The 72089-nt window shown below is 38.1% G+C and overlaps 2 protein-coding genes across 3 annotated transcripts in view; one reads left to right on the top strand and one right to left on the bottom strand.

Moving 5' to 3' along the window:
• Nucleotides 1-14262: 14262 nt before the first annotated feature.
• EFHB (EF-hand domain family member B) lies at nucleotides 14263-36620 on the bottom strand. The gene is made up of 13 exons (XM_015810740.1): nucleotides 36527-36620; nucleotides 35924-35986; nucleotides 34105-34248; nucleotides 32499-32679; nucleotides 30876-30986; nucleotides 28713-28842; nucleotides 27714-27797; nucleotides 25451-25518; nucleotides 24288-24442; nucleotides 20386-20593; nucleotides 18932-19150; nucleotides 17137-17318; nucleotides 14263-14878 (listed from the first exon to the last, which is right to left on the bottom strand). The coding sequence occupies exons 1-13, from the start codon at nucleotides 36617-36619 to the stop codon at nucleotides 14720-14722; spliced, it is 1797 nt and encodes a 598-aa protein (XP_015666226.1). The 5' UTR covers nucleotide 36620; the 3' UTR covers nucleotides 14263-14719.
• Nucleotides 36621-45095: 8475 nt separating this feature from the next.
• The window catches only part of RAB5A (RAB5A, member RAS oncogene family), a 31508-nt gene continuing 4514 nt past the window's right edge, over nucleotides 45096-72089 (top strand). The window contains exons 1-4 of one of the 2 annotated variants that reach the window (XM_015810738.2): nucleotides 45096-45244; nucleotides 56980-57232; nucleotides 68843-68994; nucleotides 70113-70235. In XM_015810738.2, coding sequence (XP_015666224.1) covers nucleotides 57070-57232; nucleotides 68843-68994; nucleotides 70113-70235 — 438 coding nt within the window. In that variant the 5' untranslated portion in view covers nucleotides 45096-45244; nucleotides 56980-57069. Of the gene's footprint in view, nucleotides 45245-46209; nucleotides 46235-56979; nucleotides 57233-68842; nucleotides 68995-70112; nucleotides 70236-72089 lie in introns of those variants that run through there. The other variant, XM_015810739.2, reaches the window with a different exon arrangement.

Here is a 72089-nt window from a genome sequence, read left to right as displayed (position 1 = left end):
TTTTGCGCCACCAAATCAACCAACTGCATTGGCAGCAGGCTAATCAGACCCTGGCTGCCGATCAAGAGGAGAGCCACGAGCTAACTGACAGCTGCGGCGCGTCTGAGTCTCCTGGGTCTGGCAAGACTCACAGAGACATGCAGGACGACTCAATCTTGGTTGAGTCGCCACTGACTGGAGGAACCTTGCCCACAGAACAGAACTTGCTGGCGAAATTGTTTCCCAGTCTTTCCGGGACTGCTCTGCTCACAGACATGTGCACTGGTCTACCCGGTCAGACCAGCCGAAGAGAGACTGGTCTACTCAGCCCGATCAGTCAAAGAGAGACTGGTCTACCCGGCCTGATCAGTCAAAGAGACTCCGGCCTACCCAAAGCTAGCGGGTTGAGGAGCCCTGGTCTACCCAGCCAGCCGAGGGTAGACCGGGAACCTCTGGCAGAGATGTGGTGATCAAAGTGGTCATGGAAGCCGCCTGCCTATCTACAAGATTATATACATTTTCTGGATGTGTGATTTATCTAGGGGGAAGGGGTGTTATGTATTAACCTAATTTCATAAGGACTGTTATTAAACGGTTAGTTAGATGTTCAATTCAAATCCTTAACTGTTGTATATATTGCAATCCTGTGTTTTAGGCGGGAATGTATGCTTTAAAATCATTGGCTGCTGCCTAGTGGCGGTCCGTATATATATGAGTCAAGCAGCTGCTAGAGCCGCTTCTGTGTGGATTGAATAAACAAGCTGTTACTTTCACTCCTGTGTCTTCAATGCCTCGCCGTTCCCAGTACACAACACATAATCCTTTTGTTTTTATGGTTAGATAAGAGAATCTCTTTCAGACAATGATCCAGTGGGTCATAGATAGTCTAGCATAATCTAAATCATTTTCAAGTATTCAGCTGAGAAAATGGAGACTATTTGCAGGAAAGTCTTGTTAGACAGTGGAGAATCTGCATACTCAGTTTATGCAGCATATTTTATACTTTGCTTTGAGTGAAAAGAACTCTAAACTATATAAATTGCTTAGTAGCTGGATATTGCAAAAAAGTAATGAACACAGACTTCCTTTCAGGAAAGATCATTCAATGTTGCTGTAATGTCCGTTAAGAAATGCTTGAAAATTTCTGAAGCATTTTAGGGTTTCCTAACAAAGTTTTAAAACATTTGGCCAGAGTAGATTTCCATAGTTACTATATACCACTATGTGTCAAGCATTACACGCTTAGAACATATAACAGATGTTCCACTTGTTCCCAATGGTTAAAAAAATAAAAAAAAATTCGAGGTTGTGTTCAATTCCTGATATCTACAGGGACATGTCATATTTTTCCTTAATCAGAAAAGAGTGCTTTGCAATTTTATTCATAAATCTGTATTTTCCTTGGCTGGTTTTATGTCAGGCAATCATGGTGTCCTTGCTTTGCCAAATGTAATCTGTTTTAGAATTACAATACTATGAAGAGATGCTGCTTGTACACATCGTACACATAAGCAAAGAAATTCAAGCTAGGAATTCTGAAAATGATTTGGGAAAAAATATAAGCTTCTGAAATCAACTAAATGATGAATAAACCGCTAAAGTGACAATGGACAAGAAGAAACACCATGCTTCTTTCAAGAGCCTGGAATAAAGAAATTAATGTCTTCTTTTTGAAAATTATATGCTATGCCTAGGATCAAAAAGACAATTTGTTCATATTTGTGCATATTTACAGATGTAGAACTGAACAGAAAACAAGCATTCAAACATATAGCATAATAACTGAAGCCAAGAACTGCAACTCTACAGGTCACAAAAACATGTGGTGTGTTTAGTACCTTGTAATTCTCCTATTGCTAGGAAGTGCATGTTTTGATCACAATATAAACACAACAAATACTATGCTTTGAAGTTAATGGTATGTCCAATAAACAGCAAGAAAGCTACTGCCATTGGGATGCCTCATAAACGGAAGTGTTGAACCTGCCAGATCCCTGAAGTAACTTTGCAAAATGTCTATTCCAGTTTTGTCCTAGCATCTTCAAGGAAGAAGATTCTACAATCTCCTTACCAAAAAGAGAATGTTTATGTACATATTCAACATACAAGAAAGAGAAAGGAATCAGGTTATGAGCTGCAAAGAAAACAAAACTCTAGTAAATTAGAAAGAAAAAACAAAGTTGGCTAGTTCCTATTTTTGTTCAGTTTTCTCCAAGAAGGAAAATACATGTTGCTTCAAGACATTGTGAGGAACAAGATAAGGACCAAAATGGAAGCCTGAAATGTTAGAAACAAAGTCAGGTAAGATCTATATACTTTACTTTACAGGGTTGGATGAATTGTGTCCTACAATTCTGAAGGAAGATGCTGGGGGATGCAGCTGAATTGTTATGTACTTCATTTGAGAAATCCTGAAGAAGTGGTGAGGTATCAGATTATTATCCTTTTTTTTCAAAATGGGAGGGGAGAGAATCTGAGAAACTACAAACCAGCCCTATCAGTCTAGGAAAGATCAAGAGCAGATCACTAAGTGATAATTCTGTAAACACCTTGAAAACAATGCGATAACTAGAAGAAGCATACATCTATTCAAATTCTTGTCAGACTAATATTGCCTTATTTTAAATCTAGTGATTTTTAATCAATTGTGGAAATGTTGTATCTTATACCTTATTTTTAGTGAAACATACTGTGAAAAAAAAACGTATTCAGATCTAGGAAACACATTTTAAGTAAGATTCAGAAAAACTGGGTTCAATGAAAAACAAAAAAAAGAAATTAAATCCTATGAAGAAAAACTACAGGAGCTGGGTATTTTTAGCCTTGGGAAGAAGAGATATAGTGGAGAGGGGCTGGTGGAGAAAGACAGCAGTTCCCTTCAAAAATCTGACAGAATATCACACAGAAAAAAGTCAAGAGTTGATCTCTATCATTCTGGAGTGCACAGAATAATATATTTACATTACAAGGAATCAGCTTCAACACTAGAAAAAAGACTTCTTAACAGTATGAACAGTTTGACAGTGGAATCAATTATCAAAAGAGATGTGAATATTCTTTCAGTAGATATGTTCAGGCAGAGACTAGACAACCATCTGCTGGAGATGCTTTAATTTAGATTCCTGCACTGAACAGGGATTGGATCTGATGACCTAAATTGGCCTTTCCAACTCTATGATTCCCATGCTGAATTTCTCTTATGTTTAGGAAACAATTTCTAAAATCTAAATTATGAAGTAATTAAAACACAGGTCTTTATCTATTCCCACTTCACCATGGCTTCAACGTTTCTATATATTACAAGAGAAGGTACCAATAAAAGAGCAACAAATTCAAAACATAAGTAATTTCCCACTGAAGCCCTTAAAATTTCAGTACATGGTAATTTCTAGAGATTTGAAGAGAATCTTTTTATAGAAAACACTAAGGTATAAAATACACCTGTTATATCTTCAGATTCCATTATTTACCATATGTTCTTCAAAGTTGAGTCTGAAAATAAGAACTTTCCTATTTACTTTAAAAAAAAATAAAGACTTCTCTCCTTTATAAGTTTTGGTTTTGTAAATTATTTTGGAACTATGCCAAACATGAATCTTTTGCTTTAGTACATTGCAAAATTACAGGAAACAAATACTCTTGTCTTAACCTTGGGCACTGGGGAATATCAGGGCTTTGGGTTAGAAGAGAAAGAAAAAAAACCCAGAAGAAAGAATCAGCAAGCCATTTGTGTACTGTTGCCAAGAAAATTATATAGACAACTCCATACAACACCAAGAATCAAGCATGACTTGAAAAAAAAAATCACGTAGTCAGGAAATCCCATGCTAAACTCTAAGGATTATTTTTTGACTTATCTGTTTCCTTTCAGTATTAGTATTCTATTAGTTAGAGATAGGCAGTCTTTTGGTGGGAACTTCATTTTTATTTATGAGATTGCTTAGATCATTAGAATAGAATAGAATAGAATAGAATAGAATAGAATAGAATAGAATAGAATAGAATAGAATAGAATAGAATGGAATGGAGTGGAGTGGAGTGGAGTGGAGTGGAGTGGAATAGAATAGAATAGAATAGAATAGAATAGAATAGAATAGAATAGAATAGAATAGAATAGAAGGGACCTTGGAGGTCTTCTAGTCCAGCTCCCCACTCAAGCAGGAGAATCTAGCAGGGAATGAGATAACAACTTAGAGTGGTCCTGTATCAATAGGAAATGGATTTTCTTGGATTTTTACAGTTTTGAAGACAACAAAATGGTGGGAAACTGCCCTGATGAGCAACCATGAGAATATAATTTAGGGAGTTCCAAGAGTCACAATATTTTGGAGTGGGGCAGCTTGTGTCTTATAACAAATTGTTGCCCTTCCTTATTCAATCCTATTACCATACATGGCTGATTTTCATCTGTTCCTTCTATTCTTGACTACGTGAAAATTGTCTTGACTTTCCTCTTAATTTTCTACCATTATTTGATTATACTCTCTTTGTAAGCTCTATAGCTAATAAGGTAGCCTTTTGAAAAATGGGGATATTTTGTTCATTTCTCTTTAAATCTTAGAATTTAAATTCAAGAGGAGATTTCTTTGGTCCTCCACATATGGATAAGCTGCAATTCCCAACATTTTCAATTAACCCAATTATAATGAAGACTACTGGGAATTATAGTTCAACATCATCTAAAACAGGGCTTTTCAACCGCTGGTACATGTACCACCTGTGGTACATTAGCACGTGGCAGGTGGTATGCGGTCCTGCCCAGCCAAGTGTAGTGGGGGAGGGAACAAGCCAAAGCAGCACAGACTTGCCTTAAGAGATCCTCCAGAGCTGCAGAGTGGCTGGGGCAAGGCAAAGGCCCCAGGATTGGCACTTCCGGCTCACCCGGAAGAGAAAGGAGGAGGAGGGGGCAGAGACAGGAGAGACTATAAAAGGAGGCAGTTTGGGCAGGAGAGGAAGGGAGAAAAAAAGACACAGCCTTGGGAGGAGGCAGAGTCAGCTGTAGCTACACTGAAGGGGAAGTAGGAGGAGGATGGGAGGAGAGGAGAGATCAAGCAGGCTGACCATGAGCCAATCTACAACTTCTGTGGCAGCCATCTGTGCTGGCAGCAATAAACAGTCAAGAAATGCAGTGGGGAAGGGGTCGCCCTCCACGAGGAATGAAGAAAGGCAGCATTGGCTGGAGATGATGCACAGAGGGAGGGAGGGAGAGAGAGAGAGAGATGGCAATGAGAAAGAGGGAGGTAGCAGCAGGAGGGAAGGAGGAGGTGTTTAATGGCAGAAGCAAAGTGCTGTTTCAGGTGAACAACAAACCGGGAGAGTGGAAGGATTCTTATGTGCTTTTGTGACTTTGAAGTTCTGGGATTTGTGCAATGTGGGCTTTGTGTTCTTAAGGAGTGTTTGGCAATTTCTATTTGGCTGATGGTTGATGTCTCATGTTAGATTCTTTTGCGCTGCTATTGTTACCTGTAAATTTTGCTGCAAGGGATTTTGAAGTATTTTTCTTCTGAATGGATTTTGCCTGTAGCATTCCTTTACTTATGAATGGAGCCATTTGGGGAGGCTGGCTTAGCTGGCAGCCAGTACTTACTACATTTTTTTTCTTCCTTAAGTGCCGGCTGCCAGCTCCTTAACTTTCCTTTCTAGCCAGTAGCTAATTCTTAAAGGGGAATGCACCTTTTTAAGCTAGTTCACTCAGTGGCTTGTCTTTTCTGTCTCTTGAGACTTTTCTGATAAATATATGGAAGAGGAAAAATATAGGGGGGTCAAATTCTTCCTTCAGAAGGAGATGGGAATGAGAAAGAGGGAGACAGGGAAGGAGGGAGGGAAGGAAGTCCCGCCTTAGCACTTGTCCACCAGGAGTCCTGCCATTAACTTTGCTTGTCAAAAGGTTGCAAAGGGGGATCACATGACCCTGGCACACTGTAACTATCATAAATATGTATCAGTTGCCAAGCATCCAAATATAAATCACATGATCCTGGGGATGCTGCAATAATCATAAGTGTGAAAAATGGTCATGAGTAATTTCAGTGCAATTGCAACTTTGAACAGGGGTGTTTTTTTTGGGTCATCAAGGTTTTGACACCTTGCTAGGTGGTAGTCGAATATTGCCATATCCTAAAAGTGGTACAATCGGTGAAAAGGTTAAAAAGCCCTAATCTAGAAGATAGGAGTGTGGTTAGCAGCAAATACAGTCCAACAAACCAAGCATTGGCTCAGGATCTGGGGGAGTTTACCTTCACATTCTGACATATTATCGCCCCTGTCCCCAATGTCAACAGTAACTGGAAAATATTTTTACACCAGAACACAACATTTCAAGCTTTGACAGCCTCAGGTATGGGCCAGAAATGAAAAGAAGGCTGCACCATAAAGAAGTGACCTTTGCTATAGTTAAGGGAACAAGTGAATGTGTCCATTGAAGCAGAGTTCCCCAACCCTTCTGCCTTTGCAAACTGGTGTGGGGGGGAAGGGGATGATTCCATGTGACGGCAGACAAGTGCATGCACATGCAGCTCCATTTGCACAAGCAGCGGATATGCGCGCCCACTGATTGTGCAAGTAGAGATGCACATGCATCAGCTCTCCCACCACTTCCATGGCCCAGTTCTAAATAGCTCAAGGCTCAGTATTGGGCTGCAGCCAGGGTATTGGGGACCCCTGGATTAAGCATAGTTACAACAGACTTGTTCCTGATAGATGATGCTAGAGAAATATATATCTGCATTTCATCCATGTCTCTGTAGGTTCTGGAGCACTTTTTGGAACACAATCTTAAGGCATAGAGCTAATTATTGTTACTGTTCATATGGAAATGTTAGCTTATATGATTTGTAATGGCAATTGGGGTTTGGGGTGCTATATGGAATTCTTAGCTGAAATTATGCTTCACTGCCCTGTCTGATGTTTTCCTCTTGGACAATTGCTAGGAAAACATTTTCTTTTTCCATCAAGTTCTTATTTTATTTGCAAGTCTCAATGTGCTGTAGTTATTACTAACCAACTTTTATTATATTTTTTACAGGCTGTTTTCTGCCTGATATTGAAAGACCAGCCTGCCCTCTTCTGGTCAAATAAAATCAAAGCTATTTTGCAATAAAATAAGCTACAAAGCTTCATTCATGATGAATTAAATATGTGAATTACATATTAGGAAATCAATGAATCCCAATAAACAATTTATCTTTCCAACTAATATATAATTTAAATAAGCAGGCATGTGTTTGCCTCTGATAACTGGGCAAAAGTATATTGTAAATATTTTTTTTAAAGAAACAGCTCACAGAAAGAAAGGGGGAAAGTAGATAACTACAGAGAGAGACTTTATTATAGCTGGTCACAAATTCAGATATTTAGACTGGATTTGGCACTTTTGCCAATATATTAAGTTTTTCTCAAGGAGCTGAAATAGGCAGATATTGTTGTTAAGTGTATTGTCATAGAATGGAATAAAATATTTTATTTGCAGGTCTTTATGTATTGTGTTTTTCTCTAATTCTTTTTCCTTTGTTCTCTCCAGATATTGCAGTGCCCACTACCCAGACTTTTTTCATCTTTCTTATCAACATTTGTTAAGACACAACCAGTGATATCTTTGAAAAAAAAGAGATATGGTTATATTAGAAAAAAACTGATGAAAAAAGAAAGAAAACAACAAGGTCAAATGAATAGGAGAAAAATAAAATGGCTTAAAATTATGTCATTGAATGTACAAAATAGAACATATTTTGAATGTCATTCAAAGTTTACAGCACCAAAGCTGTTAATTGCATTGATATCAGCAGGAGCTACCTATGGCAGGAGAGAAATATGAAGTATTTGTTTATTTTGAGGTACTCAATGGCATCAAACCTACCTTTTGTAATGCAATAGGTTTTTCAAAACATTCTGAAATTTTAAGAATAGAAGGGAAGGATATGCTAGGTTGAGAATCACCAGTTTTGAGTTCTTTTATTTATCTTTTACATTTAATTACTACATAAATGATTTGGAGCTACACTGCTGAAATAATGGGAATATGTTATGAATGATGTACGAATGCAGTCTTAAACAAAAACATTGGAGAGGGTGAACAACTGAACAAAGTCTATTTTTAATAGGCATGCATTATAATATACTGCAAAAATACAGTGAAAAGGAAGTGCTTCCCTCATGCCTTCCTTTGCCAGTATTTATTTGTTTTACTGCAAACAATTCAGCTGCCACATGGAGGGAAGAACATATTAGTGCTGGGCCTCTGTGTTTTGAATCAGATTATTACTTCATGGAGTGGCTCAATGTGTGAATTGTTTGGAGCAAATGGTATTTAGTGCCTGGTATTGTATCATCCATAGCACTGCAGGTAAAAATGTTTCATATAAGAAAACAGTTGTCACATTCTCCCTGAACCAATAACAAGAACAGAACTCTTGTGGAGAAGTTTTGCTCTGATTTTCAGCACAGACCTTTAAAGGAAGAATTAGCAGTCCTGCACTACCACTCAATTTATTTTCGCTAACTCAAATAGATAATTTCAGTATTTATGATGGTGACCCAAAGGGAGCTGTAGCTGAATTCAACCAAAAGCTTTCTATTGTTTGCCATTGCTGAATTAGAATAAGAAACATAAAAATCTGTTGGTCCTATGATCAAAATGCAAATATCACTTAAATAAAATTATGGAATTGTCCTAGAATAACCGGACACATAGCCTTCAGGGAGCTCACTAAAGGCTAGAAGGCATTTAGGGCTTGAATATTGCAAGGTGTTTCTTTTTCAGAGAAGGCATAAAATTTGCCCATAGACTTCATACAACATATATTCAAATCCCATATAATTCCACTGCTATCCTAAAATGTATATTGTGGGGAACCTGCAATCCTATCCAAATTTGATCAAATTCATGAATCGATTTCAAAAACTTTTTAGAAGTGACAATCCAGCAAAACAATTTCTCACAAAAAGAAAGAAAAAATAATCCTTTCTGTTAGAGAAAGGAAAAAAATTGAAGGAAAAAGATGCCCCCCAAATAGGAAACAGTGATTATATTGACTTATGACAGTGGTGGCGAACCTATGGCACGCGTGCCAGAGGTGGCACTCGGGACCCTCTCTGTGGGCACATGTGCCATTGCCCCAGCCTCACCTCCCCATGACCCCCTCCTGACCAGCAGCCCCCCTGAGGAGTTGCCCCTGAGAGTGGCCCACACGGAGCAGTGCAGCCAAGACATGGCAGCCAGGCAGTGTAAACAAGACTCTGCACTCACGCCCCATCATGCACAGTTGATGCTGCAGGGCACGGGCAGAGGGCGTGGCTGCCATGGCGCTGCTGGGCTGCCTGGGAGATCTGTGGTGGGCCCTGGAGGCGGTGAGTGGCCCTGCGAGCAGGCGGGGTGGGGGACAGTGTGTGGGTGGAGCAGGGGCAGGGCAGGGGTGGAGTGGGGGCAGGGCCAGTGTTTGGGCACTCGGTCTCTAAAAGGTTCGCCATCACTGACTTATGACTTTAGTTCTGCCCACATTTGCTTTTTCCAACATATGATATATTTGTGGATGTATATGCTGCTCAACAGAAATATGATTACATATTCATTGCATTAAAGGATATTGTCATAAATCACTCATCTGTATTAGTATTCAGTAGCCATGGAGAAAAGGCTGCGTATGATGGGTTTTCACAAGCATGTGCCATCATATACAGAGGTTAGTTTTCAGCAATTATTGATATGGTGGGGTTTTTGCACAAGGACTAAAATGAAATCCTGCATGTGAAAGTAACTGCTTCTGATTGACTTGTGAGGTTTCTAAGTGTTTTGCAAGCAACCAGCAGCTGCTAAGACGGCCATATCAGCAGGGACAAATGAATCTGACCATCTAGTGAGAATCATCTATCAGTGGATTCAGGTTAGTCTTATAGATGCTGACAATACTTCCTCAAGCACTAGTGAAATTGCAGGTGTTAAATCAATATTCTGTGCTATTCAGTAACATGATGCCCAAGAGGAATAATGTAAGTGGTCCTTTTTCCTGTTCCTCCTGGAGTGATTGCTTTAAGAAGGAATCTCTGGTAACATTTCAAGCTTGAAAGCTGTGAATAGCCACAAAAGTTCCTAAATCATTCAAATAGCCTCTTGAGTACAACATTGGAAGCTTTCTAAAGCTACACAAAATTACAGCAGTTCTTTGAAAAATCTAATACACTTAAATATATCAGTCTTTCAAGTACATCCTTTAAGCTTCTTGCTTTAATTCAACAAGGTTCAATTTAAGCAGCTAAAATAGGGGTACAGAAATTCTGAGAGAGTTACATGTATCCTTCAACACAGAATGGCAACCGTATCTCAAGTTCTGATTTCTTCTTTTCCCTATCATATCATTCTACATACCGTGTTTTCCCCAAAATAAGACCCAACCGAAAAATAAGCCCTAGCGTGATTTTTCAGGATGCTCGCAATATAAGCCCTACCCCCAAAATAAACCCCAGTTAAGATCGTCAGCCAGATGGACGCATTTAGTACGTCTGTTGCAACACATGATGGAAGTATTGAATTATAAAATAATAATATTAATATATAATATAAAAATAAATATATTTATATAAATATAAATAAATAATATTATTGGCATTAATACTTAAAATAAATGATAATATAAATTGTAATTAAGTATTTGTAAATACCCTAGCAGACATCTTTGGACAAGAGTAAAAGCCTATGTAAACTGATGAACTTGAGACTTACTGCCAAATGACTAATCAGAGTACAGACACCACACATGAATAACATGCGCACTTGATAACGAATGTACGTGGGGTTTTTTTTAATATATTTTATTGATTTTTTAACATAAACACCTTAATATTTGGTAAACAGTGTGTTGTCTGGGTTTATATTTACAAAGTAATCACTAACTGTTAGTTTCTATATTCCAAAATCCACATAATAGCTTTGCTTGATTTTCTCTTCTTCCAATAATATTCTCTTTGCAACCTTAAATTAATACAATTCTTATTAATTTGATAGGTAACAATTAAATATAAAGATTTTTCTAAAATTTCTACCAATAACAATCACATCAATATCATGCTTCTTTTCTATCTGGTCATCTTGGTTGCCTCGTCATAAATCCTGTTTACAATTCTTGTTTAAATTTATTTTTCCTACAATGTTCAAAACATTTCTACTGGTTAAAATTTTACCAGAATTAATTACCTTAAAGTATTTAAATCTATTTTCATGTCTTAAAAAATAAGTAAGAAAAAGATTCAAAAGAAAGACATAGAAAAAGAAAAGATGTGAGAGAGAAAAAGAAAAAAAGAAAAAAGAAATCAATTACATTTAAATATCTAAAACATTTCCTTTATGTTGATCATCCCACACATTTTTATAGTTCTCATATCGAAGAACAAAACAAAAAAGAAAAGAAAAAATACTTGGAGAGTTCATCCCTCTTAAACTAAAAATTTTCTATTTCTTCAGCCATATTCAAACAAGTGTTTAATTTTTAAATATTCCCTCTAATAGACCCCATCATCTAATTCCTCAATTCTCACTTTAGTCTTTCCATAATCTTGTAAATGTTGTTGTACATATAGTAGGCAAATCAAACATCATGTCTTTGTAAAAAGATTTTGCCCCTTCATATTCAATGAAGATTTCTCTCATCATCCCTTGTCTCCCTGTTTCTTGTACTCCCAACAGCTCAGCAATCCATTTTGTCAAATCTTTTTCCTTTTCCTCAAATTTACTTTGTGGTCTTAGAGTACAAGTTATCTTTTCCATGTTCAATGTTTCTTGTAAGTCATTCTCCACTTGAGTCTCTCTCAGTGGTGGGATTGAGCCAGTTTGCACCATTTTGGCAGAACCGGCAGCTATTTTTTTGTTGCCCAGGCCCAGAATGGACTTCCGGAAGCAATATCCACACAGAGAACCAGTTGTTCACATATTTGAATCCCACCACTGAGTTGTCTGCTTTACATGAACTCTCTCTTTTTTTGTTTTCTGATCATTTGATTGTTGTGACGTTAAATTGAAAATGCATTCATTTAAATTTTCAAATTCATTTTTAATTTCCTCATGGTTTGAAGTTAATATCATTTGCATTTGTTGTAACAGAACATATATTTCCTCCTGTTAAGTATTTACTTTTTCTTGGTATGTTCTTTCTGCAGATCTCTGATGCTACATAATGACCAAAAATCCTTTGTCTGCCAACCACTTTAAAGTCGCAATTTAAAAAATATTTATAATCCAGGAAGATCATTTTTTTCTAAGTTTTATAGTTATCACTTTGTAGATAGTCCACAATGTTTTCTTTTCTTTTGTTACAGCTGCTCTTTGTTTAATCAAAGCCCTGAAGGTCACGACAACAGGCTTTTCTTTCTGGACTGTATATTTAGGGCAGTATTTTCATCCACCACTAGATGTCAGCACTAGTCCATCTTTCAATTTTCTGTATTTTTTTTGTAAACTTAATTCGCTGCTTCCGTTTAGAGGAGGGTGAAACAAAGCCACCCGCTCACTTTTGAAGGATTTTTACTTCTGGGATTTTTTCTTTTTTTCTCAGGAAATCAGTCAAGTAGCAGAGAGAAAATCAGTATTCTTACCCAGTGCTTTTTTTGTAAAAAAAAAAAAAAAAGGTGCCGGAACTCACACACATCATACAACCCGCCTTGCCTACCCTACAAGGTTCCACCCAAAAAAGGTGCCAGAACTCCATTCTGGGCGTTCTATGAGAAAAAAAGCCCTGTTCTTACCCAGTTCAGTCACGCTGTTTACAATCACGCTTAGTTTAGTGCTTTTTGGCTTCGACTGCATGTAGCTTCGACTAGATTCACGAATGACGCTAGCCTTTCTTCTGTCAGTTTTTGGAGAGCTTTCCCCAGACATCCAGATCAACCATCATCTCTCCAGGATTGGCGGGGCTTCCCTTCTTCCTTGCCACCTCTCCAGGGTGGCTTTGGGCCCATTTAGGGTCCCCAAACAGAGAGAAATCAGCTGTAGGGATCAGATTGTCTCGATCCCTCGGCTGTCACACTAGCTGCACAGAAGCCTCGAATGGACGTATTTCATAATTCAATACATCATGTGATGTAACAGATGTACATAATGCACTTGTGTGAAATAAAGAAACATTTTCTGAATTTTGGTGCCTACAATTTTTTGTTGCTTTTGTGTGGACTATCATTTTTAATTGTCAACATTTTTGTTGCCACTCCTGTCTCATAATTCTTCAATTAACACTTGATTTAATGCAGACATGTCAAACACAAGGCCTACGAGCCAAATCCGGCACACAATGGGCCCATATCTGGCCTGTGGGGCTGCCCTGGAGATAGCACAGGACCGGCCCCTACCATCCCGGCCCCAGGCCAACCCAGCCAGATTCTCCCCAGGCATGCGCACAGAAGGAGGTGAGCGCACAGGGGCCAATGGTGCCTCTTGAGGACAGGGGGACTCCATTCTTCCCATTCACCAAGGCCATTGCAAGTGGGACAACAGGCAGGAGGCTCATTCCACATGTATCACAAAGCTGGAGGATGAAGTTGGACGGTGGGGGCCAAGCGTGCAGAGGCTGAAGCATGGTGCCACCCCTGCCCCACTACCTGCCTTGCCTCACTTCACAGCAACAGCAGTAGGCAGAGGCATGGGAAAGGCACATGATCTGGCCCGCTGGATGTGACACGTGGCTCTGTAATTCATCAAGGCCGCAAGCAAGCAAAAACAGATGGTGGGACAGAATAAGGTAGGTGACCACGTAGTGTGTCTGGCAGGCTGCATCACATGCCTCGTCTCTGTGCCTCTGCCTTTGCCTACTGCTTGGAGGGCTGGGCTGGCAGTTGCAGCATTCGGACTCACTTGTGCTGCACAGGCTGTGCAGGCCTCGCAACCCAAGTGCTCCAGTCAAGATCCCCGCATACTTGCTGCCTCCTCTGCACACACCTGGTGCAGCATTCAACTAGGTTGGCCAGGGCAGTGGAGGCTGGTCCCTCACCATCTCTGGGGCAGCCCCATGGGCCAGATATGGGCCCATCCAGCCCATATATACATACACACATACACACACACACACACACACACAAAAGAAAAATACAGAGAGAGAAGACAGAAATTTCATGGGAAAGACTGTAGTCAAGAATACTGTCATTCATGACTAGTCTATTAAATTGCTAGTTTATGTACAGTAGGTTCACTGCATTGAATAACATAAAAACAATTATGACAAATATCATTAGATTTGGTGTACAGATCTATCAATGTTTGAGAGAAAAGAAGGAAAATAATGCAACTAGATTCATTGGGGTCTCAAAGTATATGTTTATTTCCAACTTCTGGAGAAGAATATATGCAGCCATCATCCTCAAAGTATATGTTTATTTCCAACTTCTGGAGAAGAATATATGCAGCCATCATCCTTAAAACAGCATATTTGTTGAGTGAGATAGAACATTTATAATAGTTCTGAAATTAACAATTATGACTATTCTGACAAATTTGCTACCTTATTTTAGTTATTTTATGTTTTTAAATAAATGGGTACTATTTTGGGTCTCATAATATACAGTACACATTTCTTCTTTTTGGATGTTTAATACTCTTTTAAAATACATTTTGAAATGAATATGAAACCTAATTTAATATTTTCCATAAATAAATGTCTTCATATGCACTACACACAGACTTTCAAAACCATGTTATAACAGGAGAATTTACTGCAATAAAAAATATTCAACCATAAATATCACATAATTCAATGCAGAATAGTTATCAGCTGGTCAAGTGTAATGCCTGCATCTCATCTAGTACATTTCTGATGGATTCTACACAAACTTTTCCTCTGTGATCTTTCAGGCAAGCCTGCCTCCATACTTCATCAAAGCTTTCATCTGAAAGTTTCACACCAACGTTGCGCAAAATGTCTGCAATCTGTGAAATAACATATAATATTGTTAGTCCTTGGAATTTTCACATGCATCACATATACAGAATCACCCATATATGTCTCTCTAGTCCTAATCCAGCACTATCTCAAAAGTAGACAAAAACTGGAGCTTTCTTGGATCATTTTACAGTATATCTAAGCTGATAGCCATGGAATAGTTGAGTCTCTACACTGAAAGCCGAAGGGCAATTGAGTGGGTATACATGCCAACTGTCAGAAAAAACAAAATCATGCATTCAATTTATTTATTTATCTACTTAGTTATTTGGCCACTTGAAATACTAATGACTCTAAATAGTGTACATACTGGTCATCCATAAATCAGATTAAAAATATAAAGGTCAAACTATTTCAGCATACAAGTAATCTTCAACATACAAATGTAATGAGATCTGGCCATTTTGGTCATATGTTGTAACAGTCATAAAATGGTTCAGTCACATGACCAATTCAACTTTATGACCTTTTTGTGATAGTCATTTAGTGAACCACTATGATCATTAAGCAAATATTATGGTCATTAAGTGAACCAATGGTTTGTTATGGACATGGTTTTGCTGAAATCTGAAAGTAAGTTCTGTCATAGGCTGTTATAAAGCATGGTTATGTGACCGTGGGACACTGCAATAGGCAGTAAATGTGGCTCTGTTGCTGAGCATCCAAAATTTAGTCATGTGACTGCTGAGAGAGCCCAACAATAAGAACTTTGAATCTGGGTCATAAATCCCCTTTTTCAGATCAGTCATAACTTTGAATGGTTACCAAGTGACCACTGTAAGTCAAAGAGTACCCATATATCAAATAAATATGGAACTTCACTTACTATACCAAAACCCAGAATCTTATGTCAGAGGAAAAAATATTACAAAACCCGATTTCCAAGAATCTATTTAAAACATTAGGTAAGATTAGCCAGCTTCCGTACACCATCCAGAGATTTCCCTCACCTCTATCCTCTTCTATGAAAAAGAACTTGGTGCTCCCCCTGCTGATTGATCAGAAAGAAGCATTTTCTAATTTCTGTTATTAACTAGAGCAGTGTTTCTCAACCTTGGCAATTTAAGATATGTGGATTTCAACTCCCAGAATTGACAGCTATGTTAAACTTACAAGATTGAAAAATACTGGCCTATAGAACTAAAATAGGTAAACTCAAGGAAGAAATAATAATAATAATAATAATAATAATAATAATAATAATAATAATAATAATAATAATAATTATTATTATTATTATTATTATTATTATTATTATTATTATTATTATTATTATTATTATTATTATTATTATTATTATTATTATTATTATTATCTGGCCCTATCCATCAGGGGTTTTTTTTAGTTCTTCAGTTGTCTGTGGAGATTCTCAGTCATCCAGATCATAGTTGTCTCAAATGTGCTTTTTCAAAAAGCAACTGGATTGTTTTTTCCTTGAGGAAGAAGAACAAAATGTTTTGCTTCTTATACAAGAAGCTTCATCAGTTGTGATGGGGGGGGGAATGGAAGGATAAGTATTGACAATTGAGACTGGATGGTGGGGGAATGGAAGGATAGATTCTGACTGGATGGTGAAGGGGGGGGAATGGAAGGATTGTATTTCTTTGCAGTTAGCACTCTCCCTGAGAGCTCTTTAGGCCACTTGGGTTTATCTTTGCCCTCAGGATCACCTGAATCAGAGTTCAAAGGGTTCTGGAATCTTCCTGGAGTTGCTGCAAGGGCTGCATTGTAGATTGAAGAGAGGTGATATCTTATCTCCCCTCTATTGAGAGAGGCTTGCTCAATGTTAATATAAATGGCCTCTTTTACCCCTCTTTCAAAATCCACATTTTGGACTGAGAAGCGAAGCCCATCCAGTCAGAATCTATCCTTCTATCCCTCTCCATCCAATCTCAACTGTTAGTATCTATCCTTACATCCCCTCCTCCGCCCCACCATCAGAACTGATGAAGCTTCTTGGATGAAAAGTGAAAGGTTCTGTTCTTCTTCCTCAAGAAAAAAACAGTCCAGTTGCCTTTTGAAAAAGCAGCCTTCAGATAGTTCTTCAGTTCTTTTTCCATTTGCATTGTGATTAATACATTAAATCTACAGTTGAGGACTTTTTTTTAGTGTGAAACCTTTTTGTTAAAACAGTTGTACTCAAGATTGGTACTAGACAAGACAGCTATCATACATTTTTAACAGAAACGTCACCTACATTCTTGTTGATAAGATAAACTATGCTATATCTTTGAGATATAACTACCTCTTCCTTTGATCTTATCCTGAAGAAGTCTTTCTCATAAACTCCTCTATTATTATAGACAGAGGGGTATAACAGTGCATACATATTTGCTTGATCCCCATAATTAGTGGTGTCACTGATACGACGAAAACGAGGAGCCGGAATATCTGAACGAATGGTTGGAATACCATATAGGGGGTAAACTGTGTGAAAACATATTTTAAAAAGAGAGGAGAAAAGCATTATGGTGCAGTTAGGAATAACAGAAATAGATTACACCAAACAAGCATATCCTTTTTAAAGCTCCTTTTCCATGCCAAATTTTTTTGAAACGCATTGAAGATAATATAAATAGCTTCTCTTTTTATTTTTGTGTGATTTTACATTTTTTGTTATACAACGTCTATCTACAACTGGAAATAGGAATGTCAGTGACAGTCAATGGTTTCAAAATGTAAGAACAACAACTTTACACATAAAAAGACTTGATGCTTCAATCACTGGGTCAAGCCCACAATTTTACACTACTATAGACGCCTCTAATTAGAGGCATCACTAAACAAGCAGCACTGAAAAAAAAAAGTTCTCAAAATACACTGATCTTGGTAGGAGGGAACAAAATCTTGCAGCTAGAACAACTCTACTACCTGGTTAGAGTCCTCCAATATTATCAAGGCCCCTTTGAAAGATGGAATATCAGTGATCTTCCTATTTTTGTTTTTCATTAAAAATATTTTCTCACTGTGAGCAAAGTAATTTATACCAGTTCAAAAGGCTGATCTAGGTCAGCAATGATGTGGATGATTAGGAAGGTTTTAGATCTAAAATCTCTCCCATCATTCCTATTGCTTTATCCCTGCCATTCCAGATGTCAGACACAGATAGCCTCAGAGGTTTATGGGGGAGGAGGATAGCTGACTGATGGAAAGGATATCTGAAATTTGGGCCTTTGGATTTCCTCCTCCAAAGAGAGGAGGTCATAGGATGACATAGAACTACTATCTTAATGTCCCTCTGAAATCAGAATTTTCATCATTCTTAAATTTTGCCTGGATCATGGATCATATTTGCAACCTACCCCAACTCACACTCATGCTATTAGTCTGTCTTTTTCCAGAAAATATCCATTTCAAATATTTGACCTAACTACGGTAGTATCTAATTTTTGAACATTTTACTTTAATATTTTAAGGATAAACACATGCAATACTTGCTTACAAACATACTATGTGTCTCAGGGATACTCCAATCTCAGTCTACAATGGGCTTATGGAGATGACTGTAGGACCAAAACTTCATTATGAAGATGTTACAGAGAAATCAATGTGATGAAGGGTTTCCAACATTTCCAGTAACAAACCATGATACCTCAATAAATAGATTAGCAACTGCTCTCTTAAAAATCTTTAGAGATGAGAGATAAAAATCTCCCTTAAGTTATGTTAGAGTTATGGGGGTCAGGATCAATTAAATACTACTATTTGGATAGCAGACTATCAAAAAATCCCAGGCTATAAAATGGAAAGTTAACAAACTGTCTCAGATAGAAGGCAATGTAAAACCATTTACATGTTATTGTCAAGAAAACAAGACAAAACTATTCATGAAATCAGCAAGAATCAAGCCTGGTTTGAGGAAGTATGTACTTTTAAATAATAGTATAACTATTATACAGATGCTATATTCTCTTTCAAAACAAATAAAGAAAGCAAAAGAGCAACAACAGATCTTTAGGAGACTGATTAATAAGTATGTTAATGATATATTTAAACATTTATAACCTGGTTGTAAAAGAATATATAGCTACTTTACATACATGATGAAGGAATGCCACCTACAACTGCATTATATTGAGAAGAGGTTGTGCGATAATCAGAAAATACACGATCAGTTGGTCTTGACAGCGTTCTAGATGTTTTTTCTAAACTTCCTGGTTCCATGGGTACAATATCATCCTGCTTTAGCAGAGCATTTTCATTAGCTTTAATTTCTGAATCATTTGCTGGAATAAGATCAAAAGGAGCTGGTTTTTTCCCTGTGAACAATGAATGAAAAGGAAAAAAAAATAAAGGTTACTTTTATGGAGTGACATAAAAACTATAAAATAGCACAAAAGAATAATTTTAGGAAGCTCTAAAATAAGTTCTAAGGCCATAAACAAGGTACCTTTTTAAAATGAAGAAGTAATGGGGTTATGAACACTTAAATGTAAGGGTCCAGCTTCAACCATGTCAAAAGTAGAAGAAAAATACTGAAGTCACATATGGATACAAAAGTAGCCCTGTTATTTATTAATTTAATTTATTAATTATTAATTTAATTTCAGAAATTTATAAGGCTGCTATAATGACTCAGGGAGGGTACCTACAATAAAACTGATTATACTGTACAGTAAAAGAACAATTCACCCAAACACCAGAAGGAAAGCAACCACTAAAAGTCAATCAAACATCCCACTCAACACTTGGGGAAAGAATCAGATTTTCAGAACAATTTTGAATATGGCCGGGGTGGAGGTCAAACCTATCTACTTGTCAGTTCCTGAGGTGATAGTGGAACACCCCTAACTGCCAGGAAGATAGTAGTACCCTCTGAATGCTAGAGTATCAGTGAATCCCTCCTCCTATAAGAAGGGAAAAGTAGAACCAGCTAAGGTTTCTTCTTGAGAGATGACAAAGTAGCTGAATGGAGTTACTTCTTCCCTCTCATTATTTCAAAAAAGAACATATACTCTACTCTAATATGGTCTACTTTAATAGTAATAGAAAAATAAGGAGAAAAAGTGTGCTGATTTTATGATGATAAGTGCCCTCTACAGGCCTCAGTCATGGGGAATTACACTATCAGCAATAGTTCTTGTCAGCAACAATCTTTTTTTCATCTGTTGCTGAAGGACATTAGTCACCTGAAGTTAATGAAAGACGAGGAGAAAGAATAAAAGAGGTTTAAAAATCTTCTCTAACTTCAGAGTTTTCCAGTTGTCTAAACTACAATTCTGAGCATTGTTCACCCCAAGGAATGTTCAAAGTCCATATAGCCAGGGGATGCCAAACTTAGGCCCAGTCATTTCACACTACTATCTAAAACCAAAAGTAATCCTATGCAAGGTCCACATGTAAGTCTCAAATTTAATCCAAAAGAAAAAATGGTTATTCTTGATTACAAATTCCAAATCTTTAGTTTACTTCATTAAATTCTCAAGAAACTTAAGTCCACTGTATTGGTATTAGATTGACTAATATAAATTATCATTTAATGTTGGCCACATACCTTTTGTTATTATTTTTTCTTCATACTCTTGAATAGCCATTTTGTCTTTCCAGTTAAGAAAATTTACAAACTCCAAATAGTCTATAAAACCATCTTTATCCAAATCACAGTAATTAAATAAAGAATCCAAAAGTTCATCATCCAAGTCCAGGTTAAGCTGACAGCATGCCTTTTTCAAATCTTCTCTGCTTATTTTTCGATCACCATCCTGATTAAATATGATAATATGAATTTTAAAAACAAATTCCTGTGTGCCAATTTCCTAACAGACTTGCTAAGTAATACAAAAACTTATACTGTGGAGATTGAATATAATAAATTAAAACACAGTGTACAAATATAAATTAAATTGAATTAAAGGGTCAACTGAAATAATATTTTAGATGAACTAATGACAAACCAATGTACGGTACTTTATAAAGTCAATATGAAGGAATACAATAGATGACGTAGATAATGTCTTCTTTCAAACTGAGGCACACAATTAAGGTTTTATATGTTTAAAACTATTTGAAGGATTGATGCTTACAAATAACTTTGTTTTTCTACTTAGATAAATTGAATTATTTCAACATTAAATAATATTGAAGCTAAGCTCAAATTCTGACTTGACCACTTCCGTGTAATTCTCTTGGTAGTACTAAGTAAGTGGTTTGTCACTACTTTCTTCTGGGGATAATTTTTTCCTTTCTTTTCTTTGCCTAGCCTATAGTCCTGGACCCAATAAAAATCAGAGACTGCTTAAAACATTGTTTACGTTACGGGTTATAAGAACATTCTATGAATATACATTCACACCTTTTAAAAACTGCATGTCTTTTTAGAGACAAGCAATATATTTGAATGTTATTATATAATAATTAATAAAATATTTAAAGCATTTTAATTAAAAAGGAACAGGCCTCTTTTTTTTTTACAAAGAATTGCGACATTTACAGTATGTTTAATGTCCTGCTTTTTTTTTTTTAACATCCTTCAAAAAGATACATTTTTTAATTGTCAGCCCTATTTTCTTTGCTTTCTTTCTCAGGATCAACTGATTCAGCTCTGTTCTGCCACCCACTGGAGCATTTTTGAATTACTCACAGAATAAGCTTAAATTGCTTCATGACACAAGGACTATCTGTACGCTGTTTTCCATTGTAGTATAAAATATCAGGCTGCCCGTCCAACTGTGTGTATATCACCATTATATCAGCATCTTAACCACTGGAATTCAGTAATGCTTCTATAATTTATTTTTCATTCTTTATCTCACAGACTCACACAACCGAACAGGTTGGTGTCATTTAAATTATAGCTAGTGATAGATAGATAGATAGATAGATAGATAGATAGATAGATAGATAGATAGATAGATAGATAGATAGATAGATAGATAGATAGATAGATAGATAGACAGACAGACAGACAGACAGACAGACAGACAGACAGACAGACAGACAGACAGACAGACAGACAGATAGATAGATAGATAGATAGATAGATAGATAGATAGATAGTCAAAGAGCTAACTAGATTCATACAGATTCTGATATCATCCATCATTAAAAATTACAAGAATTTAAATAAACAAGGAAGAACAATGCTTGAATGTTTTTTCTTTTGGATGATACAATATATATATTTTGGATATACATATTTGGATGTACACAGTGGTGGGATTCAGCCAGTTCACACCAGTTTGGGAGAACCGGTAGCTAATTTTTTGTTGCCAAGGCCCAGGATGGGCTTCCAGAAGCGGCATCCAACACAAAAAACTGGTTGTTCACATATTTGAATCCCACCACTGGATGTACACATATATATCCAGAAAGAAGGTTCCCACACATCCTAACTCAAGGCCTGGGGAAAAGCCAGATTTTCAAAAACTCTCTAAACAAGATCATAGGGAAACCATACAGCTCTCTGGAGGGAATGCTTTTCTATAGAGCAGGCACCACACACAGAAGGCTCAATTCCTGGATCCGATTAGAAATTGTTTAATTTCCCCCCAAAAAAGTGCATACCCACTCTGACTGATTACACAGGATGAAAAGAAACTATCAGAGACAGGTATTTCTTCACACACTTACAAATCCTAGACAAGGTCACTGAGCAAGTCAATGACTGAGATGAAATAAGAAGAAATCCATCTGCTCATGGTTGAAAAATCTGTGACTCCAGCCATCATTCTGAAACATGAATGATGCTAGGTACTATAGTTCAACAACATTCGGGTAACAACAAATTTGTATGCTGTTTACCACTAATTTGTTTACCAAATTTTCTATAGTTGTTCTCCAATTAGTTCACAGAAAGTTTAAGTATAATAACCATGAATATATCCAACTGCTTTCATTCAATTACATATAATTTAAATCCTCTTCACTGGGATATGTGTAAGATACCAAGATTCATTAATTTGTATGATAACTTCTCTCTACCTACCTATAGACAGAAGATGCAGTAAACTTCATCTTAGTGAAAAACACTAGACAAGATACATGGAAGTGAATAAAGCCTCATGGATGGCTTATTACATTGCACTTACCCATGATGTGTTTTCTTAGACATGATTTATGGATTAAAATTAATTGTATTAAAATCATTTGCTCAACAAATGATTGCTTGTATGATGCATAAATAGCAACAGGTATCTTTATTTCAGGGAAATAGCTTCAGAAAGTCCACAAACAGTATGTGAAGGAAAAGGCTCTCACTGTTTGCTTCCAGCAATTGGTATTCAATTAATAGGGATATGGAAAATGTCTCTGCATGAAATGTTGATTTTGGATTGCCCATGTATAAACTAAACTATATATTTCAGATGTTTTATTCTGGACATAAACCAAAATGGATCTGTTTTGTTTTAGGTATGGATCAAAATATAGTTGTTCCAGGTAGAAGTGAGTTCTATTTTAGATGCTATAATTGAGTGTTCTTGTTTCTTGTAAATAGTAGTGATCTTTTTAATTCTGGCCCAATACAGTAGTCATGTCTGCATTGTTATTCACTTAAGCTTGGTTGTAATGATCTGAGTGGAGTTTTGGAGTAAAGTATCAGGCATTTAAGGAACACATAGTATGGAGGGAGCCTTTCTACATCTTTTCCGATTTTGACTTAGTGTAATGGGCTGGGTAGTAGTTTTAGTGAGATACAAAAAATGATTTATCTGTTTATTCACTTAGTTTCAACTCAGTCCCTTTTTAAGTTTAAAACTGATGACACTGTTGTTTCTAGAAAGACAGAACCACACCTACATCCATCACCACTTTCAATTGAGATGTTTCTTTTTCTAGCTTAAATAAAGTTTTGCTTTTAAGGCTTCTTTCCACTATTATCCCAGTTTAGAGTTAGCTATGTATATTCTCCTAACTATAGACCCTCATTATAAACCCTCCATGAACAAGCAATGATTGGAACAGCTGGACTGATCAGAAAGCTAGTCAATGGAAAGGCAATGCCAAGCTTTGTTGGTCAAGGCAGGGGAAGAATATTTCCTGCAAGGAGGCATACCATGGCCACTTCTTGAGGAAACAGTTGGCCACATCACTTGAGGAAACAGTGATGTCACCAGGCAATGTTGTAGTGAATGAGGCTGATGGAGGTGCCAGTGTTGGAATCTCTTTCTCCCCTTTCCCACAAGCAAAGGAGGTGGTTATTCATATTTCATGTAGTTAGCCTGTCTATGAGCAAACCATAAGTAAAAAGCAAAGCTCAGAAGGCTGTGCTACCTCTTTTGAATTTGAGCTCATTGCCATAGGGTGGTAATGAGTATCATCTTATCAGCAACTACCCCTTATCAACTGAGTGATAAATTGAAGCATTTCATTTTTGGCTGCAGGATTTAGGATACTGGAGTTTAAAGCTTCATACATCATTCACCAAAAAAGCTGTTATGCTAATATAAAGTCAGTTACCTTATCATAATGCCGAAATGCATGCAATAAAGTATCAAAATTGTGGTAATTTGCCTTCTTTAAATTTTGACGAATTGCAGCAAAGACAGCGCGTTCTCTGTCTTTAGTCTTAAGATATTCACTTGGAAGCCGGTTATGAAGAAGATCCCCAACACCTAAATAAGAGATATATTCTATCAAAACTTTTCTTGACCATATTTAACTGCTCTATGTTACTTCCCCAATGCTGTTCTCAAAGTGAATTGCACCATAATAGAAATATATCCAGATTGGCTTTATCAGTAGGCAATAACTATGATGCTGTTTTCTTGTGTCTACTTTAAACCTCTTGTCTCTATTTTAAATCATATCCTTCCATCAATGAATGTACAAGAAACATAAAAGAATCCATGAATAACAACAAAGTAAATGAGTTAAATGTAACAAAAGGTTAAGGAAATGATAGGAAGCAAGAAGAGCAAGGTAGCAGAAAGAAAAAGATGTTATCCAGGCATTGAGATTCAAAGAATATAGTTGAAATGCTTAGTGAATACAAACTGAGAAAATAAGGTCATCTTATACCGAAATCATATCAAGCATAGTTCTTTGTACAGGAAACTCCATAGGTAGGGCATCACAAGAAAAATATATTTTTAGATGATTGCTTCCTATTTTATCTCAGAAGGAACATACACTAAACACACATAAAAAAGAATAATTGTAACATGCAAGCAAGTATATAGAGAGGCAGATGTATCTCCAGTTACTCAGGTCACAAATAATTCAGAGCTTTACAAGCAAACATCAGTCTTTGGAACTCTGCTCAGGAGCAACTGAACAACAAATTAAGCAGCATAATATGTTCCATTGCTCTTTCAATTTCTAGACTCGCAGATAAGGCACGAAACAAAATATTTTGAGGTTATGAAAGTGAGCCTTGAATTATCTCCTTTAACATTTAATTTTGGTAAGCAACCACTTCAACTCCTTCATTAATTTTAACCTAACATGGCCAATGCCAGAAGACATTAAGATGAAGTCCCAGAAAACACAAAGTTGACCATTTTAGAATAGATGAACCAACTTCATCATAGGGAAGAAGAGAGCATTAATTTTCAGATAATAAAATAAAGCCAACATATTTCAAGGGAGTAAAACATAAGAGAAGCTATTTTTATGCTTGCCGTATTCTTCAGGCCGAATAAGTATTCCAAATGTGTGGTCTGGAGGAACATTAAGTGTATCTGCTAAGCTGAAAATGAAAAAAACTGCTTTCAGTTTTCAGTGAAGTGTAATCTTTGCTTTAAATACAAAAGCTTTCTTTATTTGTCAAAGAAAAATCTTTAATGAAATATGGCTAAATTGGTCATGGCGAAGCCACCATGCCTTGGGTTCCTTGCCTACTCTCTGTCGCCATCCATAAACCAATGAAACACAGTAGAATTGTGAAATTTTATTCTACAGTGTACCTTGATCACTCAGACAACTGAGATACAGAATAAAATATAAGTAATATCTATTATGGGTACCCTTGGTTTCCTAATTGAAAGTTATCAATTAGTCTATCCATTCATTGTTTTCTTGTTTTTTCTCCCAGAAATAATACTGAGAGATTGGAACTGAAAGGATTTCAGGACATAATCCAACAGGCACGTACATATAATTGGATATGCCTGTTGGAGCAGCTATCCTGAAAAAATAAAACAAAACATCCTTCCCCCAAGTTCTCACATGGTGATAATTTTGTAACATACCCACAATGTACTCTCAAATTTTCAAATGTGCCCTCTGGTCCAAGATTGCAATCCCTGGGCAACACTGAAAAAAAAAAATCTAACAAAACTTTAGTCTGATATTCTTTCCTTTCTTTTTATTGCCTACATTTATTTTATTTACTAGCATTTTGCATAAAGTTGTTAATCCTAACAAGGAATAGCATAATGGATGTATATATCTTTATATATATAACATAACGGTTTCCCTGTCCACACATGTCCCACTCTAGGGCATGGTGCTTATCTTCATTTCTTGACCGAGGGAGACCACATTGTCTGAAGAAATTTTCCATGGTCATGTGGCCAGCATGACTATATGCCAAAGGTGCACGGAACGCTGTTACCTTCCCACCGAAGTGGTACCTGTTAAAACTATTTGCATTTGCATGCTTTTGAACTGCTAGGTGAGCAGAAGCTGGGGCAGGAACATTGTACAGTGCTCAGGTTTTGAAACCACACTGTCAGCTTTCCAGCTGACAAGTTCAGCATCTTTAATCATTGAGCCATCACGCCCCCTTAAATATATATATATATGTATACATACATACATACATTTATATATATTTAAGGGGGTGTGATGGCTCAGCAGTTAAAGGCACTGAACTTGTATATACAAACTTGTATATACGTATACATTACACACACACACACACACATTTTAATTGGGCATATCTTGTCAACCTTAATATCCTGATAGGCTCATAGTAAGACAGGACTGTGGGGTCTCTCATCTTATGAATTATATCCACACAGTTTGAATAATTACTATCACCTCAAGGCCATTTCATTCCCCATGCACATTTCATCCTCACAAGCAGATCCGAGATATTAATTAAAGTGGTTCTAAAAGTTTCAGAGAGTATGTTCAATCAATCACTGCTCAGCCAAAATTAGCTAACAACTGAGCTATGAGAATGCTATGAGAATGCCAGTCAGTCAGTGCTCACTTTCTCTGGAAGGATTATAATGAACCATGAAGCAAATTGTAAAGATGATGTTATTCGGCAAGTTCTGTGTTGTACATATTCTGGAAAATCCTTATTGTGCAGCAAACCAACAATGCTGATATTGTTTTTTATTGAATTAGGCTGAGTAAAATGCAGCTGAGCTGGCAGAAACATAGCAAGCTTCTTTACTAACACTCCCCACACGTACATACAGATTTTCAATGTTCATGAAGCAAAAGGTGTTCACTAAGATACTGTTTTTCAAGTCTATGCAAGATATAGCAAACCAGAATTTGAAACGTTTTCCTGAGTTAAGTAAAATGGTTTGTCCAAGAGAAAGCAAATTATCCACAAAAGAATGCAGTAGATGAGGTATAGCAGGTTGTTGTTATTATTCCCTAGCTGCTGCAGGCAGTAAAAACCATATTTTTTTAATACTCTGCAGCATATTATTGATATTGATATCATGGAGCCAAGGTAAAGCATGCATAACAACAGAGGAACAGGATAAAGTAAGGTCTCTATCTGAAAAAAAAATCTCAGAATAAGAACCAAGTTGAGATAAGGCAGTATGGTATGCTACATGATTATGAATGCTAGCAATCTGAGTTTGCCAAGATATATCTAGCTCCAAACAGTTATTGAACCAATATGTAAATAAATTCTTATAAATAATCAATTTATTTCTAGAAAATCTTAATGCAGAATTCTCTTAGTTGACTTACGGATCATGAACTTTTCCAACCTGAGGCTGAAACTTTTCATTGAAATCATCACTTATTTTAGACACAATCTTTGCTGATTTCTTCCTGTAGAAATTAAAAGGAAAATAGAGGAATAGAGGAAAAATGGCTAAATCACAATAGCAAAGAAGAACAAGGATTTTTTTATGAGTCCTATGGGAAAAAAAGAATAAATTTTGACATCTCTCTCAAACTACATTATCAACAGGTTTTGTAATGCTACAGCCAGATGAGAGGTAGTATTCAAATTTTGAATTAATTTTCAATATCTTGCAGTACCAAATGCTATACTAACAGAGTCAAGTATAATTGATTTAATGCCATTTTTGTAACACTGTAATTAGGGAACAGGGTTAGACAAAGTCAGCAAACAAACTGGATCAAGACAATTAGAGATATTGGCTTTCAACTACAATCTCTACTATGAAGTATGTATTTCATTTTGTTGTTAAACTCCTGCCAGCTTAACTATTCATTTATCAAAACATATAAGCAAAGAACATAGACATGAATAAGTTGTGTAACAAAAAGGGTGACAGGATTAAAATAGCATTTTGAAAGTCAAAGCATTTTAAATCATTGAGACTCCAACACAATTAATCAGAATCTCCTGAACAAAAACTGTCAAGCCAGATCAAGTGACTGAGAGGTACCAATTGTCATACAAAATCATATTATTTCTGAATGCATACAACATTTTTATCTCTTAAACAACATATAAAAGGGCTGAAAATTAAAAAGAGCAAGAGAAATTACTTAACTATTTCTCTAAAGCAGATGCACAACTTAAGACCCCAGAATAGCACCCAGACCTAAAATGTCTTTGCTATGACCTCCACATTTCAAACTATACTTTTAATATGACCAAAAGAGAAAAATAATTCAGGGGGATTAGTCAGGTTTATGATTAATAACATTTGGATCCCTGACGCTACAATTTAATTGATAATACAAAAGTTATGAATTCAAAGCATAACTTACATCTGCAGATCATGCAACCAGTGTAAAGTTCTCCCAATATTCCGGCCATCATTAAAATGTGGTGTTTCTTTACCATAAAGATTAAATCTGTTGAATGTGGATGGATTATATTTTCTATTCACTGTCTCTCCTGGAGAAAATGGGACATGATCATTTATTGTCAAGGCTTTCGAGCTGCCAGGTTAATAAGCCCTCTCCCTGTTTAGCATTCTCAAGCAACATAAGGTTAGATGCAAAAGGCTTATTCCAGAGAATTAGGAAGCTATAAGTCTAAGGAAGCGTTCTGCTTCAGTGCATTATGGAATCCTACCCTTTAAATATTAGTCCTTAAATTTAACTTGCGGCCTTTCCCTCCCATCTTTTTAAGTTAACAGTCATGTAGCCAGCCTTGAAAGATTCTGCCATCATATTACTTGTTTACAAATTAGGGTTTTCTGACACGAGATTCCAACCTCATCAGCTTCAGCTATTTTGCATGAAAGTGTTTTACTCTATTAACAAAAATAACTGTAAATATTTTGGCCTAAACTAGTTCCAAATTATTTTAAGAGGGGTTTGGAGTCTTTCGAAAATGCTATGAGAAGGATGCCATTGCATCTTCAAGTAGGATTACAGGAGCAAGTCAAAAGAAGAAAATGCTTTCATTTTTCTGTTGTTTGCAAAACAAGAACATTTTAAATACAGCTAGAGGGGACAAAGTTTTCTGAGCCACATTACCAGATTACAAATCAATGAGACATAAATTAGAATAAAATATCATTTCTCTAGACTGATCTTACCCAATTCTTGCAACTGTTCTTCGTGTTTTAATCTCCAGGCATTAATCATCTTAGTTTTTCTTCTCAGCACTTCTTCCATGTCTCATCATCTTTTTTTATAATGAGGGGACCAAAACTGAATGCAATATTCCAGATGTGGTCTTGCTAAGGTTTTATAAAGTGGTACAAATACTTCATGTGATCTTAACTCTATCCCTTCATTTATGCAACCAAGAATTTCATTGGCTTTTTTGGCTGCTGCCGCACACTGTTGGCTCATATTTAAATGATAGTCCACTGGGACTCCAAGATCCCTCTCTCACAATTACTGCTTTTGAGCCAGGTTTCACCTAATCTGTACTTGTACATTTGGTTTTTCTTGCCTAAGTGTAAAAGTTTACCTTTCTCTAAATCTTCAGCAATCTCAGTAAGCTACCTCTGTACCCAGACCTCTACTTAAATCCCAGCAAGACTACTGCCATTGAGAAATGCTACCTCAAGCCCCACATTACTGCCATATCAACTGTTTTCCATCCCATTTCTTCTTCAAGTTGCAAGATTCATTCTCATGATCCTTTGGAAACCTATCTTTCCTAGTCTCACAAAACATGAATTAGAAAAGGAATAGTGCACATGATTTGGAGAATGAGGTCTTAAAAAGCAACACCAGAATGGGACTCCTGCTCTTCCACAAATAGCATGCCTGTTCTCACAAGACCTGGGAAGGTTTCTGAAGGTCACAAGAATGGAACACACAGCCTGGGGGTAAAATTGAACACACAGGTTGGAGAACGACACAAAATAATAAAGTTTAGTGGTGTGGGGCTTGCACATGGTTTGAGGTGGTATTTCTCAGTGGCAATGGCATTGCTGGAACTGAATTAGGGACCTGGAGGTCTGGCTGACACTGTTAAAAACCCCAGGACACTACTTCAGCTCCAATCCCAGGATTGCTGCTGCCACATGCCTCTGTGCAGGGCGGCCAAAAAGGGAGATAGGCAAGTGGGGAGAAGATACAGTACCCCTGCATTCATAAGCGTGGGTGAGCTGCCAAACATAATCATGTGACTATAGGAACACTGCAGCAGCCGTAACTTCAGGCAAAGATGGTAAGTCCATAATTTTAAATGGTTGCTGAATAAATGATCATAAGTTGAGGACTACCTGTAATTGATCTTCCTATGAAAAAAGTGTCAGAGCTATGCATTCCTATCACCATTTCATTTCCATTTATCAAATATATTAGTATCAATTTAACAACATCTTTAATTCAAAAGACATTGCAAGAGGTGTTAATTTTATTCCTTATTATAAAATGGAAAATAACCATGTCTTTGCTAAATAATACTATGATCATATTTACATCTAGAGCTTCTTCATGATATTTATTTGTCCTTTTGCTCACCAACATAATAATCGTTGTGTGTCAAAACATATAATTCATGTCCTTCCTGTGCTTCTTTTTGGACTTCATCAAATGTCTTTCTGGGATTTATAATGTCTGCAGCAGAAATCTCTGAAAATAAATCAATACATGTAATGAAACAATCTAATATAAATCAATATTTATAAATACAACATTCTTTATTCACATATTTGGTTCCAGTTTTTTATTTATATAACTGTAGAAAACCATACTGTGTAGCCATGCACGAATGAAATATATTTATTTATCATTGAGTATCAACAATATATGAATCATTAGTTTTTATAAATTAAACTGTTTTAGAGTACATTTTAGTAAAATCCTGAACACAGAGTGAGAGAAAAAAAATGAGGATGATGTGCTTCTAATCAACACAGACATCAACAAATGTTATGGCAAGAACACCTTCTAGAATTTTTCTTGATTCATGCTCTCAAATTTATTCATGTCACTATTTGATCGGTTTCTTTATACAGTATAATTATTTTCTCTATTGGTTTATTTTCATTATAGTTTGAAAATAGTTGATAAAAATATGTCTGAAATCAGTGCTCTTGTCTGAAGTTCTTTAGTAGATTTAGGTCAGATAAAAGCAACCGCCATGCATAAAACATGCATAAAACACCACATTTCCTATCTAGTAGATCACTGACAGAGATATTTATATATTTATTCTTTTATCAGAAAGAATCTGGTTATTTTTCCCTAAGTCCATCAGGAAAAAGGAACAAGAATACTGAAACCCTCTTTACCTGAATAGAACAGGTCCAATGGGAACTCGCCACAATAACTGTGAAGTTTTGGTTCAAACACATATGAAAGGATTAGGCTGAAAAATTATTCTGGCTTTAAAGGAAACTTGCTGGCATTTAGTTTGGAAGATTCATTCAAGCGAAAAGACATTTCAGAGGCAACTGGAGGGAACACAATTTACAAGAGGAAGGCCTCGCTATATGATTTTCTCCTATTTGGTGGATATAGCAGGATTGGAGCAACTTGAAACACATGAAAGGCTAAGTATCATTTAGTAGTTAGCTCTAAAGATGGGTTTGCTGAATATGCTAAATATAAAATGCTTTCTTGAACTTGGTTTAACTATCCATTGTAACTTATAAATTACTGTTTATGACTCAACATTGTGTGTGAACTACATCACTAAAACTTGTTCAACAAATCAGGGTCAATAAATTATGGGATAGTATAATAAATCAATCTAGCTTAATTGTGAATATGTCTGGAGCCAACAGCAGCAAATTAAATGATTGCTTTTGATGTTCGGAGTTTATCTCAGAATACTGTTTTTAAACAAGCTAATTTGAGAGCCATTTTGGTCTAGTGATTAGGGTATCAGGCTAAAAGGAGTTCTGGTCCTGCATTAGGCATGAAAGCTGGCTAGGTGACTTTGGGTCAGTCACTCTTTCTCAGTCACTTCACAGGGTTGTTGATGTGGGGAAAATTGAAAGAGAAAGAAGTAATAGATATATTCACTTTCTTGAGTTATTCATAAAAAAAGAATAAAGGTGAGATAAAACAAATAAATTATTCAATTCCATGTTAAATTATAGCATGAAGTAACACTGTATTTTCTTACTACTTTCCTACCTCTTTTGACTGTTGTTCCAAATCGAGTATTATTCACATCCAGTTCTTTAGGCAATCGCAGGGATTGATCATGAGATTTCCCAAGAGGAGCTTGACAGTTACTTAAGTAGACAGATTCTTTCTTTTCTTTAATTTTTTGTTGGAAGTATGTTTTAGGAGGTGGATTTGCTAATAATGATGCCTGAAGAAGTTTTATGCCATATAAAATGTATTAGTTCTGAAGTACCTTCTGTTATGCTATCACATCAGTTTTATTAACAAAATGGCACAGTATCAACTACTAATTTGATTTAGAACAAGAAAAAAATATGAGTGATTTTTTGAAGATACTGCTATCTTTGTGTAAACTAACATCTTGAAATTTCTTCTAGTTGCTCGTCACTTCCAATGTTTGTTATGCATTATTCAAAACATTTACATTTAAATATAATAAAACAACCAAAATTTCATAGACACACTGATTACCATTAAAATATATCTATTACAAATCATGTAATATCATTAAAGCTGTAACTAATCCTTTGTTTTTCAAGTGGTGGGATTCTTCCGGAAGTCCGTTCTGGGCCTGGGCAACAAAAAATTAGCTACCGGATCTGCTGAACTGGTGCGAACCAGCTGAATCCCACCACTGCAAAGGGGAAGATGATTCTACCATACTCCATTTTACAAAGAGCTACTGTAAATTCCTGGCTGATTGAAAGATTGCCTCTGGTGACAAGGAATATATAGTATAGGTGTTATGAATACTGCAACCTTAAAGAAGATGATTTTTTTAGAAAAAATATATCCTATTATCTATGTGTTCCATGCATAGAAACTGAGTGAGTGAAACATATGTAGATAATTTTATTTTATGAGTATCCTTCATTAAAAATGATTTACATAAATTGGAGCAGGTGTAGAAAAGGTTAATAAGGATTAGAGGATAGGAAACTAAAGAGTTATCTGGGTATCTTATATTTTTAAAAAGGCAGTTAGAAACAAGGAAAACTAATATAAGTACCTGAAGGAGTGTCAAAACAAAGTCACAGCCTTCTTTGGCATCCCAGAATAATTTAAGTTACAGGAATGTAAATTCCGAATGAATGTTAGGAAAATTTTCTGACATTAAAAGCAGTGAACCCAACTGGTAAAAATATATCACAGGCTTTGTTTACTTGATGTGTTCAAGTGAAGTATTGGCAGCCACTTGTTGGGGCTGCTTTTATTTGCATTAATGAATAGAATAAATTTTAGAAGTGAAGGTCTAAGTGGTCTCTTCCAATTCTACAATTTGATGAGTTTAGGGTTCTAAAGAAGAGCTTATTGCTCCTCTCCTTGTTAACCTTATTTTTCTTGATTTTCATTTTGTTGTTTAATGGAGCAATCATTTCAATAATCAACATATGACAAGACTATTTCTGGCTTTGGTTTATCATGCTTATATTGCAGAGATTTGACTGATATAAGTTATGGAAATACCAGTTATAATTTTACACAGAAAGTCATATTTCAGCATGTCCCCCAAGTGTTCCTATTTCAGAACTAATTAAGACCATTTCACATCAATAAAATTAAGTATGACTTCTTTGCTTAGAAAAAAAAGAAAAGATATACACATTCTTACATTCTCTGAAACGGTGGTTGTTATTCCATGAGTCAAATATGATGCAATATCAGGATCATTTGCTCGACCATAAAATACTCTTTCTTTACCTGTAGGAGGATTGCTGGTGTTTCTAAACTTTTTTACAACAGATGGTGTAACTGGCTATAAGACAACATGAAAGCCATTTTAAAGTATACATTCTTATACTTAAAAATTAGACATGTATTAACTTCATTAGTTCATTAATATATACCCAAAGCCAAGAATAATAATACTTTTATTAGAATTTGCTAAAATATCACTATAACTCATAATCATCAGCCAGCCTAATTACAGATAAAACATTTCAAGCAGAAGTAATGTCTGTAATATTAATATTTTCACTGATTGCTGACCTACACAGGATTTTGACTGCTAGTAATGTGAAAACAGAAATATCTTTTAAGATACCATGTCTTACACATCTTGATTGTTCTGAAGGTATATCTTTGTAATCTTTCATTACAGTATCAAACAACATGGCATGCTATATATATATAACTGTTCTCTAATTGTTTTCCCAGTGGGTAATATACCTGAACCATTGGTAACAATCATTACAAAAAACAGCTTAAATATGTGGAATGGCTACTCTGGAACAACTGTCCTAAATGTTCCATCAGACCTGCATATATATATATATATATATATATATATATATATATATACATACATACATACATACATACATACATACATACATACATACATACATATATATATATGCCGGATGCAGGCAATTGACACACACACTTTATAAGGGTTTCTCCCAGACTGCTGTTTTAACGCCCTGATGATGTCAGACGGTTCTGACGAAAGCTCGGCTTATTAAATTTTTTAAAGTTTTATATTCCATTCCTCTTGGTGGTCGCTTTTATTCTTTTTTAATATATATATGAACCACTTTTTCACATTTGTACATGTCTTCAAAAGCATCCTCACAATTCCTTGGCATGATAGAAGACTTTTTCCTAAAAAATACTAGGAGAATCCAGATCAAAATTAATTTGGCTTAATTTAATTTATCTTGAAGTATACTTATAATTAATGAGATAAAACATGATATATTCAATAATTTCCCCCACTGTCAAATAAAAATTACAGTTTAGTACCAACAAAATTACAATTTGGCACCGATAATAGCCAAACTCAGAGAGTAGTAAGGATTCCACAGTTGTCTGGGTGCTTGAGATATCTGGAACCTTTGGGTCAGTCATCAATAAACACATATAAGTAAACTATATGTGTTTGGAATACACATAGACACATTAAAAATCTTTGGTCAGCAATGAATTGAAACATAAAAATAACCAAATTTACATACCATTCAAAATAAAAAAAATTAAAAAGCTAAGAAGGAAACAAAAAGACCAAAACACATTCTTTCCAGCAGCCAACACCCAGATAAGAGCAAAAAGTCAAGCACAAAAACAATACCCTAATCAAGGAATTACCAAGGAGAAAACTACACTCTCACCAATACTGGCAGGGCAAGATACTGTATATATATATAGGGAGTAAACTCCACACTCATAATTATGATGTTACATGGTTAGGTAATGAAACATCTGAAAGCGAACAACCAAGATCAAAGAACACCAAGGATCCACAGTTCAGCCCTGATCTACATGAATTCTTTTCTATTGGAACCTTGGGTTGTGATACCTTCAAGAGTGAGTCAGATGTGTCTGTATCCAATACACACACACACACACACACACACACACACACACACACACACACACACACAAAGATGGTTAGATGGAAAGATGGTAAACTGAAGAATGAAGATACTCACTCTGGGTAGGATTTCAGTAAGACAAGTGGCAGCAGTTTCTCCAATTGGTATCAACTTTCCAGCCTGCAAAAAGCAAACAAGTAAAACCACATAGGCAAGGTAATTTCCTTATATAAATTAGACAGCATTTATTTTTATTTTCACTAGGTTCTGGTACGGTTTGGAGGGTCCCATCCCAGACCATCTAACATTCGCCCGGATTTTTGTCACTGTAGAATTTACAAGGTGTCTAGGTTGTGGTCTGGCACCAACTCTCCCCACTGCCATTTTGCTCTCGCTTAAAAAGTTCCTCAGATGTTAGCAAATGACAACAGTCTAGGGCAGAGGTAGCCAACCTCGGCTCTTTTATGACTCATGGACTTCAACTCCCAGAATTCCTGAGTCAGCTATGGTATGCTGACTCAGGAATTCTGGGAGTTGAAGTCCATGAGTCATAAAAGAGCCGAGGTTGGCTACCCCTGATCTAGGGAAACAGTGTTTGTCGATCTCCGCAAGTCTTCCTTTGGGCAACGAGTCCCACGCGAAAGCGTTGGGGCAGCAACTAATTCCAAAGTGGAAAGACCGCGATGGCGGCAGAGACGAACACAACATATAAATACTTACTGTGGGGAGCTCAGGAAACCGGTCTATAATTTTCCCTTGATACACTTGCCTAACGGTCCCATGCAGCCCCTTAACCGGCAGCCCGCCCACCATTCTGACCAGCTGGGCAATGGCTGAGGATGTTTCCTCGGGTAACCTAGCGACGGGAAAGCTCTCCGCTCCGCTCCCTCCACCACATAGGTAAGTTCTGAACGCGCGTATTTTTCTGCCCTGAACGATTTCCAGGGTGCGCGCCGATTTGAGTCCTGTATGTACTATATGTACTATAATGCACGTATTGTACCATCTTCCCTCCAAACCTTTGGGCTTTGCTGCCATCTACTAATGGTCGGGATTCTTACAGTCCAAATAACGATGGGAATATTTAAGGCGGATTGCTCTATCTGCTGATTTTGACCTCGAAAAGCAACTCACTGAGATGCAGATAACACTGAGAATTTGAGTGTCACTTCTTGTGCCTGGTGACAGAAGAGGGATTTGAATTCAGATCTTCCACTCTCAATATATATCACATGTAACCCAACCTCCCGTGGTTCCCAAAAGAAATATTGGGCAACAACTACATCCTAAAATGCAAGGGTTAATTCAAGACATTGAGAGCAGAGCAAGTAAACAGTCACTGGCTGGATTCACATTACTGCTAATTGATAAATACAAACTATAATAACTGAGTCAATATATGTAGTTGATTGTAATGTTTGAAATGAACTTCCAGATGAATTAGGATCAGTTGTTATTCAGACTTGAAGTGCACACATCTTAAAGTTGCTAAAGTTGAGAAACCAACAACAAATTATATCTTGATTTTTTTCTCAACTGGCAAACTATATGGTTTTTTATTATTTTACATAACATGGGTAGATAATGTACTTAGGCTTTCTATTAAATGGAATTTTCTAGTAATTGCTGAATTTGCCCAATTTCCTAGTGATGAACTGTAGCAGGTTCCCCTCTCATGAAGTTCATAAACTGTGGGCCGGATACAGTAGTTTTTTTTTCAGTATTGACTCACATTTAATGAAATATTCTTCCCCTGGAAGTACTGATGGCCAGTACTCTACAGATATTAAAAAAGCATTGTTGAACCAATAGAAATTTGATTCTTAGATTCATTGAATGGCACTCTTGATGTATTATTGTCTAGTTTTTTTCGTTATTTGTAGATTTATTTATTTACTAAATAGCTACCCATCTTGACCATTGTGACTCTGGACAGCACAAGAACAGAACAAGATAAATAATATATATTAAAATACAATCATACATTAATACATACCAAAGATTCCCATTCATATCTGTCTCCAGGCTCCAATTTTCCAGACTCTAAGGCCTGAAGAAAAACTTAACTTTATGCAGCCTTTCTGAAGATCAACAGGCTATCCAAAGGCTAAGTTTTAGTAAATTTCTTTGTACTTTGTTCTACTCCTGCCAGAGTTTCCTTAGCTGAGGCAGGCTATAAATATTGTGAAATGAATGTTGACTTTTTAAAAAAGCATCAATCTCCAGAAATGCTTTGAATTGCTTTGTTATTTTTATTTCTATTTGCATGCCTATTCTGCAAATGGGTAAAGGTAATCCAAGTACATGCATTCAACCTCTGATTGTTTGAGTACTAATTGAACTAAACCTTAAAGGTAGTTCAGTGAATAGGAAGCAACCTCAGGTCTATATTCTAAGCATAGATTTTATTTTCACCACTAGATGGCCTCATATCCTGTAGTTGCCATTGAACAACTTACTAGACAAAGGGGTTAGAAAATGTAAAAATGTCCACTTTTGATTAGGGTAGAAAACTAACCAAACCAATTTACTATCATCTCAGAAAATGATGTGAAATTAAAATACATAATTACATGTATCACAATATAATAAATATGCCTAATTCCCATACAAAATTTACTGTTTTTACTGTTTTCTCTACAATCAATAAAAATATAAATCATTCATTCATTCAGCAAAATAAGATTGTTAGTTTACTGTTATAAAGATTTATCATCATCCAATACTATGAATAATGTTACCTTTACAAAATTAAGTTCATTGCATTTAAGTGTATATCGGAGGTAGTGACCCTTTGAGAGCTGTATGCAATGAAATTTCATTTTAATGTATGCCAATTAGTGCACATTCAAAGTGACAATAAAGTTATTATTTTTTTCTATTATTCTAAAGAAACAACATAATTAATACATTTTGCTTTGTGTATGATTAAAGAATCTTCATCAAGTAAAAATTGTGCATTAACAGAAAACATTATCACAAAATGATTCTAACTTTATACTATATTTTAATTCCTGGATTCATAAAGCAAACTAAGCAAGCCATCTTATAGCCTAATGCAACGCATATACCAAATTAGTCTCGCTCTTTCATCTTTTTTCCAGTTTAATTGTGCCCACTGTCCTTTAAAAAAAGCAGTTACTGATTTTAACCTGATAATGTAACACAATATCCTTTAGGCATGTTCCTTGATAGTGATTAAATCAGCCATTTAGTCTTAAGGACTTAACCACCATATCCCACTACTCCATATCCCACTACTGAGATGACAGCTTAAAACTTCTTGGGGACATGTCTTTACAAAAGCCTCTGTATCTTGGTGCCGGCTGCTATTGATTAGCTATAGCCAAATCAGAGAATTATACCATAATTTAACTAAATAATGCCATAATCTGTCAGGAAGTTAGGTTACTAGGTGAATAATTATCTGCAGAAGTGCATTGCTTGTTGCTTTCTCCTATCTTAGTGCAGGACTCTATACCTTAATTATTATTTCTATTTTGACTACTGGAAGAAGCAGATTGTCTCCTGACCCTTTGTCTTTTGGATTGGACAATAACTACCCCAAAACAACCATTTGATAAAGTCTTTGCCAGCAGGCAACAGCAGGATCTCACAACAGCACTCTCCAAATAGCTACCCTGATCCACAAAACGTAATGTCATCACCAGAACACAGAACACTCTAGGCCAGGGGTAGGCAACCTCGGCTCTTTTATGACTCGTGGACTTCAACTCCAGCTATGCTGACTCAGGAATTCTGGGAGTTGAAGTCCATGAGTCATAAAAGAGCCGAGGTTGCCTACCCCTGCTCTAGGCTGTGCTGCTCTCCAAGTGCTATAAACTAAGAGATGAGAGACAGCAAAGGGCAACAACAGCAAGTAATGAGACCAATTTTCCACCAGTTTTTGAGATTGACAACTGAAGGAACCATATAATGAGGAATCAACAGCTACTTTGCTGGCCCCGTCTATTCAGTCTTCCAATGTGATTTGATTGATTTGATTTATTATATTTATACCCCGCCCTTCTCCCGGAGGACTCAGGGCGGCTTACAGCCAGTTTAAAAACAGTTTGATACAAATACAAAATACAAAATTTAAGAGAATAATTAAAAATAAATATTTAAATAGGCCGCTTAAATATTTAAATAGGCCGCTTAAATGTGCCATCTGTTGAGGAATTCCTGACCTAACTTAGCTCATTCAGAAAGAAGGCACAATAAGAAGAATTTTGTGGGGACAGCAGTTTTCCAGCCAAAATTCATTCTTCTAATCTTGAGAATGTAAACAATAATTAAAGCTATGTGAATCAACCATTAATATCTTGCAGGTATTTAAATAGGCTGCCAGTTCTGCTTTTCAATTAAACAGTACATAATTCAGTTTCTATTCTGGAGATAGAAACAGATCGATACCAAACAAAAAGGGGAAGAAATAAGGGAAGCTGGCTTGCTTTCATTTTAAAAAAGTGAAGATAATGGCAGTCCTGCAAATTAATTGTAGAAGAAGTGTTTAGTGTGAATTATGAACCTCAGGCTCTATCTTTGTAAATTTTAAGATTATAAAATGGGCTACGAAAGTAAAGACCTTAGAGATTTCATTACCGCTTTATTTTCATATATTGATTGTCCACAGCTCTACAATTGATTCCTGAATTGTCTCCTAAGATTACTGGGACTGTTTTGAGAACTGAGTTCTATAAGGTAGAAGATAAGCAAACTGGATGTCAGAACAAGTCATGAATATTATTAAGAGAAACCAAAGGCAAATAATATGAAAATCTTAACAAAGAATTTCAGAAAGTTATTAGAAGAGACAAGAAACAATATTACAACATCTATGAAGACATCAAACTCAGAAATTCAGATTAAGATACATTGATGAGAAATCTAAAGAGACACATTTTAGAGGAGGTTTATCTCTGTAGTCACTAAGAGCCAACACTGACTTAATGGCATATAATCAAACAATTATGACATCACTGTTCCTGATGTTCAATAGAACAAGATGCCAGTCTATTATTATCACAGAAGCTACAGTACTTGTCACTGTATTACTGTTAATTATTTACAGGAAGTACTTAACACAGCATGATGTTAACTATTTGAACTCTTTTCCTTTTCAGAGTTTTATATAAGTTACATTAATTTAAAATAAATACTACAAAACGTGGATAGTATACTGTCTGCAAATTGTAAAATGAAGCGTAAATGCGCTTCTGAATATCTCAAATAAATATACTTTGTGATACACAGATTCTCCTCTTCCGGATAATGTTGCCTTTAAAGGTAAAGTATTTTAAAATAAATTATGGTAAGAACTACATTGAAGGGGAGGGGTATTGAATCACAAATAATCTTTTACATCTATTTAAACTTCCTTTAAATATAATACATATACTTTCAAGTACATGATCAAAAGCAACAGGATAAATCAGTTTTAGAAAAGAAAGCAGGGATATTCTGACTTGCGCATAAGTAATTATCCAGTCCATTATGTTTTGGTATTATCAGCATAGGTAGACTTCAGGCTTATGCAAGTTCTGCTTTATTTATGTAAGAACCTATGTTATTTGTTTGTTTTTTATGAATATTTACAAGCAACCAGTGGAATAGCTTGCCTTCAGAGGTTTTGGGTGCCCCAACACTGGAGACTTTCAAGAAGAGATTGGACAACCATTTGTCTGAAATGGTATAGGGTCTCCTGCTTATGCAAGAGGATGGACTAGTTGACCTCCAAGGTCCCTTCCAAGATTCCTCTGTTATTCTTTTATTCTGTATTTATAGTGGTAGTTTATGAGTTTTCCCGGAGTCTAGTAAAAAAAGTTTTTTTCTGGTGTGAAAAATCCTTCCTAACATATTGAGAATTAGTTGATGGGATCTGATTCTATATATTCCTGACCAATCCTAGCAACTACAATCTTGGTATGATATATAGCCACAGGCGGCACACAGAACTGTCCCTGAGGGCGCACGCGCCATCGCCCCAGAGGGATGCGGGGCCAGGCTGCTTCCCTCCACCTCTCCATGTACGCCAGCACTCTCGCTCTCTTTCTCTCTGCACTGGAAGTCAGGGAGCAGCTGCAAAAGATGGGCAGATCTGGGCCGGATGATGGAGGCAGGGCTTTTTTGTCATACAACACACGGAACAGCATTCCAGCATCTTTTTTTGAACAGAAGCTGCCAGCGCGAGTCCAGGTATGCCTGCAGAGTGATTTTGCAACCCCCCCAATGGCCCGATCCAGGCTCCGGAGGACTTTCCAGGCCTCCAGAGCCCAGATCCATGGCCATGGAGCGGTTTTGTCCCCCCCCAGCAGCCAGATCCAGTCTCTGGAGGACTTTTCCAAGCCTACGGAGCCTGGATCCATGGCCATGGAGGCCTGTTGGACCTTTTTTTTTGGCCTATCGGCGTGGAATGCGCTTGTCTTGGTTGCACTGGGCTTCCAAACAGGTGACTGTACCATTTGCTGAAAAAGGGATGGGTGGGTCGTGCGAATCTGAAATACTTCATTTTAAACTGTATTATTGGAAGTCTTGCATGTTGCGGTTCTAAAGTGGAGGCCCTAGTAAGCTTTTTTTTACTCTTTCTATCCAACATAGCCTTCTTCCATTCCTGTAACATGCTGTATCTCCATAGCATTCGCAAAATTATCTCCATAACATTCCCTCTTTTGTGAATGCCCCATTATCTTAAATGTATCCCTCTTTCCCCAACTCTCCTCCCTCCCTTCTTTTCACTTGTCACCAAATTTCCTTTCTGCACCTTTGTTCTTTTCATCCTATTTCATTCCTCATCAATTCCCTTTTCATACCTGTATTTGTACACAAATAGCAACAAGTTGTCAACCATTTATGCAGGCTCAGACCTTATTGTCACAAAGTGTGTGCATGCATGAGCAAGCACACATATTCTTTATTTTTATCTTGCATGGAAACATTTGTTGTTCCATCGGAGATTCAGGAAGACACACAGCACCGTTTACAAGGATTGATGGGTAACTGCCCTTACTCCACATATTTTTTCAACATATTATAAAAACCATGTATTGTCAACAACAACAAAAGAAAATGCCTGCATGTTTATGTGTGTTTTTGCATTCATCAGACACTACTGTAGCTTTTGTAATTTTTACCTACTTCTTCCCATTCTCTAAAGACAATCAGATGCAGAGGGAAACTAAAACTGGACAAGAAATCGACAATAACTCTCCATTCTGTGTATAGAAGGTGTAGTTTTGTATAAGAAGAAGAAAGATAAAATAAATAACATGCTGGATAAACTAGTACTGTAAACTCCAACTGTACTTGTAGTGTGACAGCAGTTAAATCAGTGGTGCCACATTTCAAAGTTAGCATACTTCGATTGCAGCTGCTTTTTTGCAGGTATGTGGAATGGCATGGGACCCGCAGGTTTTGCAAAGTGAAGATAGGAAGTTGGTTATAGCTTATTAGGAAAGATAAAATAGACAACCAAGAATGCTTTATTGACCATTCTTCATCCAGATTTTATATCAGTTGCATCTGCTAATATAGGTGTTCTGAGACACTCTTCTGTTTTAACTTTTTTTCCTTGTCACTTTTTGGAGTTTTCATCCTGCTTTCGCGAGGGGAGCCTTTGGGAGGGGGTGTAGCTGCCCCCCTCCCCAAGCCATCAGCTGAGCAAGACACCCACCTGCCCGCACTCTTCCCCCTGTCCGAGGCTTTTGTTGTGAGCATTTCTGTTGAGGATTGGCGGGGGGGGGGGGCTGTTTGGTTTTTATTCCCTCTCATCTGCTGGGTGGTTGCAGCAGGTTTTGGTCTCTTCTGTCGTGCTTTGAAGTTACCCATGAAGCACGTTTGTTTTGGGGGGATTCCCCACTCCAGTTGCTAAGCTTGCTTAAACCCTCTTCTACCTCCTCACCGGAGCCCCCCTTTGTCTGCAACCAGCCCCGCCTTGCCCCACGGCAATTTCACCCCTGCTCTGCTCCCTCCCTCATCTCATCTCTCCCTGCAGGATGAGCCATCTGCCCACTACCCCACCTGCCAGAGACCCCCTGAATCTCCCCCAACCCTGCCTGGCCCCCACAGGCATCCCTCTCCAGGAGCAACAGTGAGGTGGTCATGCCCACCCTGCCCCCATGCTACTGTAGCCATGCCCACTCAGTGGGCCACACCCACCCAGTGGGCCATGCCACCTGGCACCCGGTGATACATAAATGGGTTTTGGGTTGCAGTTTGGGCACTCGGTCTCTAAAAGGTTCGCCATCACTAATATATAGAATCTCCATGAGCACTAATACAACTCATTATGCAAATCTCTAGTCTAGGGGATTTGTATTCATCCATGTTTCTCTTGTTTTAAATTAGTTGCATCAATGGACTCCTCTGTACTATAATGGCGTTGTTTTGCCTCAATTGATAGCAAATGAGCAACAACCCTTCCCTCCCTCCCTCCCACTTCCTACCCCTTTTTATTTTTGATTATTCTGAGAGAACTAGTCCAAAATACCATTACCAATTCCATTCTTTCAAAATCTGCAAAAAGGATACACTCAGTAGACTTAGTCTACTTCCAGTCTGAGTTGTAGTTAAGTGATCACAATGATTGATAACCATTTTATATGAACCCTTTAAAAAGCCCTATGGAATATCATACATCTCCCAGATAAAATTGTTCATGACCCTAATACCTTTCCATTTTTGTAACACCAGGCGTGAAGATCTGGAAGCAGAGCTCACTTACTGGATCTGTTGAGTGTGGATTTGTTTTTAGACCCTGGCTATGGATTTTCTTAATTTCATTTGTACTGGTTTATATGTATTTTATTTTGATTGTGTGTTTAGATTATTGTAAATTGTCCAGACAGGTTATTATTTATTAAACTTCTATGCTGCCCAACTCACCAGTGACTCTGGGTGGCTCGTAACAACCAATTACAGTAATTTCACACAGTTGAGACGGGTGGCCATATAAATCAAATCAATAACTATTTCAAGCTCTGAAATATCAATGTTGACGCGCGGAAAGGCTCCTTGTGAAAATTCTGCACTAGCTCAGTCGACCACATCCTACAAGAGACGCAAACACTCTTCTAACGAGCCTTCTAGCCTCCCACAATGCTCAGCGCGAGCTGGGCTGCTTCACAGAAAACGCCCTTCTTTACGGTCTCGATCTGTAACTCCGTCTCAACTAGCACGTGATTGTGCAAACGGAAATGGTATGAGGACGGTGGGGGGGAGCGGTGACGTGGCAAGAGGAGGTGGCCACGGTTAGAGGAAGTTACGTGTTTGTGTTTTGGTTCGGGAGTGAAGGAGGAGGGAAAGACGGAAGTTGGAGGCCGCGTTTACCCCATCGTGAGACACGGAAGAGCCCCGTTTCCCGGGAGTTCGGCGTCAGCCTTTCTTTTTCTCAAGGGGAACGGAACTGGCGAAGAGGCTCTGGCTTTCTGTCACAGCCAGGTAACGATACATCAAAGCCGGATCTAATGGGGGAGGGGAACCGCCCGTGGTCCGAACAAAATCGCCTGCGATGCACTCGCTCCCCTTTTCTTTTTCTTTTTTGGGTTTGAGCGTCGTCCACGATGCCTCAGATCGGCGTGGAAGTGGAAGGAGATGCGGCAAACACCGAGAACTGAGCCGTTTTCCCTTTCACCCTCAAAATGGCGCCCCCAATTCTCCCACTTCCTCTTATTCCTGGGGCAGGGCTGCAGGAGAAATAACACGGGGAAAGGCGATGTCTTGGGGCAGAAGGGATTTTTGGAATGCAGGGAGGGCATCTTTTCGAAGAGGGAATGAAATGCGGAAGCCAAGGAAAGTTACTGGCATCTACTTATCTTGGGGCTCTTATAATGTAATTTCTCTTTGATGAGGGAGGTTAAAAGAGTTGTAGGTATGCAAAATGCCGTATAGGAGATTCGTGACGTGGGCTTCCTACATCCTTTGCAGCAAGGATGTACTAAGTGTGACATGGATTTATACACAAGTAGAGAGATATTACAGGAATGTTGCTCGCTGATTCGACGTTTGAGTTCATTTGGTTTTTTTTAATTACTTGGCCTGTGGAACTGATGTGAGATTTAAACGACAGAAAAGGGAAGGTTTTATTTAATTCTTTTTTTTTTTAAAAAGGACTCTTTCTTTCATTGATAATCTCTAATTATTAGTGCATTGATATTAACTTCTGTAGTAGATTAGAAGGTGAATATTTTAACTTCTACCAAATAAGAATTTCAGGTAAGAATATTGATTTCAGGTTATATTACTATATTTCAGAGTATGCTGTATTTCTGTTTAAAATTGGCAAATTACTATTTTCATTCTGTATTAAATTCTTTTTATAAGTACCTACCTAATTATTAATCTGTAGGTTTTACTTTTTACCTTGTTTTTTATTTTTGTATGAATGGAGTAAAACCAGGAGAAGACATCTCTTCTATTGATGTAATAATTGTAAGTTAATATTTTGTAAAATGATCTGGAAAATTTATTTAGCAGTAAAATGAATGTTAAATACTCATAGTCCATTTTTATAACGTTTTAAACCAATCTTATTCAAATTTATAACTGCATCTGAATAAAATACTTGATGTTAGAAATTCAGTTTGAAATTAAGGATTTAGTGGTACTTTTAGGCACAGTGTAATTTGTTCCTAAGTAAAAACAGATAAATAATGCTAATGAAAATAATTTCCAGTGAATTAAAAAATGCTGTCTAAAGATAAGGTGATATTTAGTTAATTTTTCCTTTTTGGTGAATGGCTAGTGTCAATATAGTGGCTGATATAGGAACTATTAAAAAATAAAAGTCCCTGTTTATGTTAAATTTTGCTTTGTGAGTCCTTCAGATTTGGGTGCATTGAAGTAAAATAAGAGACATGAATTGATGAAATGTGCTTATGCATAAGATAGCCATATAATGTTGATATTTGCGTGCAAATCTTAAAATTAGAGCATTTCTTTCTCACAAATTCATGTACTGTATTTTTTCACATAAGAATTTATTTGATAGGTGTAATTGAAGAGCCCCTTATGTTGATTTAGTATATGCTATATTAGTTAACTAATGCCTATGTATCATTATTCCTAAATGCTTAACAGTATCTCATTTTGAATTAATAGTATATAAACATGAAAAGTTAATTTGATAAGGTATAAGACTTTTGGGCATTTTGCAATTTAAAGTGTCAGTCACCCCTTTTATTAGAGTTCTAACCTCAGATTATATGAAATTAGTTATTAAAAAATGTACATCTGAAAATGCACATTCAGATTTTATTTTTTATGAAATATCAGTATCCTAAAACAAAACATACTGCAATATTTAAATTCTGCTTTAAAATTTGTGGCTCATTAGATATTGTTTCAGATCCATTTTACTTTGATTTCATAAGAATCTGCTTTTTTTGCCATGAAGGTTTTATCTAAATTTAGTTTTTTAAACAGGACTAATAGTTTATTAATATGTAATTCTTTTCCAAGGTACTACTAAGACAAGATACATATTCTTGCTTCTGTCACTGTTCCTGCTTCTATTTCTGGATCCCAAACAAAATAATATGAAAAGACAGGAGAGAGGTCTCAATTTTTTTCCTTTCTATGAAGAATTAAAATGGTAAAAGTGGCCATTGTTCGTGCTTGTTCGGTTCCAATGAAATTGGTCCTAAGTAGCTCTTGGGATGGGAGAGGGGGGAGAGGATAGTGAAACTATAAGTTTAGTATGTTTAAGAGTGGCACTTACTAGCAATGGAGTTAAAGAGCCTTTTGTATGCATTTAATGATGGTACAAATAGGCTTCTTTAAATTTTAAAAAAGAACTTTATGAATGTATTTTATATCTAGATTAAACGGCTTGTAATCTTACAAAATGTTTATTATTACGAATTTTAAAACTATTTTTCCTCATTTATACTTCGGCTTTTATTTTTTGTTTTCAAGTAAAATTTACATATGCAAACATAATTCCATATAATCCTAGCTATATTTATCCATTAGAAATCCAACCTGTGTGTCTGTAGAATAGCTGTGTTTTTTTCTTGAATAAATGTGATTTCATGGAATCATTGAAGAATTGCTTTAAAAAGATGAGTCTAAAAGCATCAGCATCTTTTTTCAGGCAAAGAAGTTCTGTGTTTGCATTATTCAAAAAGACATATGTAATTGCAATGAAAAAATAAAAATGCATTTTGTTTGCTGATACATGGATATAGTTCATTTATATTAGAATAATATATTATTTCTTAATACTTGTGTTTTAAGTGTTACATTATTCCTATGAAGAATGTGTAAAAAGGAGGTTAAAACATCCAATTTAATTATTATCTATTTCTCCTGTTTTTAACATTTATAAAGAAGGAATCAATAAACCAACACTTTTTAAATAGTAAGATCATCAGAGGCCTTAATTCCAATTTAGAAGCATAAATAACAAATCTAAGAATTATTTTTTTGTAATTTATTTTCAGGGGTGAGATAGTAATTTAAGAGATCCTTAACTTTCCACGCTAACTTTAATAGCTTTTGTGCAGTAGTTATATGTATATTAACACAGCAAGAATAACCAATCTGGTGTGGTCAGATATTTATGGATTCCGGTTTCCCTTTATAGAAAAATCCTGAGATTCAGAAAACAATGTAATGCCTTGTAAATTGCAAAATGTCATTACTGTAATTGGGGAAGCAACCAGAGTCATGTTACCCCCATACTTGCAGTGTGGTATCAGTTTCATTTTAACTAGGATACGGAGAGTGATGTTGAGCTGAGTAAGAACTGATTAATATGTAACAGGTCGTGAAGTAGTTGATGATCCAGTGAAGTTCTGAGTAAATTGTGTGATTACTAAGCAGCTAAACTGGATTTGCAATACATGTTTACTAAGGAATAAATTCCATAGTATTCCATGATCTTATCTTTAAAGTGTGCTTTGATGGAGGCTTAGTGCCAAACAATGGTCTACGTGATCATGATAATATATCTATGTTCTTAAAAGCAACCAGAGATATTTTCAATCTTAATACCAAGGGAAAACATTTTTTCTTTCTTCTTTCAAAATAGATAGTTTTCAATATATGAATCTATAGAATTTCTCTTTAAAAACTTGCCGTTATTAAAAATTCCCATGTTATATGTGATTAGAATTACAAAATAACCATGTTGGAAGACACCTTAGAGGTCTTCTGATCCAACTCCCTGTTTAATCAGGAGACCCTACACCATTCTGGATAAATGGCTGTTCAATATCATGTTAAAAACTCCCAGTGATGGAACACCCAGAACTTCCATTGATTAATTGTGCTAACTGTCAGGAAATTTTTCCTTAATTCTAGGTTGGCTCTCTCTTTGATATGCTTTCATCTATTACTTCTTGTCTTGCCCTCCACTGATTCTCTCTGTGACAGTCACTCAAATATTGGAAGACTGCTATCATGCCACTTCTAGTCTTTCTCTTTGTTAGATGAGGCATACCTAATAAACACAACTGTTTATCATATGTGTAGCCTCCGGTCCCTTAATCTTCATCATTCTTCTCTGTACTCTTTCTAGGATCTTAACGTTTTTTTTTTTGTATTGTGACCAGAACTGGGCATAGTATTCCATATGTGGTGTTACCAAAGTAGTAGATAGTGGTACTAATACTTCATGTGATCTTGATACTATTCCTCTGTTAAAGCAACCTAGGATTGCATTGGCTTTTTTGGCAGCTGCAGTACAACTGCTGGCTTATACTTAAATGATTGTTCACTAGGACCCTAAATCCCTCTCACAATTAATGCTATTGAGCCAAGTACCACCAATTCTATACTCTGCATTTAGTTTTTCTTGCCGAAGTGTAAAAATATTAATTTTATCATCACATTTTGTTGGATAGGGCCCAGTGTCCTAGATCTTGAGCCTAAACCAGGGCTTTTCAACCTTTTCACAGATTGTACCACTTTTAGGACATGACACTATTCAAGTATCACCAATGCTAAGCAAGGTGTCAAAAACTTGATGACTAAAAAAAGGGGGGATTTTGGGCTTTAGTGGTTAGATTTGTTGTTATAGAAATTGTTAGTTTATAATATTATGGAAAAGTAAAAAGTTGAGGTTCAATGTTAATGCTTCCTTCTACTATAACAGGAAGTCAGAAGTCAATGCCTTTTCTTTTTCCCTTCTCCCCCTCACTTTTCCCTTTTTCTCTCACCCTTTACTTGCAAAAGCCTGTCGCTCGCTCTTTCACTCACATGTTGCTCGCAAAAGCCACTCTATTGCTTTCTCACTCACCACTTTGTTAACAAAAACCTCTCTCTTTGTGTGTTCTTTTCCTTTCCCTCTCCTGCCAAAACCTGCTCCTTTTATTGCTTCTCTCTCTCTCTCTGCCCTCCTCCTTCTCTCTCCAATCGGTATGCAGCCGCACATGCAGATCCTGGCGCTTCTACTGACCCCTGCAGCTCCAGCTGATCTCGAGGCTTTCGCAGCACCACTTTAACGCATTCCCTCCCCCGCTACACTTGGCTAGGGGTACGTGTACCACCAGTTGAAAAGCCCTGTTCTAAACTGCTGGCTATTCCCCCTAGGTTGGTGTCATCTACAAATTTAATGAGTTTCCTTTCTATCCCTTCATCTAAATCATTTATGAAGATGTTGGAGTAGTGGGGCTAACACAGAACCTTCCCCCCATGTCAATGTAGTTCTATTAAGAAGTACATGTTGAGTGTGTTTGGTCAGCCAATTATGTATCCATCTGGTAGTGAAGCTGTTTATTCTACATTTTTCTATTTTACAAAGAAGTAGATTGTGATCTACTTTGCCAAATGTCTTACTGAATTCTAAGTATACTATGTCCACAGCATTTTGCTGATTCACCAATTTAGACACTTTATCAAAGAATGCAATAAAGTTTGGCATGATCTGTTTCTGACAAACCATATTGGCTTTTAGTAGTAGCTTTGTTTGTTTTTAGATGTTTGCAGATCCATTGTTTGATTATATTTTCCAAGATCTTCCCAGTTATTGACAGGCTGATTGGTCTGTAGTTAGTCTGTAATTATTTATTTTTTCTCAATACTAGCTTTTGGCAGAGAGGAAGCCAACATATCCAGATTATGGTCATTTTGCTTACTTGCTATTAAGCAATGAATGAAAGGAGGTCTGGGGAAAAGATAGGCAGCAAAATCATATTTTGTCAAACAAAATGAAAACTAGAGTAATTTAGGAAGTTACATTAGAAAATACAGGACTGAGTTTCAGATTAGAGTATCTTTGTTTGATATTCATAGCTGCCAAGAAGCTAGTGTGAAGACTTAGTCTAACATAGTAGTTAAAGTGTTGGACTAGAACTAGGAGAGGAAATTTTGAGTCCACCCTCAGCTAGGAAAACTCACCAGGTGACCTTCATTTGCTATGCTCATAAGCCAATTGATAACATAGTTTTTCTAAGGATAAAAACAAAGAGATCTGACATTAACTGCCTTAAATATATGGGGAAAATTGAGATATAAATGTGACAAATTATGATCATGGGAATTTGAGATAAATGAAAACTAACTTTTTCCTAAAAATAGATATAGTTTGTTCACTCAAAATAAGTACCATATGTAATATAAATGATAGAAATTGCAAATCATTGTATTTAGAAAGATACGCTATTATTATTCCTCTATAATAGATTTGGCTTTTAGTTACAAAATGCATATAATATCTATTGTAATTAATTAGGTCTTGTAATAACAAAAATACTAAATGCTGAAAAAGTGAACTGTATTGGATCTTGCATAGCTTCATTGGAATCCAAATACTCTTGGCTATTCCACAACTTGTAGCGGCTTGTACATTGATACCTGAAAAATAATTGTGGGCCACAAAGGAACAGTTGTCAAACCAATCAGCTGGTGATAGTATTGGAACTGACAAGATTCGTGAAGCTTGGAGGCACTTGGCAATGTGTCCTTTGGGGTATTGGTGGCTGCTAAAATTAGGTTGTAACATTTGGTAGCAGTAGATTTGTTAAATTTTTAAAAAATAGCAGCGAGTTGTACAAGACAACTTTTGGGCTCTGAAATAAGTACTAAGCCTTCGGGATAGGGCTTATTATTTTCACGTACAGGAGGTGGAGAGCGCAGGGGCCGACAGGAGTCCCGCCCTCTCTGTTGCATTTCTCCGTTCATTTCTCAGCCTTCGCCTTGTGTTTGTGGGACTAAAAAAAAAAAAGTTCAATCAAACCTTCCAACTTCTCGTGAAAAAAAAGATGTTCCGAAGTTGGAAAGTCTGATTGAACTTTTTTTTTTAGTCCCACAAACACGCGGCAAAGGCTGAGAAACGAACGGAGAAATGTAATGCAGCTGAAAGGTTATTGAAAAAACTTCTTGGGAGAGGCAAGAGCATCTGGGCTGGGGTGTGTGGCAATTTTGCCCTGCATGACTTCAGCAGGTGTCTGGCAGGCAGAGGGAAGCAGCTCCACCTGTTTTGCCTCATTTCATGGTGGCGGCAGCAGCCAGCTGGGTGGAAGGTGAGCGGGCGGCAGCAGCCGGTAGAGGTCAAAAGTGCATAGCTGATAGGAGAGTTGCAGCGCCCGCCAGGGCCTGAAGAGCACCTGGTTCAGTCCGTAGCCTGGCGCATGCAGTACCAAGTAGGCGTGCAGGCTGGCGCTCAGCAGCTCAAAGGTGGAGGACTGGGTGGCGCGGTTCCACTGGTGGCCATTGGCGAAGGGTCTTGATAGACTGACAGTGTGGGGGGGGCAACCAAGAGCAGTGCTGCCAGGAGAACAAAGAGCCTCCGCGAAGCCAGAAGCAGCATCTGCTTGACACCTGCCATGGCCAATAAGTATCCCAGGAGCAGAAGGACCAGCAGGCAGGGCGGGTGGAGACTGGGGATTGTCGAGAGCTTGGCCCACACCAGAGCCGAGGTCAGGCAGGGCAGTGGTAGGTTGCGCAGCAGCTGCATGGCCTGTGCAGGAAGCCATTCCTGCCACTGCCTATCAACCTAGCTGAAGAGCGGCCCGGGCAGCAGGTGCAGCAGGCCCAGCCTTGGCGCTGGCCAGGCAGCAGCAGATTGTGAAATCGATCCGGGGAAGAACAGACTTACTTTCTTCCCTTTTAGCCCCTTCTGCGGACTCTTAAGAGCCAAGCGGCAATCGCTCAGGGAAAAGGTAAGGAGGGGTGAAGAAGTCTTTCTCCCCCCCCATAGGCGCTCCCAACGCTCCAGATGTCAGATGGACACCCCCCTATCTGGCTGACAATCCTACTGCAGCTGGGGCTTACTTTCGGGGAAGGGCTTACTTTCGGGAAAACATGGTACCCACACCTGAGACCATACCACAGAAGTTCAGTAGCAGACTATTTAACTTTTGCCAGTTAACTATCCTTCCATCCATCCAATAAGAGTAGAATAGGAGCAGCAATAGACCTTGAGTGAGGCAGCACTGTTGAATCAACAGTTGAATCACAATGTTGCTGCTTAGGAAGTTCAATTGAACTGCACATTTGGGTGTGAAAAGAAAAAGAGCTTGGCATCCATAGTTTTCCAGTTCAGTTTTGTTTCTATATTCTAAAAATTATAGAATCTCAGCACTGAAGTTTTGCTGTAACATGGTTCATTTTCTGAGAATTAGTAAATTCCAGTTCTGCCTATGGCATTGTGTAATAATATAAATTATAATTTATTTAGATGACTATATTTTATAAATTAAAGATTTGAGTGAGCATTGAAGATAGTGAATGTGGACTGAGAGCCATCCTTGTCCTTTGAATTATATACTGGGTAGTGAGAGTCAGGATAAAGCCTAAATTTTATCTTTTTAATTGAAACGATGAATAGTTAATATGATTATTTTCTGTTAAGATATTTACTAATTTTCCCACTCTAATTACATTAAAAATTGCTATTTGTAAAAATGTTCGGTGTTCACAACAATTTCACTATGTGTCAACCATACATAATGATTGAAATGGGAAAAAGTAAAGGTCTTGAGTAATATAAAGGGAAACTAGAGACAGTCACTCATGAAAGGAGAATATGAGAAGTGGGATTTGTCTTCATCATTCTATTATCTACTTCATACTGTTCTCAGCTACAAAGTAATGAGGAAAATGGGTTTTATTTAGGTATTGAATTAACTAGACATAAGGAGCACTTTAGTTCTGAATTAAAGAGGTGAACCAATCCTCCTTTCAAATGTAAATAAAGCTAGTTCTTGTTTAGCTATTGCAATCTATTCCAGTAAATGATTGCTTAGCAAACATGTGACAGAAAGAGAGAGAGAGACTAAAGATTTCTGGTTGTTGCTATCTCATCCATAAGCTTCAGCTAGTGCAGAATGCAGCTGTGTAAGGGGGCCTGAGGGCCTCATGTTACACTATTGTTCCATAAGCTGCACTGGCTGCCATTTTGCTTCAGGTCCAATGCAAGGTGTTGGTTTTCACCTTTAAAGCCCTGCATGGCATGGACCCAGCTTATCTGAGAAACCAATTCAACCTTGATGGAATTAGCCTGCCCCTCTCCCTATGCTACTAGTAGGGACATGCTACGGACCCTGTCAGCCAAGGAATTTTGACTGGCAGGGTCTAGAACAGTGATAACAAACCTTTTAGAGACCGAGTGCCCAAACTGCAACCCAAAACCCACTTATGTATCATTGAGTGCCGGGTGGATGTGGCCCATTGGGTGGGCGTGGCCCATTGGGTGGGCGTGGCTGCGGTGGTAATGGCAGACTGGGTGGGACTAAAAAGTTAAATCAATCAATTCCAACTTTTTTTTCCCTGCGAGAAGTTGAAATTGACTGATTGAACCTTCTTTTTTTTTTTGCACATGGCGGAGGCCTAAAGCGAAAAGGTTTTATAAAACCCAGCTGAAGGCCTAGGACTGGGGCAACGGCGTGCGTGCCCACAGAGAGGGCTCTGGGTGCCACTTCTGGCACCCGTGCCACAAGTTCGCCACCACTGGTCTAGAAGAAGAATCTTTTCTGCTATGGCTACTGCCCTCTGGATCAGGCCTTCTACCATCCTTTTGGCCTTCTGGAAGGCCTTGAAGACATGGCTGCGCAAACTAGCCTGGAGCCCCAATGGGAATGTGTCACTTTGGAGCTGACTAATGGAGTAGATAACACCACTTTCTTCCTGTGCGCACTTTGCTCTTCTCTCTTCTTGTTAATTTCTTTAATTGAATTTTAAATTTATGATCCTTATTTAGTGTTTTAATGTTTTATATTGCATTTGAATGCTTGTAAGCCATCCAGGGTTGCCTCTGGCTAGATCAGGGGTCGGCAACCTGAAACAGTGAAAGAGCCACTTGGACCCATTTCCCTCACAAAAGAAAAACTGGGAGCCACAGAATGCGCACACGCGTGCACACACACGCGGAGAACAGGGCACTTGATTGAAGAGTGGAGCCTGAGGCGAGACATGCCCCCCATCCAGCTCTGGTATGGACGGCTCTGCTCCCGGCGACATCGCGGCCAGGGGCAGCTTTGCCTACCTTGCAGGGAGGGCAGTAACCAGGGGGGCAGCAGGAGAAAGGGGAGGAAGAGGGCGAGGAAGCCACCGCCCCCCCAGCTGGGACTGCCGCCCGGGGGGCAGCAGGAGGAAGAAGGGGAGGAGGAGGGCGAGGAAGCCGTCGCCGCCCCAGCCGGGACTCCACGCTGCCTGGGCTCGCCCTTCGCCCTTCGCCCATGAGATGTAGCCATGGCGGGCTGCTGGGGGGGCTGGTGCCGCGCGGCCCACTGGCACTGGCCGCAAGGCTGCAGCTGTTCTGCCTGACCGGCCCCTGCCAGCCCCTCCTCCTGATACAAGTAAGCCATGGGCACGCAGCCTGCCCCATGGCCACTTCGCGGCAGTGATCCGCGGACTCAGAGCCCCCTCCCCCCCACCATTGACCCTCCAGCTCTGCTGCTGCTTGGCCAATGGTGTGCCGGCTGGGGATCTCAGGGGCTGCTCTCCCTCGGGGCTATGGCTTGTGGAAGGGCTGGGCTGCTCAGCGGAGGCTCCGACAGGCCTCTCCCAGCGGGGATCCCGGGGCTTCCCTACGCGGCTCCATGGCCACGTGAGCCTCGGACAGGACTAGCCTAGGAAAGGGACTTCCTGGCCCCTTCTCCTAGGGGGCGGGGCACCTGGGAGCAGGGCCAATCAGGAGCTCCACAAGGGGGCAAGTCTGCATGAGAGAGAGAGAGAGAAAGAGAAGGGAAGCGCAAGTGTTTCCCTGTCTCTGTCTCTGCAAATGGCGGAGGAGGCTCTGGAGCCACAGGAGATGGCTCAAAGAGCTGCACGTGGCTCTGGAGCCACGGGTTGCCGACCCGTGGGCTAGATGGACAGCTCAGAAGTTTAATTAATTCTCTTGGGTAGCAATGCCCAAGTTGCTTTCACTTCAGTGTGTGTTTTTAGGTGCAGAAATTTGATTGTAAGTGCATGCGTTGATCAGATAATGATATTTTACTACTGTTCATTACTGTCATATTTGTAAACAATTGCTAAATAAAGTAGTTGCTAAATGAAGATTGGCTATTTTACTGGCATCTCTTATGGCCACTGCACTGCTGAGATATCTGTATAACTAGAGCTAAAGTCATATTTCTTCATTATTGTTTTCAGTTCTAGGCATAATCCTGTCTTGGACTAGCAGATTTAAAATAGATGTGGTCCTGGTAATGACAAAATTTATCAGGTTAAATTACTATGGCCAACTAATCTTTCCCTTTGTTTAAAAAATGTCCGTGAATACATACCAGTAGTTTACAAATCTTCAGAGTAGAATATTGTGAATGAGGGACTCAAAGTATTTCCTCTGTATAAGAGTAGAAAAGTATTAATCAAAATAATTGATGTAATTTCTGAAGCAAATATTTATTTGGCTCTTTGAGTTGTACCATTGCTTGTTACTAACTTTATTCACATTTTGTAAAGCTTTTAGTATAAACAGATTATGATTAACATTACCATTCAGAGATAAATTATTTTGCATTGTGTATTATAGTACTTTGAAGTCTTTAATATTAATTCTTTGGAGATATTGGTGGAAATACAGTTCAGTGTCCAACTGTATTTCCCTGAACCTGTTATATATATAAATACTGTATATAAATTTGATTTGCTGTAATTCATTACTGGTTAACCTGCTGTAAAACATATATAGTGTTTTGAAAATCAGGGCATCCTATTTATGACTGTAAGTTTTAGTATGACTGTGCCCATGATCTTTTCTAAAATGTGAATGCTATTTTATATTACAGGCTGCCTTGAGGTGAAGGCACATTGGGGTTTGCCTCCTGGAATCTTTTTTTTTAAGAATCTGAAACAAGGGACTCCTTTTTAGTTTGGACATGGCCAACCGAGGAGCAACTAGACCCAATGGGCCCAATGCTGGGAATAAGATATGTCAGTTCAAGTTAGTTCTTCTTGGTGAATCTGCAGTTGGCAAATCAAGTCTGGTGCTTCGCTTTGTTAAAGGCCAGTTTCATGAATTCCAAGAAAGTACAATTGGAGGTGAGAAATGTTAAAATTTCAAATTTAATCATTTATGCTTATGAATCTGTAATTCATGTCAAGGTAAATAAATTATGCTTAATTGTATCTCTGTCACAGGCTTATTGTATTACTTGTGTAATTTTCAAATGGTTTTGGGCTCTTTTATTCCCTATGAATTTTTTAGGTATTTTTAAAAATCCATGTGACAAATTTTAGAGAAAGTTCTTAAATAAGACACAGTTAACTACAGATAATTTTATAATCTGCTGTATCTTACAGTACAATAATGGTATGTGGAAATGACCTTGAGAAACCAGACACAGAGATGCTGCCTAGGGAATGATCAGTAAGAGGACCGTAACTCATAGCTTAGCAGTCCCCAACCTTTTTTGTTCTATAGACCAGTGGTGGCGAACCTATGGCACACATGCCAGAGGCGGCACTCAGAGCCCTCTCTGTTGGCACGCGCGCCACCGCCACAAGCAGCGGGTCCATCAGGCCACCACTGGCACCCGGAGCAGGAGCCCCGCCCAGCACAAAGGAGGCGAAGCGGCTCACTAGCAAGCTCCAGGTGGTAGAGCAGAGGTCACCAACCATTGTTCCGCGGCATGGCGGTGGCCGTTTTTGCACCTTGCAGCACGGTGGCCCATTTTTGTGCCCCCGGGTTTTGAGTGCCAGAGGCAGCACTGAGAGGAGCCTCCCTGCCCCCCCTCAGAGCACCACAATGGTGATGCGGCCCTGGCACTTCGCAATAAATAAGTGGGGTTTGGGTTGCGGTTTGGGCACTCAATCTCTAAAAGGTTCGCCATCACTGCTATAGACCAACAGCAGCGGTGGGGGAAGGGATGGTTTTGCACATGCAACCTACCTTCTGCACATGCGCAAATGAAGCTTTGCCCACCACCACTTGCGTGGCCTGGTTCCCAACAGGCCCTGGACTGGTAGCGGTCCAGGGATTGGGACCCCTGTCGTAACTGCATAATGGATGGAGCAAGTGGCTCAGGAAGGACGCTCCCTAAGTTATCAAGCTGTAAAGGTGATTGCAGGAGAATTATATTATCGGATTCCAAGATTGATGTCAGCCTATATAGGAATAGGAAAGACCAACAGATAAATTAATTCTACTTTATGCTAAAGCTTCATTTACAGAATCTTGCAAATCTGAAAGTATAATTCTGTCACCATCGCTTTTATAACATGATAACCTAAGAAAGGTCCCTCCTTACCCTCTTGCTTTGTCTGCTGTGCAGCTGTGGGCTGTGTTCCCTTTTATCTGAGTATTTCCTAGGCAGTATCTCTTTATCTGATGTTCCAAAGTCATTCCCACATACCATTACAGGAACTTACAACCACAACTGAGCCCAAAATTTCCATTCCTAGGTGAGGCAGTTTTTAAGCGAGTTATGCCTCATTTTACGACCTTTTTGCTACTATTGATAAACAGATCAATTAAGTGAATCGTGGTCATTAAGTGAATCTAGATTCCCCCCATAGATTTTGTTTGTCAGAAGCTGGCTAAGAATGTTAAAAATGGTGATCATATGACTCGGGATAGTGCAACTGATAAATACATGGCAGTTCCCAATTCCCAAATTTTGATTATTTGACCATGGGTATGCTGCAATGGTTATAAATGTGAAAAACAGTCATAAATTTTTCCAATGCTGTTGTAACTTTGAATAATCACTAAATGAATGGTTGTAAGTTGAGGATTACTTGTACATTTATTGACCATTTGTTTAGTGACCATTTGTTTGAAGTTGCATTAGCATTAGTATCAGATCCTTCCATGCTACGTAGCATATTGGGCAACAAGGGATCTCCAGCATTTTTTTATTTTGGGTGAGTACTTTAGCATCTTCCCATGTGATGTTTAGAGTCTTTTAAGTCTTCCATGAACGTTCTTTGCCATGTATTTTGAGGGCATCCTCTTGGATATTTGGCATCGGGACAGGGAGTGTCCATCTCATTGCCATCTTGGGGATTCAATTGTTCTCCATATGGGGAATATAACCTGCAAGTTGGAATCTTCTGCATGCAATAATGTTATGTAATTTGTTAGTAATATGGTCAAAATAGTAAATCTTTAGGATTTGATGAAGGCATCTTCGTTGGAAGACATCAGGTCTGTTGTTATACTCGCTGTCGCCTTCCGCGTCTTACTGGCATAAATGTCTGTCGGGATTGCTATAGAGGCAAGCAAACAGCATTTATGTTTCAGTGATATAGACAACGACCAGTTTTTATTCATACTCTGGAAAATAGCTGTTGCTTTTCCAATGTGGCTCTGATGCCTATCCGTGCATCTTCATTTCGGACAGTTATACTATCCAAAGAGGTAAAGCTTTCTACTTCCTCAAGTTGCTATGATCCAAGTGTGATTTTCCTTATCTGTGCAGGGGGTCTCAGATTTATAATCTTCGATTTCTTGGCACTTATCCTGAGGCCAATTTGATTACAAAATACAGATCACCAACTTGCAAAGTTACAACAGTGCATAAACAAATAAATAACCCTTTTATGACTTTTGCAGTGTTCCTCAGTCACATGATCACAATTATAGTCCATAACCATTGTCCTGTGTCTCACCTATGGGGTTTTTTTCCTCTTACGAAGACATGCATCATAATATCAGTGATGTTTATGTGGAAGATTAATATATTCTCTGTTCAGGGCATTACTGTTATCACTCTGTAATGACTACAGGTAGAGATCCTGGAACAGTATCCAAGTAAACTATTGATATCCAAGAAAAAATATGTCTTTGACCACAAGTTAAAGCACAGCTTAAGTGCCTAAAATATGCCAATTGTGTTATTAGTGTTTTTGATTCTAATTAGCAATGAGTATCTTTACTTTACTTTAATACTCCTCCCACAGCTGGCTTGAAAGGGAAGTAGAGGAAAACCCCATATGAAACTTGACACTGCCCATGTGATATGGATACTATATAAACCACAGCTTATACTGGCTTATACTGCCAGTTTTACAGGGACATTTGCCACTAGTTGATTACCCCACTTATTTAAATTTCGGGGTCTCTTATAGTTTTTATGATATGTTAAACAATCAAGGAATATTTATTAGTGTAAACATAATAAAGTTTTATTACATTATGTATAAACTTCACTCACAAATAGTTGCCAATAATTCATGTTGTTCGGGATAGTTTGCTACTGTTCATTTCATTGAATATATTTTTATTGGTCAATGACTGAAATACAGTTTCTATCTTCTGTCTAGTTCAGCATTGCCCAACCTTTTCAAGTTGGTGGCCGGGCACGTGGGGGAGGAGAGAGGGATGATTTTGTGTGAGAGGCAAGTGTGTGTATACGCATAGCTTCATTTGTAAGAGTAGCATTCGGCGCTTGTATGAATGGGGTTGCTCACTGCTCTTGTGAGTCGGGCTGCGCCAGCCTGCCACTCACGTGTCCCGGTTGCAACTAAGCCACGACCCACAGGTTGGGGACCCCTGGTCTAGTCCATTAGTATGGTGCACTAACATCTATCTTTGTTGGGAAGAACCAGTAGTCTTCTTTAGCCATGATGGTGGAATAGCACTTACGAAGAAAGTAGGGTAAACCGTATGTTGTTTCCTCATTATAGATATATACCAATGATTATCAACACTGCTAATTAATAATACAAAAAATATTTACACACGCACATCTGTTATTGGTATGCTTGGGTTTTTAAGCATTCTCTCTTCCACTTCTTCATGGATTGAGCACACGTTTAGAATTCAGTGTACTATTGGGGACAACTTGTTCATGGGTTATTTTATACATCCTTAGTAATTGATAAAATTTCAATAATTTTATGTATTTAAAATACCAAGGAGCCGTGGAGGCACAGTGATTGCAGGCTAATTCATGAGTTCGATCCTCACTGGCTCAAGGTTGATTCAGCCTTCCAAGGTTGGTAAAATGAGGACCCAGATTGTTGGGGACAATATGCTGACTCTGTAAACTGCTTTTATACTGTGAAGCAGTATAAAAGTCTTATTGCTATTGCTATTAATGAACAATTGCCCTGAGATATTTTTATTAAATCAGTTTTAATAGTACTGTAAATGGTTGCAAGACATTCTGAAAAATAAGGAATTGGCAGCCTAGAGCCTTAAGATCTGATTTAAATGAGGACAGTTGCACTGGCTATACATGCAATAGTACAATGTAAACATACAGTCTGTTATCTTGGACATTGCCAGACATGTACCATTAAAGGTATCCTATGAGGTTCAGCCAATACTTTGTATTTGGTAACCAATAAAATTAGGGTGATCATGTGAACTGCAAAAAACTGGGCAACCAGCAGATGGCAGCAAAGAAATTTTTATATTTGCTGTCATCTTCAGTGATGCAGTTACAGTCTACATGTGTTTGCCCTAAAAAAAATGTTGAGGTCAGTTTTGTCTCAGAATAGAAGGAAGCCTATGCACAATATAACATGGATGTTATTTATTTCATTTTTGTATACATATTTCCAGTTTTGTCTATTGCATTAGATCCTGGTGACGTAAGTTGAAATAAAAATACATCATACAGTGTTTAGGTTTGCATAATCTGCTAGATTATTGTTGCTTTCTTCAGAATTCTTGTAATAAATACAAATTTGCCGCATATATTGCCATGGAATATACTAAGAGGCTCACAACCATAAATAAAGACATGAAAAGAAAGTTTTAACAAAATGAAAGTAAAAGAATAGAAAAAGAAAAGAAGGAAAAAGAAAACAAAGAAAATAAATCAATATGACTAGTAAAAAAGTTGGACATTGGGGAGCAGAGGGAGGGAGGTGGAGTCTGCTGTCGATCTAGAGCAGGGGTCTTCAAACCTGGCCCTTTTATGACTTTTCACAAGTTGAAGTTCATTTCAACTCCCAGAATTCCTCAGCCAGGCAGATTTGCAGAGCCAGACCTTTGGACTCTTACGGAGTGATAGGAGGTTGGGGGCAGATCTTACCCTAGAGCAGAGGTCCCTAACCTTTTGGGCACCAGGGATCGGTCCTGTGGAGAGGATGCGTGGTTTTGTATGCTGCCTGCATCTCACTGATGGGGCTTTGCTTGTTTCTGCGGACTGGTTGCTGGCATGCCACAGCCCAGTATTGGTCCACAGACCGGTGTTCCAAATGGTGGTTGTTGCAGCAGAAAAGGCTCTTCTTCTGGATCCTGATAAAGTTCTTTGACTGATGGGATCTGCTGGCCAGAGTGGAATGGGATAGTTGTAGTGGGACAACATATTTCATCAGATAGCCTGGACCTATGCCATTAAGAGTTTTAAAAGTCATAACCAATATCTTGAATTGCACTTGGAAGCAGATGGGTAGCCAGTGTAGATTGTGGAGCAGAAGTGTAATATGAGCCATCCTAGATGGTCCCAAATACTGCTCTCACTGTCACACTTTGCACTAATTGAAGCTTCCAAGTGGATTTCAAACCCATATAGAGTGCATTTCAATAGTCCAAACGACATGACTAGGGCTTGAGTAACTGAGCGCAGGGAGTCATAATCCAGGAAAGGTCGCAGCTGGTGCACAGACTGGAGCTGTGCAAAATTCTTATAGTCGTGTCTTCTACCTGCTCTTCAAGCAGGAGATGTGAATCCAGAAGAACCCCAAGTTGCAAACTGGATCTGAACAGGGAAGTGCAATCCTGTCCAGTACCAGACATGACAATCTCCACGTACCCAAAGGTACTCAGTCTTGCCAGGGTTCATTTGTAATCTGTTGTCTCTCATCCACGCATTGCGAGAGAGCAGAGACAGCATCACTTGTTTATAGAGATGTAGAGTTGAGTGTCATTGGCATGTTGATGATATTTCAACTCAGCTACTTTGTGTAGATGTTAAATAGGACAGAGCTTTTCAACCAGTGGTACGGGTACCACCTGTGGTACATTGGCACCTGGCAGGTGGTACGCGACCATCCTAGAAAAGTGGTAGCGGGGGAGAGGAATGGGCTGAACTGGTGGCAGCACCGCACAAGCCTGAGCGAGAGATGGCTGGAGCTGCAGGGCTGTCAGGGCTCAGCGGAAGCCCCAGGATCAATGCCACTTTCCAGCTGATTGGCGCTTATTCGGGGCTGTCAGTGGAAGCGCCAGAATCAGTGCCAGGCTCCAGCTGGAGCTCGGCGCTGATCCTGGTGCTTCTGCTGAGCCCAGAAGAAACGCCGATCGGCTGGAATGTTGCAGCATCTCCAGGGTCTTGTGATTTATATTCATATGCTTGGCAACTGATTCATATTTATGACGGTCAGTGATCCAGGGTCATGTGAAATGACCAAAACCGGCTGCAATCACCCAGCAGACGGGGGGAATAAAAACCAAGCACCCCCACCCCACCCCCACTGCCAATCCTCAACAGAAATGCTCACAACAATGAAAACCTCGGAGGAAGAGCGCCGCCGGAGGGCAGGCAAGTGTCTTGCTCGGCTATGGCTTGGGGGGCACTTTTTTCAGTGCCATTGTAACTTCTAAGAGTCACTAAGCGAACTGTTGTAAGTCGAGAACTACCTGTACTTTATCACTTTTTTCATTTTTTTTGGTCATCAAGTTTTTGACACCTTGCTAGGCGACTGGTGGTACTTGGATGTTGCCGTATTCTAAAAGTGGTACAATGGGTGAAAAGGTTGAAAAGTCCTGAAATAGGAGAAAAGAGTATAAATCTTATGGAATGCTGCAAGTGAGCAGTCGGGTTGGATTTCACTCCATATCAATACCAATTGTGACCAGCCTCAAATAAAAGGACTGAACCAGTTTAAAGCTGTGCCATCCAGCATTCAACTCATAAAGCTGACCAAAAGAATACCATGGTTGATGCTATCAAAGGCCACTGAAAGATCAAGAATGATGAGAATGGTTGCATTACTCTCATTTCGCTCTCACTAGAGACCATCCATAAGTCTCTGTCTCATAGCTAGGCCTGAATCCAAGCCTTGAAAGAAGTCCAGGAAATCCTTTTCATACTCTCTGGAGCTGCCAAGCAACCACCTTTTCTACCGTTTTCTCTAAAAAAGGAAAATGGGAAACGACAAAAATCGTCCAGCCAGGGGAGGTCAGGTGATAGTTTCTTAAGGAGAGGACAAACCAGAGCCTCTTTAAAAAATTCTAGGAATATCCCTTCTCACAGTGAAAAATTTATCACTGCATGAACTCACCTGGTGGTCACTGTCCTGAGGCTTTCATCAGCCCAGAGGTACAAGGATCGAATGGAGAGGTAGTTGAATTGACAGCACAGGGGACCCTTCCACTTCCCCAAATTACTAGGCAAGATGACTCCCTACACCTCATGAGGATCTGCACCACAGAAAGATTTCAACTGGGAACAAACCTTGAGTGGTTTTATGTGATAGATTTGGAGATGTCTTGGGGATGATTGTTCAAGCCCCTCCCCCTACTGGCCTAAGAGGGATTCTGCAATTCGGAACAGGGCCAAGGAGATGAAATAAAAGCAGAGAAGTATTGTTTTTTCATTTTGTTGCAGAATTAGCAATAGCACTTAGACTTATATATCACTCTATAGTGTTTTATAGCAGCAGTCCCCAACTTTTTTGTTACCAGGAATCAGTTTCATGGAAGACAATTTTTCCACTGACAGGGGAGAGCATGTAACTTAGATTCTGCACATGTGCAGTTTCACTCACCTACTGCTCACCTCCAGCTGTGCAGCCCAGTTCCTAGTAGGCCATGGACCAGTACTGGTCTACAGCACGGGGGTTGGGGACCCCTGTTTTACAGCACTGAGTGCGTTACAATATCAGCAATCTCTGTCCTCATTTTACTGAGCCCATTAGGATCAGACTCGTGACTGGGTAGAGGTAGCCTGCAATACTGCATTCTAACCACTGTGCCACTACAACTCTTTTTAGATCTTAATAGCAGACTCATCCTCATCTCCAGTGGCATTCTCTTAAATAGTTTCAGAACTCTTAGGTCCTCTATGAACCATGGGAAACAATGGGAGTGAAGGGTCAAGAGAGATCACGTAGGCGTAGTCTTGTCCAGAGTCACAGGGGCCTTTTCATTCCAGGCTGTTCCAACTCTTCGACAGCAAATTGTGCAGCAAATCCTCCAGGATATCCCCCAGTTCCTTCTGGGGACAGACCATTTGGGTGGATCTGGTCTCTCTGCAGAGGCGGGTGGTGTAAAAGAGTCTCAAGGATATTTTTAGATTCCCCCACAGGTCACGTTGACATTGCTCCAATGAGAATATTAGATCTTGTATGTGACCACTATTCTGGTTTGGATCTATGACATAGCTGCCATGGAGGTTATGAACTGAGCCACTTCTCAGGCTGAGTGCAAGGAAGGCAGATTGAAGTCAGAATCAGAAGTTTGAGGAACTCCACTGTTGATCCAGATATGCCACCTGACTCCCACCTGACTGTGTCAAAGAAAATATATCAAAGCACTGAGTGCAAGGAACTAGTGTTACATATAAACTAGACCAGGGCTTTTCAACCGGTGGTACGCATACCACTTGTGATACATTAATGAGTGGCAGGTGGTACGCAGCCCTGCCTAGCCAAGTGTAGTGGGGGAGGGAAAGAGCCAGCACAGGCAATGACTTACAGTGAGAGAGTCTTCTGGAGCTGCAAAGGCCCCAGGCTCACTTCTGGCTCACCCTCCCCCATGAGAAAGGAGGAGTGGGCGGAGACAGGAGAGCCTATAAAAGGAGGCAGTTTGGGCAGGAGAGGGAGAGAGAAAAAAAGCAGCAGCCTTGGGAGAAGACAGAGTCAGCTGCACAGGGGGAGGGGAAGGGGAGGGTGGGTGGAGAGGAGATCAAGCAGGCTGGCCAAGAGCTGATCTACAACTGCTGTGGCAGCCATCTGTGCTGGCAGCAGCAAACAGGCAAGAAATACAGCGGGGGAGGGGTCGCCGACCAAGAGGAATGAAAAAAGGCAGCAATGGCTGGAGGTGAGGCACGGAGGAGGGAAGGAGATGGAGAGTGGAAGGATTCTTATGTGCTTTTGTGACTTTGAAGTTCTGGGATTTGTTCAGTGAGGGCTTTGTGTTCTTGTTTGGCAATTTCTGTTTGGCTGATGGCTGATGTCTCCTGTTAGCTTCTATTGCTCTGCTGTTGTTAGCTGTAAGTTTTGCTGCAAAGGTTTTTGAAGTATTTTTCTCCTGAATGGATTTTGCCTGTAGCATTCCTTTACTTATGAATGAGCCATTTGAGGAGGTTGCCTTAACCGGCAACCAGTACTTACATTTTTTTTTCTTCCTTAAGTGCCGGCTGCGCTCCTTACTTTCCTTTCTAGCCAGTAGCTAATTCTTAAAGGGGAATGTGCCTTTTTAAGCTAGTTCACTCAGCAGCTTGCCTTTTCTGTCTCTGGAGACCTTTCCTTGTTTGATCAATATATGGAAGAGGAAAAATATAGGGAGGTCAAATTCTTCCTTCAGAAGGAAATGGGAATGAGAAAGGGAGGCAGGGAAGGGAGGGAGGAAAGGAAGTCCCGCCTTAGCACTTGGCCACCAGCAGCTCTGCCATTGACTTTGCTTGTCAAAAGGTTGCAGAAGGGGATCACATGACCCTGGAACACTGTGATCATTATAAATATGAATCAGTTGCCAAGCATCCAAATATAAATCACATGACCCTGGGCATGCTGCAATGGTCATAAGTGTGAAAAATGGTCATAAGTCATTTCAGTGCAATTGCAACTTTGAACAGGTTTTTTTTTTTTGGTCAAGTTTTTGACACCTTGCTAGGTGGTACTCAAATATTGCCATATCCTAAAAGCGGTACAATCGGTAAAAAGGTTGAAAAGCCCTGAACTAGACCACAGTGAAAGTTCTATAAATATATCCTGCTCTTTATGCTCCAAATTTGCTCTTCTGTCCCCATGTACTTCATGCTCTCTTCCCCCATCTTTCAATTGTAAATTATAGTTTGTTGCATAGTCAACCAAACATTCAGATTGGATTTGGCATTTTTGTCTACCTATTGAGTCCTTTCCAAGGACCTGGGATAGGCAGATATAAATGTTTGATGGTGTTATAGATATCGTCACATTCCAAGTAAAGTCAACTTTTACAATTGACATAGTGAATTTGTCGGTACTGATGGTGTTCAAGTGGTGCTCCAGTTGTTTTGGAATTGAACCCATTATTATTTATTGTCTGATTATTTTCAATGTTTGCTGACTTTCAATGTTTGTAAGTCCAGATTGGTGGCATAAAATCTAATCAATAAAATAAAAAAATAAAGAAAATTTATAAACCATTGGATCTAACTTGTACTTTCTTAGAAATTTGAATCTGCCTGAGACACTATCACTTATAATACAGATCAGAATTAAAGCTTGTTCCCATGTGTTTTACACTTTTATTCTTTTCTTTGCAATATGCTGCAGAGCTGTAACAGTCTTATTACCTCTACCTTGTTTTGGATCTACTTGTTCTTCCCAGAATACCTCACACATATCCACACACTTGTGTGTGTGTGTGTGTGTGTGTATGTTTCTCTGCACTGAAATCATCTTTAAGAAAGATATTTCCCATAATAACTAAGAAACTAGAAAAATGAAGTTGGAATTAATCATTTAATTTTAGAAACTTGGGGTATAGCAAAGCGTTTCATAGGAAGTAAGGAAATAATATAGTACAAAGATCAGCTTTCCTTCTGAATAAAGATAAGGTTTTTTTTAATTAAGCTCAGTACTTGTGATTATATGGACAAGTTATTAAATGAATCTTCCTCAGTCTGGTAATCTTTGAATATATGGAGTGGAAAAGGAGTTCTTATCATTAATCATGAAACCCCTTATAGTTTGGATTTAGATAAGTGTCATCAGCACAAGGTTACAAAGTTCTACTTTGCTATATGAGAGATTGTCTTCCTATATTTAAATATTTTTATTGAAATTTAACATTGCAAAATTATGAATTGAATTTAGATTTGACCTTATACCATGTTTCCCCAAAAATAAGACCTGGTCTTATTTTAATATTTTTTTTGCCTCCAAAAGAGGCACCGAGTCTTATTTTAAAGGGGTTTCTTTTCCATTCACCTTGCGGCAGTGGCACCAACCAGCCAACCCGCTTCTGCAGCCGAAGGAGCAGCTTCATTCTGCAGCTGAGAATGGAGCTTGGGCCTGCATTTCACAGTCAGAGGCCTTTCCAGTGAACTACGGATTGAATCCATAGCTCAGTTCTCAGCTGCAGAGGCCATCTGGAAAGGCCTCTGACTGCAAAATGCAGGTTGGGGAATGCAGCAGAAGAATTGGGCTGGCAAGGAGAAGCAGGGTGCAACGGTAAGTGGGTGTGGGGCATGTGGGGCAGCTCCACCCCCGCCCTAGCTTGATTTTTAGGCGGTCGCCTCGTCCCAAAACTAGGGCTTATTTTTGGGATAGGGCTTATTAGGCCCAGCCCCCAAAATCAAGCTAGGGCTTATTTTGGGGGTAGATCTTACTTTCAGGAAAACACAGTAGTATATACACTAGTATATATACATAGTGTATAATATATACACTATGTCAACTCTAAAATGCAGCCCTGTGTCTATAAACCTGTAAAATAAAGTACTATTACTATCATGGATTTTTTAATGGAGTGTGGCAGAACAGAATGTTCTAAGCCAATGGGACATGCAGAGAACCCAATTTCTGTTCCTTTCTCTTTTTCTTTAGCTGCTTTTTTAACGCAAACGGTATGTCTTGATGACACAACAATAAAATTTGAAATTTGGGATACAGCTGGTCAAGAACGGTACCACAGTTTGGCACCAATGTATTACAGAGGAGCACAGGCAGCTATAGTTGTATACGATATTACCAATGAGGTAGGTAAAGTTAATGTGATAGTTGAAATCTTGGTTATCAATAGAAAACATTGATATAGTATTAATTTATACAATGTGACATAGTATTTCCATCATAACAAACAAATATGTTTGCTCTACTTTTAATATTCAATGGCAGTTGTTCAATAACATAGATTATTTACGTTCAAAAATTTAGGATGACAGCATGTTTTCCCTCATTTCCTAAGTATTAGGGGGGTTAACTTTAGAATAGATTTCAAGAAATCATCTTGTGCTATATATTGCTCCTAAAATTGCTGTTGTTTTTCAACTTTCAAAGCAATTTATATATTCCCAAATGGTGTTGTCACTTTGCAAAATATTACAAAGGTCTGTTCTATACCATAAAATATCAAATTATACTATTGTACTTTTGATTTTACTCGGTGAAAAACATTACTATCCGTTTGGATTTTTTTCCTTCAAGTTTAATTAAGGTAGTTTCATATTTTTATACAGGTATCATTTCTGCATCTTATGTGGCTTGTTGCCATGTTCTCTTGTTTATTTTTTATTTTTATAATATTAATATTTTATATGAAAGCTAGCTGGGTGACTTTGGGCCAGTCATGTATCCATTTTATGTTACAATAATGAGTGAACATCTACATTATGTCATGTTTTTTCCATTCTTTGCTTCAAGATATTAAAAGAATCTTGTAATCTATCTACATTTATTATAGAATAAATTTTTATAAATTGTAAACTATTTCATCAAAGGTACAAAGAATAAGATATATATACAAGATATAGTACAGTAAAGTAATAAAAAATTGTTAAAGGAAAAAAATGTAGGAATGGAAGTCTGTAATAAGCTAAATAGAAATTTGCTATTTGCAAAACATTTTCTTTTGCCTATTTCATGTTAATGACTTGGCTGTTTTATAGATTAATTTAAAATCCTAAACACATCTTCATTGATGTCAAGAGTTTTGAAGCAGTTTATAGTTATAAGAGTTTGTAAAATTAGGAGTTTATGCAACAAAAGGGAAAACAAATTAAAATGTAGTTTTTTGCATTGGATAGCCAGCCATATCCTTTTATGGCATCTTGTAAAATGGAAAAAGAAATGAGTTTTTTCTTTAAATACTTAACAGGAATCTTTTGCAAGAGCAAAAAACTGGGTAAAAGAACTCCAGAGGCAAGCAAGTCCCAACATTGTAATAGCTTTAGCAGGAAATAAGGCTGATCTAGCTAACAAAAGGGCTGTAGATTTTCAGGTAAGTTTTAGTTCTAATATTTTGTCTGAAATTGTAGCTTTGCTGAAATAATGTATAGAAATGTAAAACACTAGTAATATTACTTTGATAGGATTCTGCTAGTTAGATCTTTATTTTATGATTCATATTGTGAATATTTTAAGTCATCACTCATCTTCGGAAACATCTAAATCAGGCATGTCAAACTCGCGACGTCACGTAACATCGCGCAATGTATCGGGCCGGTTTTACCTTTGCTGGCAATGGGGTAGGCGCGGCTTCCACGTGACGCATCCGGCCCGTGGGCCATCAGTTTAACACCCCTGATCTAAATCTACTGATCAATGTAAAAATAATAGCTGGAATGACAATAGCTGGGAAGCAAATGATAGTAATTACAGTTGTACCTTGGTATTTGACTGCTTCAGAAGTCATCGAATTAACATATTTTGATGCAAAAATGTTGTCTCGGTACTCATAGTTTCTTTGGTATTTGGCACCCTGCAAAAAGAAGAGAGGGACAACCGCAGAGAGGGAGTCGGCCATACTGGGAAGGTTGCTGCAAAAGGAAGAGGGGGATGGCCACAGAGGGCGGACAGGAAGGCAACCATGCTAGGAAATCACAGGCATAGGAAAAAAGACACACAGAAGGTTTTTCACTGCCAAACAAAGGGTCACGTTGAAAGTCCACTTTCTTTGTTTGGCACTCGTCATGCTTCCCAAGATCAATTAACATTGAGTACCGAGTACCACTGTATTTAAAGCAACAAAGTACTACATAAAGAACTATCAATTCTCTCTCCTCATTAAGCAACATAGTCATATTTATTAAAATAATTGTAATTGATTGAAGATTATACTATCATGAATAAAGGAGTCCTATCTTTACTGTTAGTAGTAAAGGATTTTACTCTGCTAATTGTTGCCAACTATAGTGAATAGTGCTCATCTCCATTTCAAGGGCCATTGTGTCAGTGCTGTCCAAAGACATTTCTGTGGTCAAATGGTCAGCATGATTTTACAGAATGCTGTTACTTTCCCACCCAAAGTGATACCTTGGGGTGGTGCAGCGGTTCAGGAGTGAAGAAGCTGGGCTTGTTGACTGGAAAGCCAACAGTCCAGTTTCAAGACCCGAGCGTCACATGTTGGAGTGAGCTCCTGTCTTTGCTCTTACTCTTGCCAACCTAGCAGTTTGAAAGCATGCAAATGCAAGTGGATAAATATTATCACTACATAATTCTGTAAACAAAAAAAACTTTAAAATGCAGCCTTAGATGCTGCCTGAAATTCAGAAGCACAAGTATACTCTGTGTTAGTATACCTAACACATGTTAATTAATATGCTTGAATAAATAAAATATTTGGACTATAGAGGACCCAATTTAAATTGTCACACAGTCTTGGGATTCATTGGATGATTTTTGCCAATCATTAAACTATTTAACAGATTTATAGCAAGGTGAAATGTGAAAAAAAATATGCATACTTAACAGACAGGCAGATTTTAATTGGTGATAATTATGGATAAAAGTAGGACCTGTCAGGAATTTTGAGAGCCATGAATAATGCAACTGTTTGTGTATAAACACTGTAGAGAAAAGCCCCAGCTGTAAAAGAGGGTATTTGAATTGGAAAGAAACATCAGAAGTGCTTCCATGTGCTTGTCAAAGTTTTAGCAAAGCACATCTATTCTTCAAGTCTTGTATTAATATTTCATTACCTTTTAAGCAAGGATGAATAACACTGCCAAGAGAATTATCAACAATAAGTTAACACATATAAGTGCTAATGTCATATCACAAATTTATAATACTGTATATATTTTCTTGGTTTTCAGCTGTCACCAGAGGTTCAACTGTATTAATTTTATAGTAT

Source organism: Protobothrops mucrosquamatus, unplaced genomic scaffold, assembly GCF_001527695.2.
Source record: "Protobothrops mucrosquamatus isolate PMUCROS unplaced genomic scaffold, P.Mucros_1.0 scaffold18, whole genome shotgun sequence".
In the NCBI taxonomy this organism is placed as follows: domain Eukaryota; kingdom Metazoa; phylum Chordata; class Lepidosauria; order Squamata; family Viperidae; genus Protobothrops; species Protobothrops mucrosquamatus.
This window is presented reverse-complemented; position numbering and strand designations above follow the sequence as displayed.

What these genes read in the sequence shown, in the direction of transcription:
- EFHB (XM_015810740.1), bottom strand. Translation starts at nt 36,619, where the DNA reads ATGGTGGGCGGGCTGCCGGTTAAGGGGCTGCATGGGACCGTTAGGCAA. An exon ending in TATTCGGCCTGAAGAATACG is followed by an intron (nt 24,443 to 25,450) that starts GCAAGCATAAAA and finishes TCTCTTATTTAG; the next exon opens with GTGTTGGGGATCTTCTTCAT. An exon ending in AGGTGGCATTCCTTCATCAT is followed by an intron (nt 17,319 to 18,931) that starts GTATGTAAAGTA and finishes GTTTTCACACAG; the next exon opens with TTTACCCCCTATATGGTATT.